Consider the following 72,089-nt stretch of genomic DNA (forward strand, 5'->3'; position numbering starts at 1 on the left):
GTTGGAGCTTCGTGTGGCATTCAGCTGCCAGAGTCAAGTTTAGAAGAGAACATCCTCCAGAACAGTAGCTGGATGTGTAGTGTGGGAAGCTGGGAGAGCTCATACATTTGCATTGACTCTTTCCTTTCATCCAAGAGCCAAAGGAGGGCCCAAATCCCCTGAAGCCAGCAGGGGGCGCCAAGTTGCCTGAACAGACCTCTGCTCTTTGGCTATTGGCTATGGAAAGGAAAGTATGGCAGCTTTGTAGAGCAAAGTACTCACTTGCTATATTTAAAAGCGCTGATGTTCCATATCCACCAATTTATCAGAAGGCACCTACACAATGTATTTTGTAACAGTCAAGGGCAAGAGATAGTCTAAGGTTGAAGGAGGGGTACAGTGATAAAAATACAAGAGTGGGTAACAAGGAAATATTTAGTTGAGTTAAAAAGAGACTCAAACAATGTTTCTGAAAGACTGAGCAGATTCAGATGGTGTGTATTCTTTCAGCTGGTCTGAATTTAGCCTCTCAGGAGCAGGCGACAGAGAATTTTGCTGAAGTTTATGTGAGCCAGACATTTTACTAAGCACTTTTTATGGCTTGTCTCACTCAACCCTCCCAACATCATTGGACTCCTTTTTAAAGATATAGAAATGATACACAATGAAGTTACATAAAACTGCCAATAAGTGCTGGAGCCAACATACAACCCCAGACAGCCTGAGTTCAGGACCTACGTTTTCAGGTGAGAGCTCTCTCTTATTGCGGCAAGTATTATGTTGCATGATTTACAATAATCTTATTTAAACAGTTCCCACCCCCAAAATACTAAAACAGGGAAATCAAGAGACTTGCCACATAGCTAGTACGTAGTTGAGACAAGTCTGATTATTTCAAAGCCATACTCCTGATTTAGGAATGGGGGGAGTATAGAAAAAGAATAGCCTGGCCGGCATGGCTCAGTGGTTGAGCATCAAGCTATGAACCAGAGGTCACAGTTCAATTCCTGTTTGGGGCACATACCTGGGTTGCAGGCTCAATTCCCAGTGTAGGGCATGCAGGAGACAGCCAATCAAGGTTTCCCTCTCATCATCATCATCATCATCATCATCATCATCATCATCATTTCTCTCTCTCTCTCTCTCTCCCTTTTGCTCTGAAATCAATTATATATATTAAAAATATATATATATATATATATATATATATATAAAAGGAAAGTAATAGATCTTGACTCCTCCCCTTAGTTTATAAAGGATACAAAAAAAAAATCCCAAAAAAACAACAACCCACAATTGACAGAAAACAGCACAATTAAATGAAAACTCTGGTTCAGGGTTTGAGATGTGGCAGTTGAGTGCTGTGGGTCAGGAGGAATGGGGACATTAGGGCTGAAGTGGCCAGAAAGCTTGTAGAGGAGGAGGTTGGTTCTGAGATGTGCAGGAAGACTTGCCAGTCTCTCGTTTTAATCATATCCCCATCTATCTGCTTTTTTCTCTATGGGTCTGAAATAAACCTCTTGTCTATTTTCAGCTGAGTGATGCCATGGAGATGGGCTTGGTGTCCAGGAAGCAGAGATCTAAGCAATGTGTCCTGGCGTGCCTTCTGACTTCTGGTCCAGGAGAGCGGCAGGGCGGCCTCTGCGGGAGGACCCCGCCTGTGCCTGGGAGGAGGAGGCATGAGCTGCAGAGGAAGGTCTCAGGTGGGGTCATTAGAAGGTGAAAATAAAGGCTGCCAAGGACTATCTTTTCACTGGAGGAGGCTTTAGCAGCAAACATTTGCAGACACATATATTCAGTGCCATTGTGTGTAGTAAGATGGGCCAAGGAGATGATCATAAGAGAGAAGGAAAAGGTGTGTCTGTGATATATTTTCACACAGTTTTGAGTTTCGTAGAGAAAACACGAATAGCTGCCTTGTGCTGAGAGTGTGCTATGTGTCAGGTGCCCAGCATGCTTGGTCTCTCTTTGCAGGGATTTCTATTTAACGGGGGGGGGGGGGGGGGGGGGGGGGGGCTAAAAATGGAGAATTTAAAGATGCTAAAGTAAAAATCGCACCTCTTTGAGCCCAGATTGGCCTGAATGCAAGGCCCAGGCTTGTTGACCTAACACTCGCGTGTCTAACAAGGGCCCACAGGACCCAGGCCATAGATAAAGCGCATGGGCAGGCCCTCCCCTCCCACCAGGCGCAGGCTTGTGTGTGGTTTCTGTATCTGTCTGTGGGAAATGAGCAACAAGAGGTGGGGGCTCTGTACACTGAGATGGGATCTTCTTGCCAACACAATGGTGGAGGCTCTTGGGGGGCAGCTGGGGTGAAACTGCTGTTCTCTGTCTCCATCATCTTCAGTCCAAGTTGGGGGTGAAATCTATAACAGAGCTTCCACAGAATGGCCCGTAGGATGACTGGACATTTCTGCTAACTGCACTGGGTCCTGGTTAAACAGCAGCCCAGTATGGTTCCCAGAAATTATGTAAGTTTGCAATTAAGCACTTTCTGTTGGAACTAACCAGGGTGGATTCTGTGATCTGCAAAAGTACCTATGACTTATATTACCCCATGTGACAATGGGGAAACTGAGGCTCAGATGATGTGACTTGCTTAAGCAGTCCTTCCTTCTATCATCTTCCTTTGGCACAGGTAAACACATTTTCTCATAAAAGTCCATTATGGGTGAGGTTTATCGGTAAGAAGCAGGTCATCAGCCTGTTCAAATGCTTTTGCCCTCAGTGACTCCTATCACGTGGCACTATTTCAGGTAACAATATGGAATTCTCTCTTTGACCTAACTCCAAAGGACTAAGAATCCTTAAAAACACCATACATGGGATGTAATACGTGGTGCACTAAAATGAAGGCTGTATGAATGTGTACTGATTTTGCCAATTCAGCAGATCGATCTCTCTCTCTCTCTCTCTCTCTCTCTCTCTCTCTCTCTCTCTCTTTCTCTCTCTCTTTTTGTGCGAGCCTCCTGCTTTTCAGTACAAAACTGTTGTTCCTCCCTCCAAGTGAATCTGATGGGACTGAATCCAAAGGGCTGGCATGTGACTCAGATTGTCCAGGGCACCAGTGTTGTCTGTGTGAGGAGCACGACTTAGCAAAGTCAATCAGAAGCCGTATTAGGGGTTTGTTCTGATGAGAGTAGGAGCTAGATCAAGAGTGAGGGAGGGGGTGAGGGGAAAACGGAAGAGAAGGGAGGGGGGTGGAGAAGGGAAGAAAGAGAGAGAGATTTCCATTGTACCCCATGTTTCTGTAAGCCGGGAAGCTTACAGAAACTACAAGGGACCATCTTAACAACCTATTAAAGAAACCTATCTAAGACTGAAATTCAAAAAGAAGAAAATAGCTAATAACCGGGAGAGGGGAGCCAGAGAAAGAGAGTTGGAGAGATGGGCGGGGAGAGACTGATAGAGAGAAAAAGGCAGAAAGAGACAAAAGGAAGATGGCAACAAAACCAGAGAAAGGGCAGTTACTTTACACCCAGGTACAGACACACAGACACAGCCAGGAAGCAAAGCACACACAGACACATACAAACATACACAGAGACAAAGGTATATGCAGAGAGACTCAGAGGGACTCAGTGCGACTTATGCTGGATGGTATCATTTGTATTCTGCAACCATCTGTGCCTAAAACACTAACCTGTTCATTAGACTTCCTGGTTCTAAGAGCCAGCATCCTCAAGGCCATCCATGTGGCTTGGAGTCCTGAACAATTCAACCTAAGAATCTGGTGCTTCTGACTCCATCGTGGTCACTCAACCAGCTGTGAATCTGTGACCTTCTCTCAGATTCTGTGACCTTCTCTCAGATTCCTCTCTCTTATCAACTTTAAAAAGGCAGCAGTGATACCTGCTTTACCTAACTCCAGTGTTGGGCAAGCAGATATGATGAGGCTATGAAACAGATTGAGAAGTAAAGAACTGCTATACAGACATCATCACGCCATCTATCCTGAAATTATCATCTGGTAGGAGCTTGGTTGTTTTTAACGCTGTGGTTTCCACGATGGACAGGGCTGGAGAAAAAGCCAGTCCACACAGGAAATGCTTTGTGAGGGAACAGAAAGAAGCTATTAAAAGGTGTCAACCATTTGAGGAACTGATGGGCCAAATGGGAGGAAATTGCTGTGAACAGAGATGATCGATACCTTGAGGAAGGGACCCAGAAAATTAGCATGGTCACCTGTCGTACAGTGGCTCTCACATCTTCATTTGCTTCCAGATGGAAAGAAAATGGGGAAGAACCCGTAATCCCTTCAAATCCATTTTGTTGAACTGGTTTTGCAGAGCTCAATCTTTGGTTTAAAGGAAGAAAAATGTTTCTTAGACTTTCACCGCATGCCCCTCAGCTGGGAGATGTTTCATTTGTGACTTGTTGGTTTTCTTTAGCAGCAAAACTGCTGTCACTGACTTGTGTGGTAATGAAATAATAGACCCATGGCAGTGATGATGAATTAAAAGGGAGCTGAAATCTGAATGAAATCATCTCAAAGCATTTAGTCCAAAAGAATATCTATATACTGAGTGCAGGACAATGACAGAGATGTCTCATGTCCTTTATCTCCTTGAGGACTCACATGTGGGGAAGGTATTGAAGCACATCGGGTAGATGAGGACACTGGGGGTAGAGAATACAGGTGAGAAGCTCCCAAACCTGGCTGTGCATTAGTATCATCTAAAGTGCTTGTTTAAAAAAACAGATTGTTTGGCCAAAGCCTGGGCGATTCTGGTGTATGAATCAGGTTTGGGAAAACGTGTGTTCAGTAACTTGGGGGAGATTATACCGCTCGTTGGTGGGACCAGTACTTAACCTGGGTCTGTCTGAATCCAAATTCTATATTCTTTTGTTTTATTATCTTTGTTGATGATCCTCCAAGGTAACTTACGCAAACAAACAAAACCCTCACCACAGGCATCCTTTGTATTTCTCCCTATGCCGGGAGCCGGTCCATCCTTGCTGTTTCAAGGGACCTGGCATATATGGCATACTTTTCTTAATATGTTTGCTCACCTTCTTGGCGCTGTGTTTTAACCAAAGTCACCTCTCCGAGAAAGGTTGAATCCCCAGGTAGGGATTTTCCCCTGAAGTTAGGGAGGGAATAAAACCCCTCAACTAAGTGCCAGGCGGGTAATTAATCCCTTTAACTACGAACAATCATGCTTAAACTACATAATCTTTTCTCCCTGGAATGGAGATAAGAAACGCCCTAACCTTTGTAATAGAGATTGATAGGATTGAATCAACTGGTATAAATACAGTTGTAACAAGACAGAAAGACTCAGAACTCAGGGGACAGAACTCAGAACACAGAACTAAGGACACAGGGCTTGGAAGACAGGACCAAGAGAGACAGAATTCAGAACACAGAACCTACACAGAGCGTTCTCTAGAGACAGAAGAACTTCGCTGGCGAAAGCATGCTGGAGGATCCTGGACAGGGACTGGCCTCGGAGCTTGGAGACAAAGCCTGGCGAGAGAGCATGGCAGGGGATCCTGGACTGAACCTGACTGCGGAGATTGGCAGGAGAGCCTGACTAGAATCTGGTGACTGAACCTGACTGGAGAACCTGGACAGAACCTCTCTGGAGATCCTAAGCAGAACCTCTCTGGAGATCCAGACCAGAACTTGGCTGGAGATCCAGGCTAGAGATCCTGGCTAGGCTGCTGATCAACTGAACGCTGTCTCCGTGTCATTCCTTCTTCGCCGACTCCGTCCACACCTTTGGGGAACCCCTGGACCCGCTGGGGCAGGACCCCGGCATCTGGCGCCCGAACAGGGTTCCCCTAGGTAAGCGCCCCGCACTCGGGACGGATAGGACTCCACCGTAGGAAGAGGGTGGATAGTCTTCGCCGACTCCGTCCACACCTTTGGGAACCCCTGGAACAGGATTCCCATAGGTAAGCCCCCCCCCCCCCATTGAGAACCCCACACTCGGGACGGATAGGACTCCACCAGGGTACTGCAGACCCCCCTATAGAGGATAAGTAGGATAAGAAGGTGGATAGTACAGAACTTAGATTGAGAAGATGTGCCATACTGAGTCTAAAGAAATAAGACTCTGTATTGATCTTTTAAACACATATGCTTGCTAGCAGAGGAATTAATGTTACTCCCAGTCAGACAGAACGTTTTATACAAGAAGTGTGTCCATGCTTTTCTGAGGAAGGAAAGGTAAATGTAATGGCATGGGAGAAGGTAGGCCCAAGGAGCCTTATCCTTAACCCCACTGCAGCCTTTCTACCCTGGGAAAGTGCAGGATTGGCAAGCTCTCCCTGGGATGATAGATCAGGACTCAGGTAATAGCGGAAAGTGCCAATCCTACTCTTAAAATGGATATAAGAGAGCATTTGAGGTTTTTCTTTTTAATGCTTGCTTTTAAAAAATAAAAAAAGGGGGAATTTGCCGGGAGCCGGTCCATCCTTGCTGTTTCAAGGGACCTGGCATATATGGCATACAGTTCTTAATATGTTTGCTCACCTTCTTGGCACTGTGTTTTAACCAAGGTCACCTCTCCGAGAAAGGTTGAATCCCCAGGTAGGGATTTTCCCCTGAAGTTAGGGAGGGAATAAAACCCCTCAACTAAGTGCCAGGCGGGTAATTAATCACTTTCACTATGAACAATCATGCTTAAGCTACATAATCTTTACTCCCTGGAATTAAGATAAGAAACACCCTAACCTTTGTAATAGAGATTGATAGGATTGAATCAACTGGTATAAATACAGATGTAACCAGACAGAGAGAGACAGAACTCATGAGACAGAATTCAGAAGACAGCAAGACACAGAACTCAGGAGACAGAATTTAGAAGAGAGCCAAGAAGACAGAACCTACACAGAACCTACAGACAGAAGAACTTCGCTGGAGAGAACATGGCAAAAGATCCTGGACTGAACCTGACTACAGAAATATGGCAAGAGAACCTGACCAGAACCTGGTGACTGAACCTGGCTGGAGAACCTGGACAGAACCTGGCTGGAGAACCTAGCGAGGGAACATGGCCACAGAACCTGGCTGGAGATCCGAAGCAGAACCTCTCTGGAGATCGAGACCAGAATTTGGCTTGAGATCCTGGCTAGGCTGCTGATCAACTGAACGCTGTCTCCGTGTCATTCCTTCTTCGCCGACTCCATCTACACCTTTGGGGAACCCCTGGACCCGCTGGGGTTGGGCCCCGGCATCCCTATATTGAAGACATTGCATCCCAGATAGGAAATTGCGAATCCTATTGAGTGTACACTTCTGGAAAAACGATTTTCCCCCGGTGATGGTTTTGTCTACTTTACATTTAACACAGGGCTAATTAGGTGTTCACTGTCCTATGCCAGGTTCAGTGAGTGACATTGGACTGGTTATCTGCTGGCTGGTGAAATTAAGAAAACAAAACACACTCACTGGAGTGGGGAAGGTCAGGCGCCTTAATAAAGGGTTGTGGCTTTGTGAAATTGGAAAAGAAATGATGTGTTCTGAAGCTATTTTCATCCCATTAACTTAAGTCAAGAAGAATAAAGGCAAATGCAGTTTCCAAATTAGCCTCTAAATCTGATGTGCATTGAAGGGGCAGCAGCGACTTTTCTTCTACCACCTTCTCTGTTTTTTCACACCTCAGCTTGGGAACTTGGAACTGGAATAGTCACCCATGCTGGGAGGATACATGCACTTCTCATGTTTTCTATGACAGGACACATATTCCTGAGCTCAGTGTTTGCAAATCTATTGTTCCGGAAGGAAGGAACTCATCCAGGCAGCTCCTCCCACCAACTTCTTCTTTAGGACAGAATTCAAACAAACACAGGGCTCAGATGCCTCTAACATGTAATTCAGAGCTAGTGGCAAACTTATTTTATTCAATGTAATCAGGTTTCTCCAGGCGGTTATGATTTGGGACATTTCTCCCAGAGTGCCCAGGTAACTGAGAAAAGGGACTTTGAACCAGAGAAAGCATGGTGATAGCTTAAGCCCTTCTCAAAAGAGTAGAGAGCGTTTCTGGTTTATATAAACCATAGAAATCCTTTCACCCTGATGCCCAGCAGAAGGACATTCCAAAGTGACACGTACATAATATATGTGTAATCTTTCTGGTAGTCACAGTAAACAACAATTCAGGATTTTCCCAACGCCCAGATAATCTGAAACGAAGACTGGCATTTCACTTTTATTTTTTTTTTTATTTTTTTATTTTTTTAAAATATATTTTATTGATTTTTTACAGAGAAGAAGGGAGAGGGATAGAGAGCCAGAAACATCGATGAGAGAGGTCGACCAGCTGCCTCCTGCACGCCCCCCAGTGGGGACATGCCTGCAACCAAGGTACATGCCCTTGACCGGAATCGAACCCGGGACCCTTGAGTCCGCAGGCCGGCGCTCTATCCACTGAGCCAAACCGGTTCGGCGCATTTCACTTTTAAACAGCAGTTCTCAATCTGTGGGTCGTGACCCCTTTGGGCATCGAACGACCCTTTCACAGGGGTCGCCTAAGACCATTGGAAAACACATATATAATTACATATTGTTTTTGTGATTAATATGTAAATCACATATTAATTGGTTGAGAACCACTGCTTTTAGAGATCCCAGGTTGTTTAATTTTTTTAATAGGAAAAGTAAAATCTTGAGTCCTCAAAGTCATAAAAAAGTGTGAGGCAAAAGTGTAGGAAAGATTATTTTTGAGCCATCTGCCTTTAATAATGAAATTCCTCGTGGTAACTGGGACCTGGGTGGGTGAGTAGAGGGAGGTCTTACAAAGTAGGCTGTTTGTCTGAATATGTTGTTCCACCCTGTTTTGGTAGTATGCTCCCATTCTTTTAAGACACATTTATGCTCCTGTGGTGAGAAATCCAAAGCTACAGCAGCTGCAAAGTGATGCTTTGAAACCAGCCCAGTGAACCCACTCCCCCTAAGAATGGGCACAGCAGTGGTCCCTGCCATGAGCACTGCCTCACTCCTGGGCACTCCCTCGGCTTCTCATTTTGTTCCAGCCCTCGTGCAAATTTTCTTCCACTTCCAACCACCTAAGTGAAGCAGATTGGATTTTCCCACATTGCTTCTCTTGTTCATACAACCTCCACTTGACCTCTGACTTTTCCCACCCAAGGTCATTCTAGGGAACCACTTGGTTCACTTCAAGCCTAGCCTCTGGGATGCTCCCAGCTAGATCAGCAGAGTTCGTTGGCACCCCTTTGTTCTTGCTGTGGTCTCTGTGTCAGGCATCATTTCACTCCATTTTCTGCCAGTTAACCGGATAACCAGATCCGGTGCGAGAACCACTGTACAGCAGATGACCATGCACTTGTGGAATAAACGTGGGGTTTGTGCATTTCTCTACGTGTGTACCTCAATAAAAAGTTTCCTGCCCTGGGCGGTGTGCCTTGAATGTTGTCCCAAGCACCGAGAGGTTGTCAGTTCAATTCTAAGTCAGAGCACATGCCCTCGTTGTGGGCTTGCTCCCAAGTACGGGGCATGCAAGAAGCAACTGATAGATTTTCTATCCCTCTTTTTTCCCCCTCTCTAAAATCAATAAAAACATATTTTAAAAGAGAAAAAAAGAAGTTTTAAAACTAAGCAAGATAATGGTGCACCGCACATTTAGAATAGCGGTTACCTCTTGGAGCAGCGGGAGGTGGCCCTGTGATCTGGGAGGAATGTAGGACATCATTAGAACTGGTGACGTTCTAGGCCAGGGGTCAGCAAACTTGTTCTGTCAAGAGACAAATAGTGAATACTTTAGCTTTTGCAGGCCATTAAGTCATTCTGGCAACTATTCATCTGTGCCATTGTCGCATGAAAGCAGCCAGGGACAATATATACATAAAGGGCTTTGACTGTGTTTCAATAAAACCTCATTTAGGAAAACAAATGCTGGACTAGATTTGACCCATAGGCCATGGGTTGCTGATCCCTGTTTTAATTCTTCACAGGAAATCAAATGACCTCATCCACGGCTGTTCATAGTTGTTCTTTGCCTTTTTAGGCTTCATGATTTATATCTGCCTTACTTATATGGTTTTGCACATTTCAGAAAATGTCACCCACCAAACCCATGTGGGGTAGTCTGAGGGACTCCAATGTGACGATGCCTTTAAGACGGAGTCGATGTTTTATTTTTCGGTTGAATACACTGTGCAAATGTGTTAGTGTCATTACTTCTTGGCTAACTGATCTTGAACAAATCACCTAACCTCTCTGTTTCTTCACCGATAAAATGAAGATAAAAATCATGTTTGTTTTTCATAGCTGTTTATGAAGACTAAATGAAATAGTTCAAATGGGGGCAGAGCACTCTACCTGGTTCATAGAGCAGTCAGTTCTGCTGCTACGAACATGACTGTGGCTGTAGCTCCTGCTATTCCACTGCATTACTGCTCCTAAACTCTAGGGTCCCTTTGGTGGAAAATGAAGACGACAGACAAGGTCAACTCTAAAGCTACTTCCAGCTCAGTGTCAGAGAGAGATAGGCCCCAAGCTAGGACTGACACTTGTTTGCCCAGGAGAGTTAACCTGATTTAATGAGTAAACAAGAACAATGATACTCAGCCCACCTATGTGACTGAGTGTTTACAATGCCTTTGAGGACAGTTTGCTTCTCCAAGTGGTTCCAACACACCCATAACTTCAAACTGGATATGAAGGAAGTGTTTGCTGAATAATGTACAATGGTAGCCTCAAGATCAGAAGCTTAAAAATCCCACGTGAGTAGGGCTTTACTGTAGAAAAGATACTGAAAAGGGGTCAGGAAGAAGGGGAAAAAAAGTATAGGCATGCCACCAACATTTTAGTGTAGCTGTAAGTGTAGCATGGACTGTATTTATTGGCTCTCCTGGTAGACCTGGATTCTGCTACTTACTAAGTAGGTTACTGATAGAGTTACTTAAAACTGGAGATTCAGTTTCTTAATCTGTAAAAAGGAGGTGATGATGCCCCTGGCTGGTGTGACTCAGTGGTTGGGCATCTTCCCATGCACCAAAAGATTGCCAGTTTGATTCCCAGTCAGGGTACATGCCTGGGTTGTGGGTTAGATCTCCAGTAAAGGGCATGCAGGAGGCAGCCAATCAATGTTTCTCTCCTATCAATGTGTCTCTCTGTCCATCTCATTTCCTCTCTCTGAAATCAATAAAAATATATATTTTTAAAAAATACTAAAAAAATTAAAAAAAATATTCAAAAGAAAAAAAAGGAGATGATGATGAAAGAGATCTTGTAATGTTGAACACATATCATGCCTGTGTGTAGTAAATATTCAACAAAGGGCCTTAGGGTCACTTACTACCCTAGTCTGAGTGTTCCTTTTATTCATGGAGGACAGAAGACACACTATAAAATCTGCAACACTTTGACAAACCCCCCTTCCTCACAAGGAATCAAGAATGAGAGAGGTTACCAAGCATTTGTCCATATTCTGTGCCAGAATAGTCTAAGAATTTGTGCATGTTATTTCACTTATTCCTCACAAAACCCCACCAAGGTGGGCATTAGTATCCCTGCTGAGGTGGATGCTAGGATCCCCCCTTACAGAAAGGTACGGTCATGTACAGAGAGGATGGGCAACTTAGTCCAGGTCACACTGTTGGAACTTAGGCAAGATCTCTGACTCTAAACTCAGTACTTTTGTTCAGCTCCCCACAGTGTCTCTTTCTCAACAGCTCACTATTACAGGAACAGTACTGCACCTGTGATTTGGGTGTTGGCCTCCAACCTCCAAGCCTCCCTATGCCAAGGGTCTGAGGTTTCCACATGCCTCTCCTGGCCTAGAAGTCAGCTTTTGAGAGTAAGAAATCTGCCTGTTTTCAGTGCCCTGCTATGCATAGACATGTCCTAGAGGAAACAGGTTTCCATACGTCTATTCAGGACAGACTCCTTAAGGAGTGCCACAGAAAGACCCTGAACGTGTGTTCTGCAACGTCAAGCCCCCTTCTCCCAAGAGCCAAAACAACTATGCTTTTATATAAACCCAGCATGGAGACATTTTTTGATACTTCCCAAGAACTGCAATTACCTATTCCCAACAGAAAAATGAAGTCCAATAATTATACACTTAAGAGGAATAAAAGAACTGAGAAACCACGGGAAAGATTTTGTCAATTTTAGGAACTGGAGGTCCTGCTACAAGAGCTCCAATTTGGGAAGGGCCAACATCTCAAGGCACTAACTCCCCCAGGACAGACTTGGCTTCAGTGTATCCCTTACTGGAGAGAGAGTCACACTGCTCTGCACACACAGAATCAACAGGCTGTGCTGCTATCCACTCACCAGCATGTGTGAGCTCTTTCGGTCATTGTGGCTGAATGCACACCTTTCAACTACACCATTTGCTGAGACCCATTTTTGACCCATATGCATATGTATGACTGGAGTTCACAACTCCTAACTATAAAAGTTGGGAGAAACTAATTTATCTACAAAGATATCAATCCCCTGAATTCCTGAGTGATGTTCATGTTCATCAATCTAATTAATGAATTTTCCCTTAGCTATATGTGATTGAAAAAAATTAAGACATGAAAATATGAATGTATGTAAACAGAAGGAACTATATAGACCTATTGAGCACTCTGTGCTAGGGGATGCTCTAGGCATCTGACATATGTTATTTCATTTAGTTCTTACCACAACCCTTAAACAAGAATTATTAGTCCCATTTATTATTTTTTTTTAATATATATTTTTATCAATTTCAGAGAGGAAGGGAGAGGAAGAGAGAGAGAAACATCAATGATGAGAGAGAATCATTGATTGGCTGCCTCCTGCACACCCCACACTGGGGATCGAGCCTGCAACCCAGGCATGTGCCCTGATCAGGAATCAAACTGTAACCTCCTGGTTCACAGGTTGATGCTTAACCACTGAGAAACACAGGTTGGTCTTATTCCCCTTTATAGGCAAAGAATATGGACACACAGACACTGAGTAACATATTAAATGTTTTGAAGTCTCAGAGACCAGATTCAAATGTACATGCATTTTCACAATTCCATGCTTCTTCTCCCCTATAAAGTTTACATTTTAATTCTCATACCAGCCTTTGAGGCAAGTACTATATTATTTTCACTTTATAGATGAGAGCATTGAGGCTCAGAAACGTTAAGTAATTACCCAAGATAGCAGAATTTGTATACGCAAAAAATACAAGGTTCATATTCAGACATGTCTGAGTCCAACAAATTAGAAATTTTAGCACTGGCTCCTGGGTTTTGGTGTTTTCGTTGTTTAAGTAAAATACTATGTCTAACAAAGCCAATTGACCATTGACTTGCAAATTCCAAATGGAAAGACTGGGACTGATTCAAACCAGTCATCCTTATACATGGACAAAGGAGACAGCATTCTCAAAAGTGTTCTCTGAGTAACCACTCAGTAAACCTTTCTCCTGTTCTCTAATCAAGGGGCTAGGCCAGTGATGGTGAACCTTTTGAGCTCAGCGTGTCAGCATTTTGAAAAACCCTAACTTAACTCTGGTGCCGTGTCACATATAGAAATTTTTTGATATTTGCAACCATAGTAAAACAAAGACTTATATTTTTGATATTTATTTTATATATTTAAATGCCATTTAACAAAGAAAAATCAACCAAAAAAATGAGTTTGCGTGTTGCCTCTGACACGTGTGTCATAGGTTTGCCATCACTGGGCTAGGGAGTCGCTGACTTACCATTGTGTCTTCCCAGCTTGGTTAAGGACCACTGCGCTTTCAGGGAGCTGTGGAATTTTATAATTGAGAAGATAAATAGAGCAGAGAGTCTTCTGCCTGCTAACTCATTGCTACCTTGAGAAAGTATAGCCTGATGTCTGGGGTGTGGCGACCAGGACAGAGGGACGGAGACCCAGGCTGAGCTAAGTGAACCAGGTTGTAGTACCCACCAGGGAGCAAGTTATTTAAAGTCCTGGGGTGTTGGAAAGATTAAATAAGTGGGTGAGCTGATGTATTTGGCATAGGTCCTGGTACATACTGATAAGCACACCATAATGGCTCATCAGTATAGCATCAGTCAGGGCAGAGGGATGGAGGTGGGTTCCCACTTCCCTTAACCATTTCAGTACAGATTAAGGTAAATCTCGGTTCTTTCAAGGTTCTGCCCCATACTCTTCACTTTCCTCTGAAAGGCAGAGAGGGGGGATGAGGGGCGCAGGAGGGCACTCAGGAGCCTCTTGAGATGCTGCCTGCAGCTTTGCGGTGCAGCCTGCTCTGCAGACAGGTGTTCCAGGCGGGAAATCTTTTGCAGGTATTTAGCAAGTCAAAGCCGACAGCAGGAGGCTGTCACCCTGACATATGATAAACACCTCCTGCAATTTAGCACTTTGCACTGGGTGTGTGCAAGCAGGATGAGTTAATTGCCAAGCTAGAAAAGGAGCACTCTCTAAGCCCGCTGAGAACTCTCTAAGAAACAAGGGTGGGGATGGGGGGCTCTAGGGGAGCGGATGGTTTTTCAGCCTGAAGAGAAAATTGGGTGGGATGGTCAGTGAGGGGATTGGCTGACTGTAATCCAAACTATATTAACCAACTCTTGAAAATATGATTACCTACAAACTACAGGGGGAAAAAAAAGAATAGGATTCAGAAGGAGCCCAAGAAATCATGTAATGAAAGCCTGTCATTTTACGAGTAGAAAGTGATCACAGCAGGGCTTGTGGGGCGAGGCATGGGCTGAAAGTCAGTGACAAAGCCAGCATAGAAATGCTGATCTTTTGAGTGTGAATCCAGTTTTCTTGCAATCACACGGTGCTGTTCTCCATGTGTGTACCATTAACATTTTCTTCTGGAGTTCATTATGGGCAGCATAGCTAGACTCTGGCAAATTCTGACTTAGCCAATTACAATTTCAGTCATCTTGGGAAAATCATTTAATCTTTCTGTGCCTCAGTTTTCTTAACTGGGTTAATAGTAGTACTAGTACATACACAGGATTAGTATGACAAGTAAAGGAGATAATGCATGTTAAAAGGCTTGAAAGACTGTGGTGTCAATAAAACTCATCTATTATGATTATTATTGGTTCCAGATTATTGACTTTGACTTTCCTGGTGATGGGTTTGGCTGGGACTTCTGTAGTTATGAGGGCGTGGAAGAAACATCAACTCTGATAATTGCCATGAGTCCTTCATTGTAATTCTTTAAACACACATTGATGAAATAAAGCTATATTCAGGGTGGGAAAAAAGTTGTGAATATGCAAATCACCGAGTTTATTCTTGTTTTATTATTGTATTATTTTCCATATGAACAACTGTAAATCTACCTTTGCCACACCCTGTACAGGAAAAGAGCCCTGACCAGTATTACAGAATTTGCTTCTAGTTTCAGCTGAGGATTAATGTACTGGAGTAACAATAGACAGTTTGACTTCTTTCAGCCTTCTTTTCTTTATCTGTAAAAAAGGTAATAATGGTGATCCCATTGGTTATTGTATCAAATCAGATAATGCACATGAAGTATCTTGTAAAATCTGTATAAGTTTTTGTAAATTTTAAGCAAAAACTCTTGATGTTTTCTTTTCTCATATCTTTGTTCTCCCACCAAGTCCTATTGATTCTCCCTTTAATATATATCCCAATTCCAACCAGTCACCCACCTCCACAGCCACTGTCTTAATCCAAGTCATTGTTATTTTTCACATGGACACTTTCAATAGCCTGCTTAATCCGTCTCCTTGTGCTCAGTTTTACTAGTTTCCAGCTCATTCTCCACAAAGAAAATTTGTACTTCACTGCGTAAAATGATGCCATGGATAAGATATAAAACTTAAAAATGATCATAAGGATTTATATGACCCAGCCTCTGACTCTCTATGAGCTTCATCTAGTGACATGTTCCTTCTCATTCAAGCTGGTATATTTTCAAATGCTTGATTAAACAATATCTTTCTGAATTGGAAAAACTCAGTCTTCTACCTCCCATGTGTTCTTTACTACTCACATAGCGCACTTCACCTCTGACATTTCTGGTCACTGGATGCATGGGTCTTTTTCTCCACACCAAACAATGATCACAGCACCAGCTGGGTGTCCTACAGTTTAACTCAATGCCGACACTGTCTGTCTGCTGATAACATCAGGTCCCACAGGTCTAGGGCTCAGTCCTAAGAAACTGTTCCCTCCCACCTCATACCCTACTTTAGACACCAGTTTATTGGCTATGCTTCTGAACACTTGGCCATTGATGGAGGTTCCAACCACATTCTCCTGGGGTTTGATGAAATTATTAGAGCAGCTCCTAGAACTCAGAGAAACAGTTTACTTACTCGATTTTTGGTTAATTATAAAATAACTAGGGGTCCAGTGCACGAATTTGTGCACCTTGAAAGGAACTGTGGGTTGCAAGGCTGCCGTGGGCACAGGGGTGTGTCTCGCCCCATCCTCCCCACCACTACCTGGCCCCTCCTGCCGCAGCCTCCGGCTCCTGTCTGTCAGCAGCCCTGCTCCTGCCATTGCTTCTCCCACATGCTGATGGCGCTGCTCGCATCCACTGATGGTACAGCGGGTGCAAGCGGGGCCAGAGCCATCAGCAGGTGTGAGCGGCAGCTGCTGCCCTGATCTCCCCTCAGGAGCAAGGGGAGGTGGAGAAGCCCTTAGGGGTGATTGGGGCTGGCAACTGCTGCTCACACCTGCTGACAGCATCGAGTGATCGGGGCTGGCACTGGGAGCCAGCAACAGGTGCAAGCAGCGGCTCTGGTGATAGCAGCAGGTGCAAGCGCTGAGTGGGACTGTGGTACACGGGAGCAACGAATTTTCAGTAACCACCAGGCTCACCCCGATGATAGCGACTGGCGCCCTGCTCACCTGCTCCACCATCCCGCCGTGGCCAAACCCGCCATGTTCCATGTTCTGCCACCTGCTGTCAATGCCTGCTATGTTCCGTGCTCACCCTCTGGTGGTCAGCACACATCATAGTGACTGGTTGTTCGGTTGTCCCACCGTTTGGTCTATTTGCATTTTAGCCTTTTATTGTATAGTACTAGAGGCTCGGTGCATGAAATTTGTGCAAGAGTAGGCCTTCCTTCCCCTGGCTGCTGGCATGGCTTCCCTCTGGCACCCGGGACCCGGGCTTCCCTCGCAGCCCTGGCTTCGTACGGAAGGTTGTTCGGTCTAATTAGCATATTATGCTTTTATTATTATAGATGTAATTCAGGATCAGCCAGATGGAAGAGATACACATGGTATGGTATGGAGACTGGCATGGAGCTTCCGTGCCCTCTCCAGCACACCATGTGTTCACAACCTTGAAGCTCCCGCAATCCTCTTCTTTTGGTTTTTATGAAGGCTTCATTACAAAGGCAAGATTGATTAACTCATTGGTCCTTGGTATCTGAATTCAACTGCCAGCTTTTCTCCCCTCCCTGGAGGATAAGGGTTAGAACTAAAAGTTCCCACTTCTAATCACATGGTTGATCTCTAGGCATTCAGCCCCTAATCTTCAGTGAATACTAGAAGTTACCTGATTAACATAACAAGAGACACCCTGACCACTGTCACTTCTTATGAAATTGCAAGGATTCTGGGAGCAAAACTGGGAGAAAGGCCAACTACAAATATATATTTCTTATTACGAATCACAATATCACACTTTCCCACTTGAGATTACTGCGAATAATGTTTGTTCTCCCTGCAATGATCTTGTTTTTGCTCTCTTCCAGAATAATTTCTTCTTATTTTTCAGCTCTCAATTTAACTGTCACCTCAGAGAGGATTTACCTGACCCTGCAATCTGAAATGAAGATTTCACTTGGAATAAGGAACATAAATTGTTGAACTGAGATAGGACCTTTGAAGCATATGCTTACAACCAGTGAAATTATGCAAGCCAGTGAGGGAAATTCAGAGTCATCCGGAGTCACCAATGCTTTTGATATAAACAATATTGATGTTGAAGATACCACAGTGAACTTAACGGTGAAAAAGATAGCTACCCCGACTACAACAAGAACTCCATACACTCCACTCTTAGTAATTGTTAGACTGAGCAGAGAAGTCAGAAAGGATATTGAAGGTTTAAGAGCAAAAATAGTAAGTTTGTGTGATGGATCATTGTACCAAATATTTGACAATATGTTTTCTTTCCAAGCACACATTGAACACTTAAAATGAGAATAAATAAAATAGATCACAATACAAAGAGAAAGGAACTAAGCAGAACAAAATATTTGTCCAGTGGGAAAAGATAGTATTATAGAATTGGTTTATATAGCAGATAGTTTTTCAAGGCTGCACACTTTTAATCAACAATCTCAAGGCAAGCACTGTAAATGTTTTTATGAGCATGAGAAGATTGCTGAAATGTCAAACAAGTTTGAGCAAACAGACCATGGAGACTCGGTAATTTTAGACTCCTGATTCATTAAGATGTGATGAAAGTAAAAAAAATTAAACCAGTAATGTTTAGTTTCTCTCTCTCTCTCTCTCTCTCTCTCCCCCACCTCTCTCTCTCTCTCTCTCTCTCTCTCTCTCTCTCTCTCTCTCTCACACACACACACACACACACACACACACACACACACACACACTCACCCTTTGGTGGCTGTTCTGTGATGAAGTAGGTAAAATATATCAAGCACTTCAGTTTAAGTTATGACATCATATTTGGCCTCTGAGAAAAGAAGACACTTGTGAAAACTTTCCTTGAATTTACTGCTTCTTCAGCAGCATTCTGATCACACTGACCTAACTCCTAAAAGAGCAGGGCTCTTTTGATTTATATCCATGGACCTATTTTTGTATCTTCTAAAATGTTTGCTCAAGTCTAGCTATGACATCATCTCGTCTCAAACATTTCAGAGAGTAGAGTTTATAATTTCAAACCAACTTTAACAATTTTCTGTAGAGAATGTTAGAAATGAGAGAAACCTTAGGAACTAGTCCAACAGTTCCCTTCCTCCCCCATTTGCTATACGTGGATCCAGAGAAGTGAAGAGGTGAGCTCAAAGCAATACATTCCTATTTCTGGTTCAATCCCTGGTTTATTAAACTCCTCTCTCTCTCTCTCTCTCTCTCTCTCCCTCTCTCTCTCTCTCTCTCTCTCTTCAAAACAATTCAAAACCTCAGCATTTCCTGAGAGTTAAATGTTTGAACAATGATGGGGAAACTAAGGAGGAAGACGGGTGCCATTCTGCTTCCTTACCTCTCCCACCTATATTTCCAGCCCCGATGTCAGCCCAAGGGGCACTTATTTATGTTCTGCTGTGGCTCTTTCTAATGTCTGAGTCCACCAAATCGTTACCTATACCTGTCAATGCTATCCCTTAGGTTGTGTACATAACATTCTTGATTTAAGAAAAGAAAAATCCCTTTGAAGGGCATTTGGAAATTCACTACGCATAATCTTCACAGCATTGTGAATTATTGGCCTCTAAAAATGCCACATTTTCGAAGAATGGAACAAACCCATGCTAACCTAATGGCTCACTGGGGTGGGAAGGTCAGGGAGAGATCAATATATATGCCAAAGTGTGGCTGAAATGTCCCTACCCCCAAGCATTTGTTAGTGGGTGAGCTCTATTTATTATCCCTCTCTAGGTCAGCTCACTGGATTCATCTTCAACTTAGTCCTCAGTGTTTGATGTAATAGACAAGCTACTCTTCTTCACTGGGGATAGAGAGCACCAACATGGTACAGAGCGACTTTAGTGAAGAAACCCATGGAATCTTGGAACAGAAAAACCATTAAGAAACAGAGGCGAAGCCCGGGGTGGGGGTGGGGGAGCAGTCTCCTCAGAAAGGAGGGCCTGGGAGGCGAATACAGAAATGGAGACTTTTTCTTCTATCAGTTTCCATAGTAGAAAATTATGACCTTCTTTGCTGAATGGAAATTGAAGGCTTTATAAGGTCCTGGACATCAAATACCATTTTGATACTTCAGTGAGGGAGAAATGCGCTGGTTGAAGTGCCTTTGAAATCCACATTTGACATCTGACTTAAGTCTAAAAATGTTCTCAGCATAAACTTATCGGCGGCCAGCTCTGAAAGAACCTGCAAATAGATAAAAAAAAAAAACCAACCCTCCAGCACCCAGTTTTCTCCCCGTCTGCTACTGGCATAGAAGAGATTTTGATTGTTTATTTAAATAAAGAAGTGGCGGCTGAAAAGAGACATTAAGCATGGATTCAAATGAACAGGACTGATGAAGTGGAAATGACTCCACATGAATTAATCATAATGCTTTAATCAGGGTTTTCTACTGTTAATTGCATCCACAAAATATAGCACCGGATGAGTTTGGTGAGTTGTAGAAGGGAGACTTAGAGAACCTCAATATGGTCATGTTTTGAATGAGGGTGATGTGGAGAAATTGACCTGTTGCCACTGAAGCTGTTGTGTGCCCAAGTGACTGAACAAGCTTGGCTATCAGTCAACTCAATTAAATTATAGGCATAAATTAAACTTATAAAGCTACCGTGTTTAATTTCATTTGTTTCCCTAAGTAGTTCCATTCCCAAGAGACATTAGACATTTCCCATGACTTAAAATAAATGATCTTTCTTTTCCAACGTGGTTTCCCTAAATTTAATGCCACTGCATAATAATTAGAACCGTTCAGCCCCTGTGGCATTGGGGTATCCATGTGTCCAATGTGATTGTGGACTCCCACCTTCAGAAGCATCACTCTGGTCTCTCTGAGAGGACCCAAAATTTCAATCACTAATTTTCTTCTTTGGCTGAGCATATGGATGATTTTTATTTTAACCTGCCTGTGTGATACAGAGGGCTATATAATTTTTTAAAAAATAATGTTTTTATTGATTGTCAGAGAGAGAGGAAAGGTGAAGGGGAGAGAGATAGAAATGACAACGAGAGAGAAACATGAACATCAATTGGCTGCCTCCTGCACGGCCCCTGCCTGGGATTGAACCCACAATCCAGGCATGTGCCCTTCCTGGGAATCAAACCAGCGACCTCTTGGTGCATGGGTCAATGCTCAACCACTGAGCCACACCGGCTGGGCTGGAGGGCTGTATCTTAAGCACTGTGTTTGTTATTGCCAACAAACCATTTCAGTAATTAAAACTAATCCCTTTTTTTTTCTTCTTCTTCTTAGCAACATATTTATTCAACTCCACAGCAGAGACCCTCTGGTGAAGATATGCGTCATTAGCATTTTTAAGCTGCTCAGGTCTGAGACCCCTCTCTCCATGCTGACTTGTCTCAACATCTGAGATCAGGAGAGTCAGCTTATTTGGAGAAAAGTCAATTCTTACTTAGGACATGAAGTTTTTATCAACAAATATCTAATCTTTCGGAATCCCTTACAAGCCTTAAGCCTTCAGATCTTTGAGGCTGATACTAATGGTTTTATAACCTAAATTTCTAGTATATTGTTTTGTCTCCAAAAAGAGACCCACTGTTTATACAGTTCTCTGCTTTGGTCAGGCCCTGAGAATGAATAGACAGGTAAGAAAGTTAATTCATTGTGGGGTGGAGAAATAGTCTAGATGTTCACCAACCACTGCAGAGATTGGTTAAATAAACATAGATACTATGCAGCTATTATAAGAATGACCCCCCAACACAGACTATTATAAGTATTTTTATAATGAATTCATCAAAATCTAATGTATACAATATGGCCCCATTTACATAAAGAAAAATATTTGGGTAAATATAAGCTTATGTATGAAACTTTGAAAAGTGGTTATTTTTGCATGGAAGGAGAGAGATTTTTAGCATTTGAGACTGAATCGTGGTCAGTGAGCATATAATCACATAGCACGCTAATAAATTCATCAGGTCAAAATGTAAGCGCTGATAACAGCTTAAATATTTACCTTTCTGATGAGCATTTGAGGTTCAAATAGTAATTAAAGGTATTAACCGAAATTCTAGGTAAGCAAGGGAGAAATATGATATGTGCAACCGCTTTGGCCTCTAAAACCATACAGTAGAGGTGGCCACTATTTAGCTAACTCCAAAACTATTCTTTTCCCCATGCATAGAGCTTGGTATTAAATGGGTGAAATATAGATCTCCAGAAAAAAATGGAAGATATGAATACAATAAAAAATGTTTTCAATGATTCCATGAACATAATTTAGAAATCTGTAAAGGTTACTCTAAATTATTCTCTTATTCTAGGGCTTCTAGGATGTTCTTTTTTTTTTTAGTAAGAATAAAATCATTTTCACTGACACCATTTTGAGAATCACAAATATTATCTAGGACAGGTAATTTTATTTTTGCTTCTCTAATGATTATGAGTATCTAACTGATTAGTTGTTATGTATTTTATTGGATTTGTTTATTAACACTACCTACCCCAAATAAAAAATGAAAAATGCTTAAAGCAATCAATCATTTTAATATATTAACTCACACTTTGGTAGCTGTTTGATAATATTGATGAAGCCAAGTTTATAGAATGGACCTATTGCTTTCCTACTAATTCCAAAAGATGTGTGTGTTTTTCCCCCATTATTTTTGTTCATGGCCTGCTAAGTTTAAAAGATAGACCAATTGTTGTGCAGGAACAGGTAAGTGGGAGCAAGGATAGAATCTGTTACTAGAATGAGCTATTGTTAGCCATCATGTTTGCCGTAAATGTAATACAACATTTACTGAGCACTTATTATGTCCTTCACATGATGGTAGTCTCTTTTACATGCATTATCTCATTTAATCTTTAAAACAAGATATGTGACCAATTCTATTACTTTCTCCATTTTATTGATAAAGTGGCTGCCACTTAGACAAGTTAATTTTCTCAAGACTATAAAGCTAGTATAGGATCCTACCCCAGGTTTGTGCAACTCCAGAATTCACACTCTTAATTATTACCCTATATAGACTTGAAAGGCATTAGGCATTGACTTGTCCATGACATATAGGGTGGGATTGTATATATGTTCCATGGGGACAGGTACATTCTGCTGTTCGACACTATAGAGCTAGGATCAGGAATAAAGTAGCTACTCCATACACATTTGCTAAATGGGTAAATAAATATATGCATGTATGACAGGCTAATAATCTGAATGTAAAACATAATTGATTCCTTTTTGTTTACAAAACCAGATTCCCTCTTAGCATGCTCCTAAGTGGTTTTTCTTCTTTGGGTCTTTGGCTGGAAAGAATGATATGACGCCTCCTGTTTAATTATTTTAACATTCTAGGAGATATTGTTTATCAGCTCTAGAGAAATAGCTCCAAACTGGAGACTAATTGGATTTTCCGCCCATGGATGGGGAGAGTGAGTCCAAGTGGAACAGTGCTTGAAAACAGCCCTGAACAGCATGTCCTCCTTAGCTTCCTCCTCTCTCTGGGCCATAAACACGCTGTGACTGCTGACTTTGAAGAGCTCCCAGGATAGCTTTCCTGATGACCTCTTGGTCACAAGGGCCATTTATTTTCAAAGGCTTAAGTACCATAGGAAGCAAAGGGAGTGGGCGAAATTTCCTTCCTTGATTGGTGCATTATTCTGAGAAGTGCTCATGTAGATTGTTTTGCCTGGGAGGGAGGAAGCCCAAGCTCCTGGCTTTGCCTAATTTATAAATCCAGGAACTAATCAATCTTTTAGAACTCTATCAAACCCCCCAAACTGAAGAAAATAAGAATAACTCCCACGTGTATAACAAAAAAATAAGTGAAAGAAAACCTGGAATCTGTACTTGTCAGTACCTGTAGAGACCATGGGCTGTAACTGCCTTTAATCCAGCCCATCCCTTGCTACTAACAGATGAAGTTTTCTAATGCATAGTTGGGGGAACATTACACCATTTCGCTGTTTAAGCACACTGTATCACTCCCACTACTTAGATTCCTTAGAACTGAATTCCGGACCCTCAATGTAGCTCTAGAATTATCTTCCACTACTGCCCTACACGTATTCTCTGCTCCAGATAAAATGATTTATTAGCCTCTATTCTAAAATGAGCTTCAGCCCTGGACAAAATTAACATCTAATGTTTATCAAGCACATACTATGGGAGAAGTATTCTGCTAAATGCCTTACATTGATTATCTCATTCAACCTCCTGACTCTATGAGGTAAATACCATTTTAGAGATAGAGATATTGAGGCATAGAGAGCGTAAGTAATCTGTCCAAGGTCACACAGCTGTTAGTGGTCAACTGGAATTTGAACTTAAGCAGCTTAATTACCAATTGCTTTAACCCCCAACTCTCTCTTATAGAAATAAAATGGTCTAGACCAGGGGTGGGCAAACTTTTTGACTCGAGGGCCACAATGGGTTCTTAAACTGGATTGGAGGGCCAAAACAAAAGCATGGATGGAGTGTTTGTGTGAACTAATATAAATTCAAAGTGAACATCATTACATAAAAGGGTACGGTCTTTTTTTTTTTTTAGTTTTATTCATTTCAAACGGCGAGGCAGGGGGTCCCACGGGGGTGAGGCCTACGGAGTCCTAACAAAGCATGCCCAACTCCGGAGACCAGGTTCAAAGAGGCAGATCTGAGTTTATTGTTTAAGTGCAGCAACATATACAACATTCCAGACCAATCAGAAGTTTACACCATCCTTAGGGCAGCCAATAGTAGGAAAGATCAGGGTACTATGTAGGGGCTCTAGGGGGCTTACTCAGGCGGGCGCTGCCACTTCCCGGTGTGCCGAGGAAGCTTGTATAGGCGGAGTGCGCTCACGCCATTGCATCTGCCACTGCACTGGGATAAATCTCCTGAGCTCTTCCCACACCGCGGGCCGTAGTTTGCCCACAGCTGGTCTAGACATTTAGTTTTATCCTTTATCCAACATATAGGATCACAGTCACTAAACGAGCACAGTATCACTCCTACCTCAAGAAGTCGGAAGGAATACCTGTAGCTTTCATACGAATTTGGTTCACTTAGTTATTCAACAGTGTTTCTTGAGTATTTCCTAAGTGTAGGCACTGTTTTATATGCTATAGATACAGTTGTGATGAAATCAAACAGAAGCAATCTTGTCTTCATAGAACTTATATTCTAGTAAATTCTAGTTATTCATATTTTATCATGAGGGACCTCAGTCAGCCTGGGTGATATAAACAAGCTTTTGTCACTGGAAAGAGATGAGCAGACCATATCACTTTTTTTTTCTTTGGAGGCTGACCACACAAACATAGGGGCCTACAGTTTCTGGAGGTAAAAACGAGTTTTATTAACCAAAAGACATCAAACTTTCATGTTACAGGAACCATCCAAAAATGTAACATTAAGTGGGCCAGGAGGGGCCTGTAGAATATTAAGAACACTTAATTCAACCTATAAAGGCAGGCCCTTGTGAGATCTCATGGCTGTAACCATATTGGAATGTGGACCAGGGTTGTAAAATTACCAATATTTCGTGTGTGTGTGTGTGTGTGTGTGTGTGCATGTGTGTAATATTCAATTTGTAAATTTTGGAAGACTAAAAGTAAAATGACAAAATGGAAAACCAAAATTTTTCCAATAAAAAAACTATTTTAAGGCTGAATAACATTCTATTGTGTGTTTACCACAGTTTCTTTATCTACTCATCCATTGATGGACATTTAGGTGGCTTCCACATCATGGCTATTGTGACTAATGCTGCAATGAACATGGGAGGGTAGCTATCTCTTTGAGTTCATTTTTAGAAAGTATGTCTTTATTGATTTCAGAGAGAGGAAGGGAGAGGGAGAGGGAGAGGGAGATAGAGATAGAAACATCAACAATGAGAGAGAATCATTGATTGGCTGCCTCTTGCACACCCCCCACTAGGGATCAAGCCTGTAACCCCAGTATGTGCCTGGACCAGTGCCCGGACCAGAAATTGAACCATGACCTCCTGGTTCATAGGTCGATGCTCAACCACTGAGCCATGCTGGCCAGGCTCTTTCTGAATTCTTGAGAGCTTGTTTGGAGGTTCTAGCAGGGGAGCGCAGCTACTCGTATACCCTTGACCGAAGACTGGTCCTCTCCTGCGGGGGGGGGGTGGCAGGGGGGGGAAGGTCGTCCTCTTCCACCGAGCGCGCAGCTTCAGGAGGGACGCACATGGATCGGTGAGGGAGGAGGGGGACACCCGCCTAGCCAGCCAGATCAGCCGAATCAACCCTGGCGATCAATGGGGTGACAGATGTCACAGCCAGATCGCCCTCACATCCGAATTCTTGATTTTAATTCAATTGGATAAACACCCAGAAGCAGGATGGCTGGATCATATGATAGTTCTAAAAGGAGGAAATCCTGCAATATGTGACATGGATAAACCCAGAGGACACTGTGTGAAGTGAAACAGCCAGGAATAAAAGGACAAATACTGCATGATTCCACTTACATAAGAAAACTAAAATAGTCAAGCTCATAGAATCAGAGAGTAGAACTGTGGTTGCCAGAAGAGGGGTGGGCGTGGGAAGTTACCAGTCAACAGGCATAAAGTCTCAACTATGCAAGAATAACAGGTTCTAGAGATCTGCTGTCCACCTCAGTGCCTACAGTTAGCAGCACTGTATTATGCACTTAAAATTGGTTAAGAGGGTAGATCTCATGTTAACTCTTCTTACAACAACAACAAAACACCTATAAATAAGAGTCTAGTCACATGTGTCAGTTGTATCTTATCGTGCATGTGTGTGTGACTGTGTATGTGGTGTGTGTGTGTGTATGGTGTGTGTAATATGTATGTGGTACGTGTGGTATATGTGGTGTGTGTGTGTGTGTGTTATGCATAGCACGATGTGTGTGTGGTGTATGTAGTGTGGTGTGTGTGTGTGTGTGTGTGTGTGTGTGTGTGTCGAGGTGGGGTGATTACAGACACTCCAGCAGGTAGCACTGTGTTGCACTGGAGGAATATATCACCAGATGCCTCTACTCCAAACCTACTGGAATACAGGGAGGCCAGGGCACTTGCAAAAGCTCCCAGAAGGGAAAGGAGGAATTAAATCATTGACTGAGGGAGATACAAGGAGGGTTTGACAACAGAATCAGGAGCAATGTCAGAGTCAGCATGTACCTTCCTGCAAGAACATCACATAAAGTTTATTTCAACCAATGCCACTTCCCTTCATGCTCTTTGCCGCTGCTGACTTGCTCTGAGGTGGAGAAAGAGCAGGTCATCTCTTCTTTGCCCTGCAGCTTTGGCAGGGAGAAACTTTTCCTTTGAAACTTCAGAGGCAGAGGATAAAAGAGCCTAAGCCTCCCAGAGGAGGTTCTTGCAAAGAAGAAATTCGACCCTTCTGTAGCTGGTCCTCAGGTAGGATCTGTGCTTTGCCCTTCTCTAGGCAAGTACCCTCCTGCCTCTCTCTGCTCCCCTACTCCTCATGGCAAGAACTCTTAACATGAGCGCTGCCCTTTTAACAAAGTTTGAAAGTGCAAAATTCGGTATTGTTGACTCTAGGCACTATGGTATACAGTAGCTCTGTAGACAAATTCATCTTGCATAACTTGGACTTTATACCTCTACAACAACTCCATTTCCTCCTTCTTCCAGCCCGTGGTAACTGCCCTTCTCTCTCTAAGTCTGTAAGTTTGACTATTTTAGATTCCTCACATAAGTAAGTGGAATCGTGTAGTATTTGTCCTTCTGTGTCTGGTTGATTTCACTTAGGGTAATGTCCTCCAGGTTTGTCCATGTTGTTGTAAATCTCTAAACAAGTTTCAACTCACTGTGCCCCCTACACAGTCCATAGATTAATATGAATCCAAAACAGAGAAGATTCATGTTCTAGGATCATTTACACAAAAAAATAGGAGGACAAATACTACCCACATGACTTTGAATAACTTTGCAAGTAGAAGGTAGATTCTCTGAGATGGGAAAGAACAGAAGGTGTTTAGTTAAATGTCTGGTACATGCTCAGCACCCAATAAAGCTCAGCACTTTTTTTTTGTCCAGCCGGCGTGGCTCAGTGGTTGAGCATTGACCTATGAACCAGGTCATCATGGTTTGATTCCCGGTCAGGGCAGCATGCCCAGGTTTCGGGCTTAATCCCCAGTGTGGGATGTGCAGGAGGCAGCCAATCAATGATTCTCTCTCATCACTGATATTTCTCTCTCTCTCTCTCTCTCTGAAATAAATAAAAAAATATCTTTAAAAAAGATCAGCACATTTTAAAAATCATTATTACTCAGTTCAATACATGTTTTGTCCTCTATTGAAATCATAAGTTTGTTCATCAATTTAGTTTAACTGAACCATTTAGTTTTATGAAAACTTCAAAAATTGTTCCAAAGGTATGTGCCTATTTGACAGAAAAAATAGGGTCTTGTTCAAAATATACTGTTAGTTATTTCCTTGGCTCCAAATGCTAATGTTCTCAAGCAGCAAGATCAATGATCAATGTGTTGCTGAAATATGCGTTAATTATGATCATCCAGAGTCTTAACAGATTCCCTGCAGTTAAAGTTCAGTGCTTCCAGGCTCTTGAATTTATTACTGTAGGTGCATCATTTTCGACAGCAACAAATCAGTTCATTGTAGTCAAAGATGCCGCCAGGCTCATTTGACAGCAGCTCAGCAGCTCCTGCGCCCCAGCTGAAATACACTTCTATCCTGCCAGCTATCAATTACATTTACATCATAAACAAGGTTGTGTTCTCAAGTATGTGACCTCACCGGAACCTTAGGGTAGTGTGGCAGGTATACTGTATCTCATTGTGAAAATCAGGAAACCAACTTTGAGAGGCTAAAGGACTTTCCCTGGGCCTTGCGGGTGGCAGAGGTAGACCTTGAATTCATGACTTGTGACTATGGATTCAGGTCTATTCTCAGGGCCCCAGGCCTCAGGCTATTGTGAAACCTAATTTATCACTTCATCTGGGATACTGCCTTTTGCTAATCATTGTAGGTAATGCCCTGGTACATTGAGCCATGAAAATCAGTTTAAAATGTATTAATGTGCTTTAAAATACTATTTATAGACTTGGGCTATATTTCTACCACCTAGGAGCTAAAAAATGAAAATCTAAATGCCCACAAGGACTTGGTGAAGACTCCAGCAGACTTATTGATTATAATTTAGTTTGGATGCACAGTACTTTCCTGTCATCTAATCAATAACAAGTGATTAAAATAACTGATTCAATGATGAACATGTTGAAGTTCTCAACCTTTTTATTGACTCATCTAGATAGAGCATTTGGCCTAGTCATAGTGTAGCAATCATTAAAATGCTCACAAAGATTCTATCAGAAAATGTGTGTAATGATAAATATGTGTTTGGTCAAGAAGCAATTATAGAAATTTTGGAAAGGAGATTAAGGAAATGCTTCAGAGCGTGACCTCTGGAGTTAGGGAGACCTGAGTTGGAGTTCCAACTAAGCTCTCCCATTTACTTGCTGTATGTCTTTAGGCAAACTATTTAACCTCTCTAAACCTCAGTGTCCTCAGGCATCAAAGACAGATAATATCCCCTACCTGCAGTGTTTAGTGTGGGGATTAAATGAATCAGTTCAAGGAAAGGAATTATAGCATTGGCTAGCATATGAAAATATCAGGAGATAAATATGAACTACCATTATTAGTTGTATCTATTTAGTGTCTCTAACTTAAGTTCCTTCATTAATTTCTTTAACTGTAAGAAGTAGTTAAAGAACCTGTTTAGCTCATTGTGCTGGTATCAAAGTTAGAGCGAGAATGCAGGGAAAGCATTTCTCACTCAGGGATCTGTACAGCCTAAGCACTCAATGAATATCAGGTACCATGTTGGACTCCTGCTGTGGCCTGCCTCATATCTGCCTAGCCTTCCTTCTGCTCCAGCCACTACTAGGCAACTCATCTTCATGTTGGAGCAGCTGATAGCAACTCATGCATCTCACTACAGCTGCCCTGTGCACTTCTCACTTCCTGAGCCTGGATCTCCTATGTGGCTGAGTTGAGGGATATACATGGAAATCCTTTGGCGGTGGTGCATGCACAAATCTAGAAATGGGAGGGAGTTAACACTCCAGGGGGTACTTGTCCAATGAGTGATTGAAGCTGGCGGATAGATGCACTTTTCTTCTATTCCTCAGGTGGACATTGTAGTTGCATCTGACACAGCTCTTCAAGGATATTTGCAGGATTGAGCCCCAGTCACCCATGGCCAGGATCAGCTTGAAAACACAGCCTTGCTCTCCTATCCTATCGCAATCTTTCCAATTCCCCACTGCTGTTTCCTGGTATCACTTCCGAAGTAAACTACCTGCACTCAAGTGCTTGTCTCCAGTTCTGCTTTCAGAGGGACTCAGAATGTTATGTGGCTATGAGTCTAAGGGAAGTAAACATATTTTGTCTTTTAGTTCTATCTTCAAAGAATTATATCTCTATGGCACCAGAAGGAGACTGTTGAAATGGATATTGAAGGTAACGTACACCAACCCATTGAATGTGTCTAGACACCCTTCTAATAAACTTAAGTGAAGTTGTAACCCAGGGGTAGGCAAACTTTTTCTGTAAGAAAACAAATATTAAATATTTGAGGTTTTGCAGACCAGGTGGCCTCTGCTGCAATTATTCAACTCTACCATTAAAACATGAAAGCAGTTAAAGATAATATGGTAAAATAAATGGATGTGACTATCTTCATTTATATGTGGCAGGTCTAGGCTTGCAATGTAGATGTGACATATAACCTTGGACATGTTTTTCAGGCATATATATTAAATAGTTATTACTTCTAATTTTCTACCCTAAAGATGCTTTCCTCAAAACATTTACTACACAATTTATCAAATATGTCTTTGAGTGTCTCTCTTCCTTTTCCCTACTCCTTATCCCCATGAAGATTAACTACACTGACTCTGGGAAGGGCTGGAAATGAATATATGAGGACTTATGGGTCAATAGCAGTTAGCATTGACTGAGTACCTACCATGTTCCAGACTTGTGGATACTGTTCTTCTGCACTAGCTCATTGATTTCTGAGAGAGACTGAGGTCAGAGAGGCTAGGCAACTAGCCTATCTCCTCACAGAAAGTAATTTGGAGAAGGGAAATCTGAATCCAACTCCATCTTTAAAGGGTGCCCTGTTAGGGCCACAGGATGGTCTGTAGTATAGTTGTAAACCTAACAGTTCTCCTCTATGACAATAGCAAGTCATATCCCAATAAGTGGGGTCTAAACCAGGAGAGAAGAAAAAAATGTGGTGGTCTAAGGAGACTGTATTTACCATTCCCTGTGAAAATGCTTAATGTGTTTGGAGAAAATGACTGATTCCATAACTTTAAAATTTTCCAAAATATGTTGTCGCTGTCATGCAGAACACAGTCTTAGTTGTGCTACAGTAATTTTAAACATTTAATTTTCATATTTCACTGGGATTGATCCAAGAGTGGAGCAGAGGACGATACTTCATAGGTGGGTATTCAAATCACTTATATCCAAACTAAGAGTATATTTACAGTAGCTGACAGCTGTCATTGAAATGGCAGCTAGTTAGAAAGGAAAACAAATTAAAAGAAAAAGAGCCAAGTCAGAATTCTGCTCTATAATTTAAGAGGACTCAGCTTCATACTCCAGTTGTAATATGTAATTTCTTTAGAAAGGTAAAAGATACACATTTGTTTTTGGACACTAAATCAAAGCAGGTTTTAACCACTAGCTGTCTAAAAGAAAGAGAGCATGTAACAAAGAGGAAGGGCCACAATATGAGCTGACAAGCCATTGCTATTGGATTCTAGTAGATGTTGCTTTCAATCGTGTTGAACTGCTGCACCGCTAGGCCAAAGAACAACTAGGATGGCTGTCCATCATTAACTCTGGGTGAACTTTGGGTTTCGGTTACTGGACAGGGAGTCTGAGCCAAATGAAGACTGAGGCAGAATGTTCCGTTGGTACTTAGCCTTTGGCCTTTGAGGAGGAAGAAAGGTAAGCTAACAATGAAAAGGTATTTGAGGTTAAATGTGAGCTGAGAATTTTAACAAATTTCAAATCTCTGAGTAATAGCAAAGTCCAGGGTTGGCAAGATTCCATCACATTCTGACCAGAACAGACCAAAAGAGGTTAATTATTTTCTTGAAAAAGAAGATCTGCATGTAGAGGACAAGATAAACTGGTTTAAAGATTTATAGAAAGATGGATAGTTTTGCTTTGAGTGATAAGAAGATTTTGATACTGCTCTGCCTTCTTAGAAATTATCCAAGAAATAATCTTTACCATTCTTAGATTGTATTTTGACTTGGTTCTGTGTTAAGGCATATAAAATCAATATGAATTCAATTGTTCACTCATTTACTCAACACACAGACATCTTTAGTTTGCTGTCTTTGTCTTTGGAATAACTTTAAAATTTTTCTCTAGTGCACATATTCTCTTTGTTATATATACCAGGTGGCATGGATGGGCCCCACCACCATCCTCTGATTTTAAGAGTGTCCTTGCGTAGCTTAAGCCAGTCAACGTAGTCCATCTCCATGAACACCAAGGAATATTCAGGGTTGGGCACTCCATAGCCAATTAAAAACAAGAAGAAACTACAGGGTTTCTTAAAAGCAGGAGTATTCTCTCTTTTCCGTGGCAACAACCAGAGGATTTTCTCTCTCTCCCTGATGGTATGAAGATGGGAAGTCTGGAAGCACTGAGGCCATCATGTTGCCAAGAGAAGATACCTGGGCCATGGTGATTTGCTGGGTTTAAACCACTCAATCAAGCCTTCCCCCAAATCAGAACATATTCTGGACGGTTTGGTTTTGTGAGTTAATGAACTCTATTGTTTAAGCTCATTTGGTTTGGGGATTTTTGTCACTTGTCTTTCAGTCTTTGAAGAGTGGGTATACATTATGTCAGGTTCTGGAAAACCAAGACAAATAAGAAAATTCTCTGCTTTGAGAAGAGGTGTCATAGAAATATGACCTCTGAGCTACGGGCTAATGAAGACCTGGCCACTTTCAGGTATTAGTGCACTAGACGACATTGACTGGGTTAGAGTTTGTAAAAGAAATGTCATAAGAAGAAAGAAAAGAAATATTGGACCAAGCTATTGAAAAAGATAAAAGATTGTGCTACTCTGCTATGCATAGGATGAAGAATGAATACTATAAAAGATCGCCTGAATACTATGTCGCTATAAAAAAAGAAGGAACTTTTACCATTTGCAACAGCATGGATGGAACTGGAGAGCATTATGCTAAGCGAAATAAGCCAGTCAGAGAAAGATAAATACCACATGATCTTACTAATATGTAGGATATAATGATCAACATAATTTGATGAACAAGAATAGATCCAGAGACAAATGGTAGGGGAGGGTGGTGGGGGTTAGAGAGCAACCAGAGGACTTGTATGCATGCATATTAGCATAACCAATGTACTCAGGCACTGGGGCGGTGGGAACGGCTGGTGGGGGAAAAGAAGACATATGTAAAACTTTAGAAAATAATAGTATTTAAAAAAGGAAAAAAATCACCTGAAAATACAAAGTTTGATCTAAATGCAAATCAAACTAGTTCCTATGAAAAACACTTAAATATCCTGAAAGCTTGTGCAGTACAAAGTCACTCTGGGAAGTGACCACAGCCTTTGAGAACAAAGAGCATGTTCTCTCCTCCTACAAATAATTGGGAACAAGAAGTTGTCCAGAATTAATCAGATTGGTATAAAGGATGAGTTACAAAGCCAGCAACATCTAAGAGATAAACTGTTATCTTTATCCTTAAGAACAATTTAAGTCATTAAAAATAGATTGATTGCATTTTGAATTCACAGCTATATTCAATTACATCCTCTGTCATAGAAAAAGTGGCTGAGATTTTTAAGCTTTCTTTTTCAAAAGAGTAAAAGCAGCCCCTGGCATGACTAGGAATAGTTCTTTTTACTTAAAAAGAATTGAGATTTATGGTGCTGGGTATGTAAAAGAAAAAGGAAAAGAAAAGTATTTGTATTCTGGCTATAAAGAATGATATCTTGTGGATTTAGCTTTGGATATCTACATACAGAAGAGAAATGTGTAATGTGGAATAGTAAAACTCAAACTCTAACATGCATAGAAATTCTATGAGAATCTGTTGAAATGTGGATTCAGATTCAGGAGATTTAGGTGGGGCCTTAGATCTGTACTTTTTATAAGATCCCTGGTGATGCTGATGCTTCAGGTCTTTAGACCATGTTTTGAGAAGCAAGGATGCAGAGCAAAGAGCTGGGCTACATAGGATTCAAGAGGTCTAGATCCAGTTCCAGCTCCATCATTAATCAGTTGTGAGATCTTGCAAATATCAGTTAAACTTTGAATGCTCCTTGGTGATAAAATGATGGTGTTGGACTTAGTCATCTCAAATTCCTGACAAATCTAATCCAACAGGAAAAAGCATACACACACACACACACACACACTGAGTGGCCAGATTATTATGACCACCCCATCAGTACTTTGTTGGGCCACCTTTTGCCTTCAATATTGCGGCGATTCTTCTTGGCATTGACTCCATGAGATGTTGAAAGGTGATGCGAGGAATCTGACACCATGCCTGATGAATAGCACTGTCCAGTTCTGTGAGATTTGATGGTTGTGGAACCAACTGCCTGATGGCTCTTTTAACTTCATCCCACAAATGCTCAATTGGATTGAGATCTGGTGATTGTGGGGGCCACCTAAGCAAGGTAAAGTCTCCCTCATGTTCTTGAAACCACTCCTACACAATACAAGCACCATGGCATGGCGCATTGTGTTGTTGAAAGAAGCCATCTCCACTGGGATACTCCATCAACATGATAGGATGAACTTGATCAGCAATGATACTTAGGTATGTTGTGCTATTCAGATGTTTATAATGGTCTGGCCCTCTAGTAACTTCAGTGTGAAATTATAGCTAATTTGCCTACAAACGTCAGGTGGTCATAATAATCTGGCCACTCAGTGTGTGTGTGTGTGTGTGTGTGTGTGTGTGTGTGTGTGTGTGTATAAAGAGAGAGAGAAAGAGAGAAAGAGAGAGAGAGAGAGAGAGAGAGAGAGAGAGAGAGAGAGAGATGTACTTTAAATATTCTCTATACTTTTCCTTGTTCCTTTTCTTCATGGAAGGCATCTACCATGCCAGCAATGTGAATAGTGAATACTGTCCTTGGCTATGCTCTCTCCATCACCTCCCTACAGTCAACCAGCCATCAAGTCTCTATTTCCTTCCTAAATAATTCTAGAATCTTTTATTTATTTGTTTGTTTCTACTTGCACAGATACAATTAAAATTCAGGTAACCGCCGTCTTCCCCTTGACCACATATAATAATTTCCTAAGAGTTTCTACTCCTTCTCTTCCCCCTTTCAATTCATTATTTACTTTTTTATTTCCGCAAATGGACATTTGTAATAGTCTGCTTAGCAACTTTTTCTGTCTTCTTTTAGGCACACTGTTTTCTATACACTGTAGCACACCTCTCCTTCTGTCCCCTCAGCCATGTGGTTAGGTGGGTTCAACCCACCTTCTCATCCCAATATTGAATTTATATCTAATAATTTACTATCACGGTATGAAATCCTTCAGTGACTTCCCAGCTTTTGGTGAGGATTTGGACTGCAGTCTCTATTATGACAGAGCCATGCATGGTTTTACTCTCATCCACTCCCTTCTTCTCCTCTTGCTCTCTCATTCTAGTCATACTGAATTCCTTTAGTTTCTTTAAAAGCATCATGCTCTTACTCATCTTAACCTCTTCATACCTATTTTCCCCACAGCCTGGCATATTTGGTCTCCTCCCTCCCTGATTCAATGAATCCCCACTGGTGAATTATTTTCCCAGGCTCAGCTGAAATGTCACTTCCTGATGCTTAAACTTTGAATGCTTCATGGCTATAAAATGATGGTGTTGGACTTAATTTAGGACTCTCTGAAATAAAACACACCAGAAATACTTTGCACTTGACCTTCCCAATGTTCAGTAACACACTTTAAAATATTTGTTTAGCAGCTATTTTCCCCAGGAGACTATATGGATGAGGACAGTAAACCCATCTGCCTTACCCAAGGCTGGGTTGGAATATATTTTGAACAATTACTAACAGAATTCAAATTTAAAAAATTATACGTTTTTCTAATTCATTATTTGGATTTTCCAATCCATTATTTTCCAAACCAATTTGGCTTTCATAACCTTTAATGTCCAGGTTCTATAGACTATTGGGCAATTCTTGGGCTTGTTGGTATCTCTGCTTCTAATTTCTCTTTAGGTCAGTCTCTTCTTCACACTACTGACATTTATTTCAAAAAAGACCCCCATTTATCTTATTCCCCTGCTCAACAACTATTTTGTGGCTCTTTATTGCCTATGAGGAAATCCCAAAACTCATAGCCATCATTCAAGTTCCTTCATAACATGTCCTAAGCAGCCTTGGGGACACTATGCATTGCCCAGGCAAAGATCCTAATATCCAGCCGAATGGGACGATTAGCTATCTCCCAAACCTCTTCCACATTTCCTGGTTCCAAGATTCTGTCTCTAATATGCCCTTTTCCTAGAATAGTTCTACATGCATAGCTCGACATAAGTGCCATTTTGTTATTAGTTTTCTTCATATGCCCTAGATTTAAAATGTTCTCTTCCTCCTCTATATTCTTGTAGTAGTTCACCTGCCCCTTCATGCTGAAGGTTTAAAGGAGCCTGATAATCCTTGTCCTTTTGTCCTAGTTCTCACCATTGAAATGGATAGAAGAAGCCAAAAGGGATAATTAATAAATGAGGCTTAAAAGCTCATAAATGACAAGTGTTCTTAGATTCTTAAACATGGCTTAGACCTGAGGGCTTCCCTATTCATCCACCCCTCCCCAAGTCTACATCCCATGTGGGAAAAGTTGAGTCTGCAGGAAAGATGCCTATAGAGCCAGCTAATTGAAAAATTGTAGCTTCCTTAACAAACTTGTTCAAGAAAATGACGTAGAGCAGTGCTGTGCAATAGAAGCATAATGTGACCTGCACATACAGTTTTAAATTTTTTAGTATGAAAAATTTAAGAGTAAAATTAATTTTTAGTCTGAAAAATTATTTTTTTAGTATGAAACATTTTAAACAGCAAAAATAATTTTAATAATACATTTTATTTAACCTGTAAGCCTTATCATTTCAGCAGGTAACCAATATAAAAATTATTTAGGAGATATTTGGATTTCTTTTTTTGTGATACTAAATCCTCTTGTATGCACACCCACTGGGAATTGAACCTGCAACTTGGGCATGTGCACTGACTAGGAATTGAACCTGCCACCTTTTGGTGCATGGCATGATGCTCAACCAACTGAGTCACAGCATCCAGTGAGATGGAAAAGCCTTAGAGAAATACAGAGGCCACTGTTGCCTTCTGAAAATACCTTTTTATTTTGAACTAACTATAGATTCACAGGAAGTTTCAAAGAAATGAAGACTAAGGTTCCATGAACTCTTCTTCACCCTGTGTCTCCTAATGTTGATATCATTTATAATTGTAGTGCAATAACAAAACCAGGAAATTCTATTGGTTTGCCATTAACTTAAAGGCAGTGGCCTTTTCCTCCCTAAATATCCAGATTTCTCCAAGATCATCAATGCGTAAGTAAGTTCTTCATTCTCCTATGGGGAGAAATGAATAATAAGATGGAGAAATGGGCTAAAGGTGCTCATTCCAATATTGTTTTCTTACAGAGATGTCACCTTCCACCTATGAAAGGAAGAATGTTTGCCTGCACCCACCCCAATGTATATTACCCTCTGCCTTGTTTTAACATTTATTATTTCTATTCTATTTTTACTGTAGAGGTAATAAGATTCTGGGATATAGGGAAATTTATTCTTTTAAATATCTTTCACACATATATTGGTTTGCATTGAGTATTTATTGAGGTGGTTTCTTGAAATAATCCAATTGTTATGTAAAAAACATTCATTATCTCCATTTTCAAGCTACTCAATGCATGCCTAAAAGGGAAATGACATAACCTTTGAAGAGGCTGACAAATGGCTTTTCTCAGGCATAAAAGATTTACAGGGCACACAGTAAATTAGCCAGCTGGGAATATTTTATCCACGTAGAGATACAAGTCTTTTTTCCTTCACTTAGTTTTAATTGGAATTAAGTCTTTGAGAACTTGTCATCCATTAGTTTTTATTGAGTTTACCATCTCCACATTTCAAGAAGAGAAAATTAAAGATGTAAAGACCTCCCAGGCAAACTTGCCTACATGATTATCTAGCTAATAATTGGTGCATAGATACGAACCACTGTTTCCTTTACTGTACAATTTCTACAATCTAGATGTGTTGATTCAGCTCCAAAAGCTACTGACTCCAACTAGATTAAAATCCAAATAGCTCAGCTATGTGATTAGCTGTATTTCTAGATCCCCACAGGGCCAGGTACATGGCAGAGATCAATAACTAGTTGTTGACTGAATGAATGAACGGTGTTCTCTTTCAGTGTCAGTTTGAGTGTGTGTAGGATCTAAGGATAGATTGTCTGAGTTGGAAGGGTATTGGGCAACTTACAGGGGAGCTATCAAAGCTCACCAGGAAATGGCATCAGTTGCTCAGTATCACCAGGAAATGTCACCAGTTGCTCAATATCACCTGGAAACAGCCCTCCAGGGGCCTGTGGCAAAAAACTGAGCCTACCTAGTGCCAATCATTACCACTTTCTTTCCGCTTATCCAGGAACATGTGTACGTCAAAACGTGTAGTTCTAGTCATTATTGTTTTTCAGGCGTGCTCAGTGTCCACACAGTAAACAGCAGCATGCCTTCAGATCTTTGCTTATCATTGATGTAAATCAATAGCCCACCTGCCAGCCAGCCCCTTCTTTAGCCTCTGACAAAAACCAAGGCATCAGACTTGATGTTCCCCTTTCAATTATGCCTTCACATCCAATTTAATACCAAATCCTATTGATTTTTACTCTAAAACATCCCTAGAATCTGTTCATTTCTTTTTCATGAAGCCACAGTCCACCTCTAACGTGATTACTGCAACAGTGCCCAGGGTAGCCCCGTTTCCACACTTGGAGCTGTCTCTCATCTAACATATGACATAATTGATTCTTTGTCTTCCTTTCCTTGAGGCCAAGGACTGTGTTTTCTATGTCTGCATTGCTCTGTAGCCTGATTAGATAGTAGGTGCTTAATAAATGCATAAATGATTGAATGAGGTTTCAATAAGAGAGCTCATCTCAGTAGGGGGGCCCTGGAGAGGGAGCATGAAAAATGTCAGGTAGCCTTCCTGATACATCAGAATATCATTAATAATCTATGACGACCAAGCAGAGGAACAATAAAGCAGAGAATGCTTCCTAACTACACACTCCTGAAAACCAAGAGGGATTAGTTGACTGGGAGCTACTTATGAATGTACTAGAGGCCCAGTGCACAAAAATTCATGCACTTGGGGGTGGGAGATCCCTCAGCTCGGCCTGTGCCCTCTAGCAGTCCGGAACCCCTCAGGAGATGTCCACCTGCTGGCTGAGGCCCGCTCCCCGGGGAATTGGACCTAACCTGGCAGTCAGACATCCCTCTGGCAGCCTGGGAGCCCTCGGGGGATGTCCACCTGCCAGCTTAGGCCTGCTCCCTGAGGGCGGGAGAGGCTCCTACTACTGCGGCTGCACTAACAGTGCAGGCATCAGCTCGGGTTATGGCTGAGCGGAGCTCCCCCTGTGGGAGTGCACTGACCAACAGAGGGAAGCTCCTGTATTGAGCATCTGCCTCCTGATGGTCACTGCGCATCATAGCGACCAGTCATTCTGCCATTAGGGTCAATTTGCATATTACCCTTTTATTATATAGGATGGTTTCTCAGAGTCTCTGCTAATGTAAATATCCTTATTTTTTATGTCAGAAAAATATTTCCTCATCCCTTCATCACAGTGCTCCATGTTTAAAACTCATTTTTCAAATATTGTCAAACTAAGAATCCAACCAGAGGCTCCCAACTGACCTATGAAGCTTTCTTTCTTATAGTTTCTGCCAGCAATCAGAGGGATGGCTTTCATTAAGGATGGGGCAGTGGGGACTCATTGTCTTGGCTGCCTCAGTAGGAAAAACTTTAGGTCAAATGTTTCCTTTTAAATCTTCAAGTTGAAAGTAATTTTCACATTTTGTGAAAGAAGTAGAGATAAGATTGAGGTGAGGTCATTGGTGGGGGGGTGGGGGAGGGCAGCCTCCTGTGACAGGGCTTTCCAAGGACACTGATTAGATATTTTCTATTGTTCAAGAGGGGGAAAAAAGAGCATGAGGAGGTGTTTGATGCAGAATTTGAGCGCAGTCTCTCCGGAATTGAAAATGCTCAAAATGCTCTATCCATCTACTCTGGCTCTTGAGGTCAACTTCAAAACTTTGCTTCCAGAGAGACAAGCATGAGTAAAGGAGGCTCCTCTTCCCCATGTCCTGCCCCAAAGCTGGGTGGCCTGGAGCTGCCCCATTTCACTGAACAAATATATCCTTTGCACTGAGTTTGGGATTAGGAATAAGAAGCAAAGACTGTGCCAATTCCCAAATCCGAGGTGCTCTAGGAGATCATCAAATATAAACATTTCAGTCTCAGAGAATAATAAATTAGTTATAAACCTGTAAGCCAGTGCTCTTCATCACTATCTTTTATCTCTAGTCTTAGTAGGCAGTGTTTTGTTTTGTTTTTGGTTGTTTTCTTCTGTTTGTTTTTAAAAATATCATTCTTTCTCTGTCTCCCGCCACACACACCTCTCTCTCTCTCTCTCTCTCTCTCTCTCTCTCTCTCTCTCTCTCTCTCTCTCTCTCTCCTCCTTCTCTCGCTGTCTTTTCCAGTGCACACATATATGAGTGCTTACTATATAAGGGCCAGGAGGGGCAAAGGCAAAAGACTATACTCATTCATGAAATAATATGGAAGAATGCTCTCCCTGTGTCCTGCCTCTTAGCTTAGATGGGTGGTTCAGAGTCAAGCATTTGTTGGCTTTTAGCTTGCAGATAGAAGAATGGATGGCCAAGAACACAGAAGTGAGCTTGGTGTAGCTGACCCCTGAGGTTTCAGTGCTGTGAAGGCTGGGGAATAGTGAGGGAGAAAACAAATCATTATTCAGTCTCAGATACTGTGTTCAAACACTGTGCACATTTTATATTATTTAAATTCTAATAAGCCTAATATAATGTCCTCCAGGTTCATCCATGTTGCCATATATGACAGGATTTCCTTCTTTTTAAAGGTTGAAGAGTATTCCATTGTATGTACACACCACACTTTCTTTATCCATTCATCCACTGATGGACATTTGGGTTGACACCTTTTCTTGGTTATTATGAATAATGCTGATGAATTTGGAGGACATGATACTAAGTGAAAAAAAGCCAGTCACAGAAGGAAAAGGATTACATGATTCCACTTATGTGAGGAATCTAAAATAGTCAAACTCAGAGAAACAGAAAGTAGAACGATGGTTGCCAGGGGCAGCGGGGACAGGGAAATGAAGAGTTGTTGTTCAACAAGCAGAACATTTCAGTTATGCTACATAAGTAACTTCTAGAGACTGGCTGTCAGTCACTGTGCCTAGTTAACTATACTGTATTGTGCCCTAAAAAATTTGATAAGATTTGGTGGCTGTAGATTGCATATATTTTTAAAGAAATATATTTTATTGATTTCAGAGAGGAAGGGAGAGGGAGAGATAGAAACATCAATGATGAGAATGACTGATCAGCTGCCTCCTGCATGCCCACTACTGGGATCAAACCTGCAACCTGGGCATGTGCCCTGACCGGAAATTGAACTGTGACCTCCTGGTTCATAGTTCTATGCTCAATCACTGAACCACATCAGCTGGGCTGTAGACCTCATATAAGTGTTCTTACAACAGTAAAAAAAAAAAAAAAGATTCTAATAGGCCTAAAAGGTGGCTAAATATTTTAATCCTCATTTTATAAATGAGGAACTAAAGCAGGGCAAGTGATCTGCCAAGGGTTGTATAAGCTGTGTATGGCAGAAGAGGAAATAAAATACATTCTATGTTTATTTAACAGGATTCTTTCAAAATATTAATTACTCTCTTTCAAGACTAAGTTATTTTCTTTGTAAACTGGGGATCATTTTTCTTTACATTGCTTATTATCACTCAAACCTAAGGTAATGGTAAGTTGAGGGTCGGGGGTGGGAAACCAGGGCAGTAAACCTAGTTAAGAGTTTCTGCTTATCTGGGGCTTTCTTATCTGAAATGCAGGCTTTTCACAATGTTATTTCTATATCCAGCATGCATGGTTTCAGGGAAGCCTCGTGATTTGGAATAATTTTATAATATTACCATAGCAACGCATGCGATTGCCCAGATACTGAGAATATAAATCCACAATAAAATTGTTAGGAAGAACATTTTTTTAACACATATATAGTTAGAATTATATAATAACAGAATTGTGTTTTTGCAGGGTGATGGTGCAGAGTGTTAAAAATAAATCTTATATTTTAATTTGAGAAGCTCTGTAAGGAAAATTCAATGCAATATGACAGGTGTCAAAAAAAAAAATCCTGAAGAAAATAGGGCATGTGGAGCAATGTAAGAGAGGGCTACAGGAGGTAGGTTAAAAATGTATGAACTAGGTATAGCTGGCGAATACTTCAGAGGATTGATGAAATTCATCAATACTATGGTTGTTGGATCATTATCTTCCTAGACAAAGGTGCCTAACTTGGGAGTTTCGAAGGTAGGGATTTAAAGATGATTAAAACAGAAATGAGTTTTAGAGGTCATTTACGATGCCTGACTCAACCCTGCAAATACTCCAGTAAATGATAAACCAATAATATATAGCTGTGGATATTGGCTGTTTTGCCCTCCATCATATGATAACACATATTATGATTTTCTTTTAAAACCTCCCCCCCCCACCCAATTATCTCTGTGTGTGTATGGGGCTGAATCCACATGATTTAAGGCTCCTGGGGAAAATGCATAGCTCACCAATCAAAGCACAGGGTCTCTCCACAGCCCCCCACGCCCCGCCCTCCCGCCCCCCCAGCAATAAGATCAAATCTGAACAAGGCTGAAGTCCAACAGAAGAAAGAGCTCACTCAGGTTTCTACTGCACCTCTTGGGGAAGAAGTTCTTCCTTTGCACTGGATTTGCTGAGGTGGTAGGAGGTAAGCCAAGAGGAGCAGATATCCAGCTTGGCACACACAGGATTGAGCTTGCCAGAGAATGAGGGCAGAATCCAGAAATACAACCACAAATCTCCAGTGGTTGTATCTTGGCAATTCTAATATATGTTCTGGTCACTCTACTCTAGCACTCTCTGAGAAGTCTATTTCAAACTGTATCCTTTCTCTTCAAGCTTCCAGTATGTCCACATCACCACCCATGTGCATCCAAGGATCCTGCTTTTTAATTTAGTGAGAAAATAGAAGGAATAAGACAGAGCTTCTTGTTTTCACTGGAAAATCTATTAACCTTCCAGCTTTTGTAGCCACATAATTTCCCCTGCTTCATCACACAGAGACCTGTCCCTAACCCTATCTAATCTCCACCCCCTCCTACATGCACTGGATCCCAGATATCAGCACCTACTACTCAAGTTTGCTTCTTTGCTTACCCCTTCCTCACTGTCATTATCAAAGTTCTCCTCTCTATTATGTTATTGCCACCTATTTATGCACTTTCTGTAACTTTTCCCAATTTAGAAAACAAAAAGCATTCCTTTCCTAAGTCTCACATCTTCATTTCTGCCTTATTTCTCTACTGTCCCTCCTAGTTACCTTCATTCAAAGTATTATATATGTTCCCTGCCTGCTTTTAACCCTCACCAATCAGGATTATGACCTCATCATCCCACTGAAATCACTCTTGGCATGTCAGTATCTCAGTAATATTTGGCTCTGTTGATCACTCCCGCCTCTTGACATATTGGCTTTCGCTGACTTTCAGAACATGTTTTTCCTGTGTCATTTGCTTGTCCCTTCTCATTTTTGTGGCTGTATCTGCTTCCACTTTTAGAGTAGAATTCAGTCCTAGATCCTCTTCTCTATTTACACTTGCTACTGCTGATGGCTTTAAATATCATCTTTCATTCATGGCTAGGTCCCAGGTTTTTATATTTTGCTCTTACTTCTCCCTTGAGATAGTATAATATGCATCTCTGTGAATCTCAAAGTAGACATGTATGGATATCTTCTGCTTAAGCCCCCAAATATCAATCTTTATTCCACTTCCTCTTTCACTACATACCTGTTCCATGGTTAAGTCCTGTGGGTCACAAACCTGGCCACCTCTCTCCATCTTTATACCTTTATCAGAGTCCCAGCCACCAGCATCTCTGACTTGGGCTATAAGCACAGTCCCCTAACTAGTTCCCTGCTTCTTGGAGTTCTTGCCCCCTTCTGACAACAGTTTACTCAGCAGGTAGATGAGTTCTTTTAATACATAGGCAGTTAACTTCTTAAAGCCTCCAATGTCTTGTAATAAAATCCTAACTTCAAGATTCTGGTCCTTCTCTCTCCAAAGCTTCTTTCCTCCTGATCTCCTCTCACTCACTTGACTCTAAATGGTTGATACAGAACTTCCTGACACTCAACTTAACTCAACTCAACTGGGAAAGCAGGCTCCAGTCTCAGCTCCTGTGAACTTGCTGTTCACTTTACTCCATTGTGCTCCCCCAAGTATTCACACAGCTCACCTCCTAATCAGCATCACTACCCTGACTTCTGATCTGCCACAGTCCCTCCTTAAAATCTATCATGACTCTTTGTTCTTTAGGCTTGTTTTCTTCGTAGCACTTATCCCTTCCTGTGATATTGTCTGTTGACTGTCTCTACCACCAGAACTTCATGAGAGCAGAATTATGTCTTTTAACACTAGATACTCAGCACTCAGAGTAGTACCTGACACAGTGTAGGTGTAGGTGTTCAATAAATATATTTGAACAAATCAATGGATATGTGAATGAAGGAAAGCAGCAAAATTCCTGACACAACTTATGACACTGGGATCCAGCAATGTCAGGATGTACCCACTCCCTTTCCTCAACTTCTCAGTTACATGTACAAAAATTGTTTCTCTCTTTATAAACATACATTTGAATGCAGGTTCTTGTAATTTGCAGCCGAAAGAGTTTTGGCCACATCCAGTGTTGTGCTAGAGCTGTCTCAGACAAGCTTATGAGAATGGAATGTGCTTATTTCTTCCTAACTCAACTTTTAGTAACGTTAGTCTGAAGTCAGGAAAGATGGGAATATTTACACCATGGAAATTAGCAAACTCAACAAAGCGGGGCTTTTTTTGTTTGTTTGTTTGTTTTTACCCTCCCTGGAGAGTTAGATCTACACATTGGCCAGCACATCATTGTGTGTCTACAACTATTCTCTGAATAGTTCCAGTAATGGAGTTCTCCCTGATCTTCAAAATGACCCGATCCAATGTGGGACAGCTTTCTGTTACAAGTATTTGGTTAGAGTGCAGCTTCTGACATCTGCCTCCTAAGACATTTCACTTTTTAGTTCTCATTCTGCTCTCTGCAGCAACAAAGAGCTGGCTGAGTCACTTTTATATGTGACTCACTCCCAATATTTGAAGAAACTCTTTGTACACCATTCTCTCTTACTCTTCATCTCCATATATTTTCAGTATATGTATTCAAAATTTTCTCCTTTGCCCCACTCTTATTGGCTAACCCCATGTTTTAAATAAAATCCTGTTATTTTTCTATATATTAAAATACTTTGTATATGGTAAGTACTCAATAGATGTTTGATGTGAATTTATAAAAAAATTCTAGAAGACCAATTATCTTGATTATAACATTTAAAAAATATCAATTTTGATATGCATTTAGAACTAACTTCTTTATATAAAAATATATTCACAGGTCAAAATAAATTTCTTTATTTCATTTTAGGAAGAATGAGGCAGACATCTCTCATGATATTCCTTCTCATGGCTTATGTAAAACTAGAGGCCCAGTGCACGAAATTTGTGCACTAGTGTGTGTTTGTGTTTGTGTGTGTGTGTGTGTGTGTGTGTGTGTATCCCTCAGCCAAGCCTGCACCCTCTCCAATCTGGGACCCCTCAAGGGATGTCCGACTGCCTAAACAGATATCCCTCTCACAATCCGGGACTGCTAGCTCCCAAATGCTTGCCTGCTTGCCTGCCTGATTGCCCCTAACCGCCCTTGCCTGCTGGCCTGGTCACCTCTAACTGCCCTCCCCTGCTGGCCTGATCACCCCTAACTGTCCTCCCCTGCAGGCCTGGTTGCCCCCAACTGCCCTCCCCTGCCAGCCTGGTCCCCCTCAACTGCCCTCCCCTGCTGGCCTAGTTTCCCCCAACTGCCCTCCCCTGCTGGCCATCTTGTGGCCACATGGGGGCAGCCATCTTGTGTGTTGGATTGATGGTCAGTTTGCATACTGTTCATGACTAATTAGCATATCAGGGCTAATTAGCATATCCCTCTCTTATTATATAGGGTATTTTCATAACATATAAGGAAACTGAGGTTATGCTGTTAGAACACTTGGCCACTGGTATTAGCAAATTAACATCTTCCAACTTGAGTCTCACATTTCCCCATCAACTCCTAGACTCATCTCTTTGAAGAAATACATTTTTTTCTACCAAAGAAATGGTGATCTCTAGGCTTTTTAACCACTACTTACCACCTGTTATCCTTAGGCACTGGATAAATAACTTTAGTTGGGATCTTTAACTACTCTGGGTCTTTTTTTGCCCTATTCAAATTTAGATAGTGTTACTCTAGCAGCCCAAAGACTAATAATCTTTTGTGAACTTTTCCTCACCTTTTTTCACTAAGACTTATGATGTTTAACGAAGAACATCATTGATTTTTACTGTGTAATTTTCTGTGTGCATATTTAACCAGCAGGTATTTATTGAGGATATTTTATTCGATAATCTTTTGGGCTCCAAGGCTAGAGGGATGAATAAGCCTCTGCTTCCATGGAGCTCATATTTTAATGACAAGTGGGGAAGAGGCAGACCTTGAAGATAAAAACAAACTAAATTGTGGGTAGGAGTGATCTGTTTATCAAAACGAAGACAGTTTTGTGTGGTAGGAATGACTCTGGGGTGGGGGTAGGGAGGTTTATGGGTCAGGAAAGACTTCTGTAAAGAGGAGACTTCTGAATTGAGACTTCAGTGGTGATAAGGAGACAGCCATGCAAAGACCTGGAGGAAAAGAGAGCATTCCAAGCAGAGAACATGGCGTTGGTGAAGGCCCTAATGCAGGGATGAGGTTGGCTTTTTGCAAGAAAAGAAAGAAGGTCACTGTGGCTCTGAGATGCAAAATGATGTCAGGCAGGAAGTCAAGGTCCAGATCATGGACTTTGTGAGCAAGAATAAAATCTTATGATAGTCTAAGAGCTGGGTAGCTCAAATTTTTAAAAATGTCACTCATTCTAGGTGGAGTAGAGATTGTCAGCATCAAGCTTAGAAGCAGGGAGACCACCTGGAAAAGACTAAGAAAGAAAGGCAACATGGTGTCATTAGTAGAGGTGACTATATTTTGAAGGGTGTATTTTGAAAGCTGAAGCAATAGTGGTAAAGGATACTAAGAAACTAGGAAAATTCCAGGGCCAGAGGAATAGGAGACGGAGACAGGAAAATTAAAACAAAGCCAAACAGTGTGGGCAATTTGCAGCTGGCTAGTAAATAACAAGCCATTATCTTCCCCAAACCCAAGGACACTTGAGAGCAGATGGTTAAAAGCCTCCCTAATGAGAGAATGCAGGGAAGGAGGGAGAAGGGGAAATGAAAAGGGCAGTTTTACTTCCTAAGTAGAGAAGCCCACAGTCTCAAGGCTTGGCAAGATAAAACTGCCAGGTGCTTCTCATGAATTCTGGGAAAGCTGCAACAAAGGAAAGGGGACCTTGAGAATGAATCTATACCAAAATATTCAGCAGAGGAATTTTGAGATCTATAAACAGGAGGGTATATAATGCCTTGGACCCCAACTTTTCTGGATTAGCTGGAAAAGCCCATCTGTGCTCCAAGCCCGATGATATACAATAGATTTGCTTGCTTTGCTTCTTTAATAAAGGTGCGTGTTTTCATTGCTTTAATACACTGGCTTTTCACAATTTAATCAAGGTCGCTCGTATAAATTCATTTATATGAGAAGACAAGGATTGAGGTTGGGGACAGCCCTTTCCCACCGACTCAGGAGCTGTCTGGTAGCACTTCTCTGATGTTGGTGAGAGGTGCCTCTAACGACAGGGCTTGAGGATGGATTGTGCGGAAGAACTAAGGAAAAGCCAGAAAGAAAAAATAAATCCTTGGCTGAGGATTTCACAATTAGATAGATGGTGATGACATCAGCCAAGATGAGAAAGCATCTGATGGAATTGAATAGAGAAAAACCTGGGTCTCTAGTGTCAGAATAATGGGATAGAAAATCCTTTAAGATAGTGTAGTGGATGCAAAAGAACAATTCATTGGTCATTACAAGAACAGAGTTCAAACTCTAGGTCTCTTGATTATATGAGTGATCCCAAGCATTCTCCCCAAACACACTCCAGGAAGCCTTAGACTGTTCATTTTTTTTTTAATGTGAGAGCCCTAATCTAGGTGGTCGGTTTCTTCCCAGATCTTGCCTTCTCTGATTTACAGCAACACCCACTTCTTCACAGCTCACCACTCCCAAGCTCGCATTTTCCCACAAGAAGAGAAGTCCTTGTTCAGAAAGTCAGAGCTGGGTCTTCTATTCCTTGCCCCTTCCTTAAACTTAATTATTTTGCTTTCTGTTGCCTTTTCCAGATAACAGACCAAATAACAGTGCACAGGCATTTGTTTCATAGCATTTCAAGCTGCTTAAGTCCATCTCTTTAAAGCACAGACTTGAATAGATGGCTTTACTTAAGTTGGGTCTCACAACTAGACAAGAAGTATGTTAGGAGTACAAACACATGTATGAGGAGTCATATGTACTTTTTATCGTAGACCACCCCTCCCCCATTGAAGGGTATTTTCTTGTGGTCAAATTTGCCCAAATGCAAACTATTCCAGAACTGGTATAGGTAACCACTTATAAAGACCAAGGAGAGTGAAAACAAACAAAGTAGGAAAGATGAATGTGCCCACCTTTAGGGATAATGTGCTGCGTGCCCGAAAAAGAACCAAGGATGGTTGTTTCCAATAATGCTTTCATTAATCAAAACCTGAAAGCCACTGCATAATGAGGCAAAGAAGTCAATGGACATTAGCATATTGCTGTACTTTCTCCTTTGCTAGCAGGAGTGACAAGCTCGGGGTCTGTACACGCACCATATTACTGTTGGCGGGGGAAGAAACAACCATATAATGATTCCCAAAGACCATGCCACAGCGCTGAAAGATGCCCCAAAGATAAAAGTTTCTCAGTGAGCACACGCAGATGACTTTGCATTCTCTACACTCGTCTTGGAGATTTATAAAACATATCATAAAGCCTCACAGTAGAGAAACCTGTCTACGTTTGTTGAATTCAAAGTTTCTCAACTTACTTTGCTAATTTTGTGACAATTTTCAGTACACTTTGAGGAAGGTAGAGCTACTCTCTTTTTACAGAATCTCTACAGATTCATTTACTTAATTGCTAGAATTGTCCAATATGTGTCCACAAGACTCAATAGATTGGCTTTTCTGCTGTCTTAATCTGGGCACAGTGCCTGGTACAGAACTCATGCCAAGTTGGCCTAAAAAATATGGACTCAATTTGAATTACATTCAGTCTAACATTCTGTTTGTTGGTGATGAGGACTATCCATCGCAGTTTTGGTCAAAGAATAAAGGTATTTCCCAAACAGCATAGCAGATCCCCCTTTGAAGTCTATCATTTAGAACATGCTTTATATTTATTTAGAGGCTCAGCTTCAAGAAAATTCTATATACTTAATTCGCAATTATCAAGCCAGAATTACCCTTTACTTGTTCAAAACCTAGTGTTTTTCAGGTTCATGGAATTTTATCTGGTCTTAATTGTTATAAAGTATTCATTTGGTTTAGAACAAAAGCTACTATTTAGAAGTTTCCAGCTGCTTTCCTTAAAGATGGCAGATTTTCTTAGAGCAGTTTTCTCTCTTCAGGGAAGAATCTGACTGGCTCTTCTGAGGTGAAGGTCAATGGAGAGGTCCAAGGTCAGATGGAGAGGTCCAGGGTGCTAGTGGCGCCAGGTAGGGCAATATTGACAGCAGCTGAGCTGAACTGGGGAGAAACTGACTGACTTCTCCAACTACACATGAGCCTTTTGAAAGGAAAGGGACAGAGACCAACCACTTCCTGTCATAGAAGTTATTACAAGTTCTCTGATAAGATAAAACAGTCATAGAAAAAGGTTTTCTATCAAACAAACAGCCTCAAAAGGTACTTCATCATGAAGAAAATGAAATCTAACATGGTGGGGAACAAGGCAGCATGATGGGTGGAGAAAAGGTGGACTCAGAGCTAGCACTATGGTGCTTGGGGCAAAATGAGGGGCAGTGGTGAACTGGGGATTGTAATCAAAGCCTAACAGGGCAGGACACTGAGGGAAAGTCAGCACAGAATCCAGCACATACTCTGCAGGGCTAATTTCCTGTAGCCACACTGTGTGACAAGAATAAGAACCCTTGCGAGTCAAAATCTAGAAGCTTTTAGTAGACAGGTAAGGTTTCCTAATGCTTTCTGTCGGGGAATGGACTGACCCATTTGTCTTCAGTAAGCCCTAGGGCAGTGATGGTGAACCTTTTGAGCTCGGCGTGTCAGCATTTTGAAAAACCCTAACTTAACTGTGGTGCCGTGTCACATATAGAAATTTTTTGATATTTGCAACCATAGTAAAACAAAGACATATTTTTGATATTTATTTTATATATTTAAATGCCATTTAACAAAGAAAAATCAACCAAAAAAATGAGTTCGTGTGTCACCTCTGACATGCATGTCATAGGTTCGCCATCACTGCCCTAGGGAGTGGTACATTTGAAGCATGAGATTGAGGCTGATTAAAAGGCTTTTAACAAGCATGTGACTTTATTTTGCATTTGTTTATTTCTCCCCCACCCCTCTACCCCCAAGTTGTCCTTATAGTAGCTTCGAATTGACATTTGGTCCTGTACTCATAGACCCTGTCTTCTTTAAATTATATTAGTTAAATATTTTATATATGTATATATGCACCTAATATGCAAATTGTCCCCATGGAAGTTCGACCAGGAGATTGACTGCTCGCTATGATGTGCGCTGACCACCAGGGAGCAGCGCAGAACAAAGGAAGGCCCAGCCAACAGCTAGAAGCTGGGGAAGGGAGGCCCTGGCCGTCAGCCAGAAGGCCCCATTCGGCCCTGATTGCCAGCAAGGCCTAGAGACCCTACCCATGAATGAATTTCATGCACCAGGCGTCTAGTATTTCCTATAAAAGAAAATGTTGGTGGGGGAAGGGGTTCATAAAGATAACAATGATCTTTTTACTGAAAAGCTTCCTAATTAGTAATAATGGAGGAAAATATGCAAATTAACCCTCACTCCCTCACAAGATGGCTGCCTAGGAACAGGCTGGCAGGGGGGTTAGTGAGGGATGACCAAACAACTGAACAGCAGGCAGTATGGGGCGACCAGGCTGGCGGGGAGCCATGAGGGGTGACCAGGCCAGCAGGGGAGGCAGTTGGGGGAGATTTGGCTGGAAGGAGGGGCAGTGAGGGGCAACCAGGCTGGCAGAGGGGGGTTGTTGGGGGCAATCAGGCCGGCGGGGAGGAGGCAGTTGGCGGTGACCTGGCTGGCAGCGAGAAGCAGTTAGGGGCAACCAGGCCAGAAGGGGGGGGCAGTTAGGGGCAATTAGGCCAACACATAGATGCAGTGAGGGGTGATCAGGCCGGTAGGAGGGGGGCAGTTAGGGGTGAGCAGGCAGGCAGGCAGGTGAGTGATTAGGAGCCAGCGATCCAGGATTTTGAGACCACTGGAATTTTATCTGGTCTTAATTGTTATAAAGTATTCATTTGGTTTAGAAAAAAAGCTAAACGACCCCGGGGCCTAAACCGGCAGTCGGACATCCACCAAGGGGTCCCAGATTGGAGAGGGTGCAGGCTGGGCTGAGGAGTCCCCCCCCACAATGCACAAATTTCATGCACCAGGACTCTAGTTTAATATATAAGACCCTTTTTATTTACCAAAGGAATAATCAAAGGAATAATCTATTTTTGCCATTTTCTCCAATAGCTAGCAACAAACTGTGCATATGTTAGGTATTCAAACACTACCTGCTGGTTGAAGGAGGGCAGGGAATTTGGCAGTCACAGACAAGGCAAACACAAGCCAACTGAAGTGGGAAGGTGCAACAGGATGGAGGCCACACACCCACAGAGCTCTATACGCTGTGCCAGGTGCCAGGCTAGTGGGTTTTTTTGTATGTTTTTTTTTTTTTAATGTATCTGTTCAGGAATTCACACAGCAAAGCTATGAGAAAGTGCTGTTATTATCCTCTTTGTACACAAAGGTGAGGTTATAAGGCCACAGAGTAGCAGAGCTGTGAATCTGAACACTGGGGCATTTTAATCCAGAGCCATTTCAATCTAGAACCCCACTTATAGGCTAAAGATCACAATAGTATCTGCCTGCTAGATTTTATGAAAGGATTAAAACATAAACTATCCTATCTAATAAAAGAGAAACACGGTAATTAGCCGTACGTCCGCTACCCTTCCCATTGGCTAATCAGGGAGATATGCAAATTAACTGCCAGCCAAGATGGCGGCCAGCAGCCAGGCAGCTTGAAGTGAACATGAGGCTTGCTTGCTTCAGTGATGGAGGACTCCAACGTTCCCTGCCTGCCACTGCCGGCCACTGAGCTTGCAGTTTGAAACATTGTTACAAATATAGAAGCTAAACAAAACCCCAGAAACCTGCTTTCAGCCAGCCGGGATCTCACAGCTGGAGTTGAAACAGTGTTTCGATTATAGAACCCAAACAAACCAGATACCTGCTTTCAGCAGCGGAGGCCTAAGAGCTGGAGCCAAGCCTCAGAGCTAAAGCTGGCCCAGAAGAAAAAAGAAAAAAAAGAAAAAAAGGAGCGGTTGAGAGCTTCAGTGACCCGCCAGCCTGAAAACAGCCCTCAGCCCCTCACCCAGACTGGCCAGGCACCCCAGTGGGGACCCCCACCCTGAAGGGTGTGTGACCAGCTGCAAACAGCCATCATCCCCTCATCCAGGCTGGCCCAGCACCCCATTGGGGACCCCCACCCTGATCCAGGACACCCTTCAGGGCAAACCAGCCAGCCCCCACCCGTGCACCAGGCCTCTGTCCTATATAGGAAAAGGGTAATATGCCTCCCAGCACCGGGATCAGCATGATAGGGGGCAGCGCCCAAACCCCCTGATCACCCTGCGGCTCTGTGTGTGACAGGGGGCGGGGCCACAACCTCCCTATCCACCCTGCTCTGTTTGTGACAGGGGAAGGCGCCCCAACCCCCTTATCAGCCCTGCTCTGTGCCTGATAGGGGGGAGCTCCCCAACCCCCTGATCGCCCTGCAGCTCTGTGTGTGACAGGCTGCGGTGCCCCAACACCTGATCGGTCCTGCTCTGTGTGTGACGGGGTAGAGCCATAACCTCCCCATTGGCCCTGCCCTGAGTGTGACAGGGTGTGGCGCCCCAACCCCCTGATCCTCCCTACTCTGTGTGTGACGGGGGGGGGGTGCCCCAACTTCCCTATCGGCCCTACCATGAGCGTGACTGAGGGTGGCATCGCAACCCCCTGATCTGCCTTTCTCTGTGCATGACAGGGGGCGGTGCCCCAACTCCCCAATCAGCCCTGCTCTGAGCCCGACCAGGGGCTGCACCTAGGGATTGGGCCTGCCCTCTGCCACCCGGTAGCAGGCCTAAGCCAGCAGGTCGTTATCTCCCAAGGGGTCCCAGACTGCGAGAGGGCACAGGCCGGGCTGAGGGACCCCCCTCCCCTCCGAGTGCACAAATTTTTGTGCACCAGGCCTCTAGTGTATATATAAAGTACTTAGCCCATTGTCTGGAATCTAGTGAGCATTTAATGAGGGGTAGCTACCATAATCATCAATAACTTCCTCATCACCATTAGTATTATGTTTTTTAAACAAGAGAACAAACCCATTTTATTTATTTGCTTTTCAATAAGTTTAAATCTTTGACAGGTACAGCATTACAGAGATACTGTGTCCAATGGCCTTAGCAGGAAGGTTGCTTCAGAATTTGACAGGGACCGTGGCACCACTTCCTTGAGCCCGAGTTACCTTTCCTCAGATGGCCACCAGGAGTCACTGTGTTGTTCTTTGCTTTGTACACATGAGCACATCTGCCTAGGCAGAATTCAGCTTCATCTTGAGTATAAACACCTTGAATTTTAAGAACTGTGTGCTCCCTCTGGTTCTGGAGACCCCACTTATTGTCAGCAAAAGTGGCCTTGGGCCATAGCCTTTCAGACATATTTGTCATTTTAGAAGTCCTGTCCCAGCAGCCTCCAGGGGTACCAAGATGATGAAAAGAGCCATCATCTCTATTATTACTTAGAAGGAGTGTTCATAGAAAAGAATGATTACATGGCCCACCAAAACATTTCTCCTTTTAGGATAAGAACAACATCAACATATTTGTAACTAAATAATTCTCTAGGTAGTTTTGCATCTACATAGATGGGGAAGAAGTTTAAAACTTTCCCAAGCCACCAAGTGGAAGACCTGGTCTTTAACACAGGAAGCCCGATACAAGAGCCCACCTTCCAACGTAACCCATGCCATAGCATCTCCCTCTTCTCTCTTTTCTTTGTATCTAAGCATTCTCTTGCTCACATTTCTTCTCTTTACCATGCACTTTGATAATCCACTTGGACTGATGTCTATTTTTTAAATTATGTTCTTGCCCTTTTTAAATGATATATCATTGCAAGTTTTACCTTGCTGTTAGAGACTCCTGGACTAAGGACTGAATTTGCAATTCTATCTAACTCATCACTTTGACACCCGCAGTTCTCGGTGCAGGACCTTGAAATGAGACAGGCTTCACTCATGAGCTTGCCAATCAATCACCTCCAACTAATCTGCAGAGATTCTGAGATAGGCTGCTCCACCTTTTGCTCTTTGACTTAGGAGAACAGAAGAAGACATCTGTAAATGTCACATGCAACCAAGTACTTCCCTGGACATCTTTAATTGTAGTTTTGGAGTATGAAGGATCCATAGGACACCCAAAGAATCAATTATCTCCCACTTTCTGACTCTCCGGAATATTCCTACACCTAAATGTGTGACTCTTCTTCCAATGCTCCCTATCAAAATAGAAGGCACCACCATTTACCTGGTTATCAAGACAACAACCCTAACATACCCTTGGTTTCCTGTATTTCTCTCCTCCACCTGCCACATCAAATCTAACATCAGGCCCTATAGATTCTAGTTCCTATGCAACTCTTGAATTATTTTCTTCATCTCTTCTACTATCACTTAAGTTCAGGTCATTTTTACATATTGCCTGAATTTGTGCAATAGCTGGTCTTCCCAACTGGTCTTCTTGACTCTGCAGTTTACCCTCACTACTGTTTCACACACATCAGAGCTAGAATGATCTTTCTAATATGAGAATCTCAGAAAAAAGGGGCAAACTCATTAAGAAGTAGTCTATTTGCTACTGCTGTATAATATAGCTAGCTAAGGCTAGGATTTCACTGGGGGCAGCTTGTTTCTGAGCTACATTGTCTGAGATCTCATCTGTGAATACTTGAAGCCGGGGAGTAACCTGACTGCTGGGGGCTGGCACCATCTGGAGGAGAAGTCACTCCCATGTCTAGGGGCTGATGTGAGCTGTTGGCTGGACATCAACCAGCGATTGCCGAAAATACTTTAATGTGGGCTCTCTTCATGGTCTTTTTGCATGGACTAGTTTGGGCTTCCTGACTGCACAGTGACAGTTTCAAAAGCAAATGTCCTCAGAGAACAAGATGGAATTGTATGGCATTATATAAACGAGTCTCAGAAATGGAAATATCCAGGTTCAAGAAGGTGGAGCATACACACCACCATTTGATGGAAAGAAATAAGAGAAAGTGACATTTTTAAGAGCATGTGGGATGGGAGATGTGGTTGTAGTCGTCTTTCAAAAATACAATCGCCACAATTTATTTAAGGCCTTTTATGATTTGACCCTGCTTACGTCTCTGTGGCGTTGCCTCACCGGTCTTGAACTCTGCTCTCCAGACATAGCCACCACTTTTCCCTGAATCTGCCATATTTACCTGCCTCTGATCTTGTTCACAAGATTACCGTGTTCTCTGAAATACTTCCTATAACATCCTCCCACCCTCCCCACCTTTCCTGGCCAACTTCCTCCTAGATGTTTTTCCTTACTGCTGATCTCTCCTCCAAATCTGGGTTGTGTTTCTCTCTTTATCATTTCCAGGTCACCCAACATAGTGCTTAGAGCATGGTAAATACTTAAGAAATATTTGTTGGATGAATGGAAGTCTCTCCCAGGGTAGGGACTTATTAACATCCAGTTCACTGTGTATGTTATCCCCTGAGACTAGCAGAGTGCCGACCCATAGTAGGTGCTCAAAAATGTTTGTAGAAAGAATAAAGTACTGTTTTCTTGGTGACCTACAGGGGTTTTTGTTGTTGTTGTTGTTTGGAATTCATGGGGCTAGGCAGAGCTCTTTGAAGAAGGCTTCTTGCTGGGCCAGTGCTATATCAACTGTTGCTAACAGAACTCTGCAGAGCTAAGCCAGGAGTCTATTGTGTTAGCATCTCAAAATTTCTTCCAAGTTGATTCTCTCTACCTCTCACTCAAATTGACACAGTCTCCACTCAAAGGAAAGAAGTGAAATCGGTTCCATAAGAACTTGACAAATGAAGAGCATCCTAAAATTGCTGCCAGGAACTTCAGTAGGGCTTGAGAGGTAAGACATTTGAAGGTTTTCTTCTCTCAAGCTGGGTAACAGAGCTACCTGAGCTTCGTAGTCTTCCTATACACATTGCTATGGTAACTGACAGGTAATTAGCTGTTTATCACATATACTCACGGTGCGTACCCACACAGTTTCAAGCAACAGCCTGAAAGCACAAGGAAAGAAAATCAATTTGCAGACTGTTCTAAGATTACATTTTTTGGAAAGTCTTACCACTGTGAACCCTCTGGGGAAACAAAATATTTATGGTTTGGACAAACATTACTAAAATGATCATATTTTCAATTGTCCACTAAACATTCTTCCTTTCACTCCTCCATTGAAAATAGAATTTGGGTTTAGAGATCCATCTGAAACTTCGAGGTTAGGAGCTGACGGAAGAGGCTGCAAAGTGAAGAGATGGGGATAATAATAGCAACAATAATGATGAATTCACCTGTTCAGGAAATATACAAAGAAACTAAATTTTCTTTCAGCTAGAGGTAAAAATGACTGATTCTTTTCTTTCTATTGCTTAATGTGCTCCATAGTGCTACTGTGAAAAAGGAATAGACCAGGTGGATACACAGAGAGAGCAGATTGCTTATTTTGTTTCTAATCTGATCAATGGATGAGAAGAATGCTGAAACCTATTGTGCATTTTATTCACATAATTTCTGAACGTATTTGTATATAGTATGTTATTTCATCCTATTTATGCATAATTGAAAGAGGCAGTTGGAAGAGAAACAAGTTAAGAATGAGATCTGCAATAGACATTAAGAAGTGCCTAATTAATATTTTAAGGAGAAATGAACACTTTCTCAATGCACACTTTATAATTATGCCATTTAAGTTTCTTGAATCACAATTCTATTTTGAAAAAATTAAAAGTAAAAGACTTTGTAGCAATGACCAGAGTATCTATTTTGTCTTGCCTAAAGGATCATGTCAACAGATGTTTCTGGTACATGTAGACAGAGCTTAAGTTAGCCCAATATTTATTAAATGATAACATATATCATAGATCAAGTGAGTCTAAAGAGCATATTTTAGAGGTTGTGCTAATGTGTTTCTCAGTAAGGGGCCTGTGCTCCTTAATCACTTCTCTCCAGGAACTCAAGTCTGGTGTCATACATTAGCAAGGAGTGAGCTGAAGAAGACACATCCTCAAGGCAGAGGCAGGAAAGCTACTTTGAAAACTCTTGGAAGGAGTCATGATTGGAAATCTCAATGTGTAATGTGCCTCTCAATAACCTCTAACATCCTGGGTTATTAGAGCTTTCCAGAGGTCTATTTAACAGAAAACAAGTAGGAGAGGTGTGGCTTCCACCTCCTGAGTGCGACACTTGAGAATTATCTTGGTGGTAAAAGCAAGAAACTGGGGCCACCACCTTTCTTTCCATCATTTTAGCCCTAGATTTTCCAGTCCCAGCCTTTGCCTTTAATGAGATGAGACCGGTCACTTGGATGACGCATCTATCAGTGGGCACCTGCAGCAACTCACGCTGGTGGCTTATAGTTTGGAGGAAGAGGATACACACACACACACACACACACACACACACACACACACATACACAAACACACACCACTTTTAATCTGATCCTGACACAACTCTCATTGGGAAGAACAGATGTAACATAATTCAGTATGGCTTCCTTGGCCCCTGTGTCCCTCAAAATTCATATGTTGAGGCCTTAACTTTCAATGTGATTGTATTTGTAGATAGTGCCTATAAAGGAATAACATGATTAAATGAATCATAAGGGTGGGATTCGTGTCCTTATAAGAAGAGACACGGGGGAACTCAGGGTCCCCCACATTCCCCATGCACACACTTAGAAAAGGCCACATGAGCACAGGGAGAAGGCAGCCACCACAACCAGGAAGAGGGATGTTCATCAGGCACCGAGTTGATGTCTTAATCTTAAACTTCCAGATTTCAAAACTGTGAGCAACAAATTTCTGTTAAGTCACTCAGTCTGTGGAATTTTCTTTTAGCATCCTGACCTGTTCTATAGCCCAAAATGTCTGATGGAGTCACAGCTGACAATGACACTGTCCATGCATAAGGGATCTTGCTGAATCTGAAAGCTCCAGTTTTACCTCACAGCCCTTTCATACTTGGGGTCCTGTCAATGAGTACTTCTGACTTCAAAGATGTAGCAATCCTTGTTCTCTAGCATCAGTGCAATAGTTGATTGCAGTAGGCCTGGGACATATGAGGAAAGAGAAGCATAGACAATGCCCAGACTCCCTAAAGAATATCAATGCATCCAGCTTTTCCTTTTAGTTTCCCTGCAGGAAAGTTCATCAGTGTCCATTGTATTAGCTAAAATAAGAGTAATTTATTATATTTATTATAATTCTCACAATGAGGTAGTGTTATTAACCTCATTCTTCCAGATGAGGCATCTGAGAAGTTCAGATTTGCCTAAAATCATAATCTCTAGATTTAGGATTTGGACCCAGGCTTGGCTGACCTCAAAGCCCAAACCTGTGATTCTAATACATTAAATTCATCCAAAGTGCTCCATGGGATGGTGGAACTTTATAGAATACTAGAGGCCCGGTGCACAAAAATTTGTGCACTTGGGGGGGAGGGGGGTCCCTCAGCCTGGCCTGTGCCCTCTCACAGTCTGAGACCCCTCAGGGGATGACCAACTGCTGGCTTAGGCCTGCTCCCCGGGGGATTGGGCCTAAGATGGCAATCAGACATCCCTCTGGCAACCCGGCAGCCCTCGGGGGATGTCCACTTGCCAGCAGGGAGCAGGCCTAAACTGCAGTCGGACATCCTTAGTGCTGCTGAGGAGGCAGGAGAGGCTTCCACTACCACCGCTGTCCTTGCAGCCATCAGCCTGGCTTGTGGCTGAGCAGAGCTCCTCCCATGTGAGAGCACCCTGACCACCAGAGGGCAGCTCCTGCATTGAGCATCTGCCCCCTGGTGGTCAGTGTGTGTCATAGTGACCAGTCATTCCCAGTCCTTCTGCTGTTAGGGTCAGTTTGCATATTACCCTTTTACTATATAGGATAGAGGCCTTGTGCACGGGTGGGGGCCGGCTGGTTTGCCCTGAAGGGTGTCCTGGATCAGGGTGGGGGTCCCGCTTGGGTGCCTGGCCAGCCTGGGTGAGGGGATGATGGCTGTTTGAAGCTGGTCACACCCCCTTCAGGGTGGGGGTTCCCACTGGGGTGCCTGGCCAGTCTGGGTGAGGGGCTGAGGGCTGTTTTCAGGCTGGTGGGTGACTGAAGCTCCCAACGTCTCCTTTTTTTCTTTTTAATTCTGGGATTTATTTACCTTCTATGGCTGTCACTGGAACTGAGAGCCGGCTTTAGCTCTGAGGCTCGGCTCCAGCTCTGAGACCTCGGCTGCTGAAAGCAGGTATCTGGGTTTATTTTGCTTCTATAATTGAAACACTGTTGCAACTCCAGCTCTGAGGCCCTGCTGGCTGAAAGCAGGTTTCTGGGGTTTGTTTAGCTTCTATAATTGCAACATTGTTTTTTAGAGTGCAGCTCCGAGGCCGGCAGCGGCAGGTGGGGAACCTTGGCTTCCTCCATCACTGGAGCAAGCAAGACTCCTGTTCGCTTCAGCTGCCTGACTGCCGGCCACCATCTTGGTTGGCAGTTAATTTGCATATCGCCCTGATTAGTCAATGGGAAGTGTGTTGGAGGTATGGTTAATTACCATGTTTGTCTATTATTAGATAGGATGGGCCTAACCTGATAATCAAACTCAAAGATGAGCTACTTGTTTAATGAAGTACTCAACTCCTGCAATATATATACTTAAAATTTAACAAATTCTCTTTTGTTACAGAGATCTTCTCAAATTGGGAAGTGCATTTTTGGTCTTTATAGTTATACTAGAGGCCTGGTGCATGACATTTGTGCACTGGGGGGGGGTGTGAGGGGGAGGTTGATTATCTCAGCTGAGCGGCGCTCCCCCTGTGGGAGTGCACTGACAACCAGGGGGCAGCTCCTGTGTTGAGCATATGCCCCCTGGTGGTCAGTGGTCATTCTGCCGTTTGGTTGATTTGCATATTAGCCTTTTATTATATAGGATATGTGGGAAAATTTTTCTGTAATAAAAAAGTATAAAAAGCTAATGATCACATTTGTGTTTTCTCTATAGCATGGAAACGATACAGAAGACAAAATTCCATTTTCAAAAGCTAGGTATGGGTTAGGCCAGTGGTCGGCAAACTCATTAGTCAACAGAGCCAAATATTAACAGTACAACGATTGAAATTTCTTTTGAGAGCCAAATTTTTTAAACTTAAACTATATAGGTAGGTACACTGTTATTAACTTAATTAGGGTACTCCTAAGGCTTAGGAAGAGCCACACTCAAGGGGCCAAAGAGCTGCATGTGGCTCACGAGCCACAGTTTGTCAACCACAGGGTTAGGCTACTAGGACTATGTTTATGTTTTTATTTTTCATGTTTCTGTAATGTTATTAATTGCCTTTGTGATGAAAAAAATCACTATAACATTTATTGAAAAACACTTAATGAAGAGTTAGCTCATTTAATCCTTGTAACAGTCTTGTGAGTTAATTGCTATCATTACTATCATTATTTTACAGAATGAGGAAACTGAGGCTCTGAAAGTTTTAATATTAGTAAATGGCAAAGCCAGGATTTAGAGCCAGACATTCTTTCTCCAGAGAACATGCACTGAACTCCTTCAATAAGCTGCTTTTTGAATGGTCAAACCTAGTGAGAGACAGAAGTTCAGAGCATTAGAATTTGGAGGTCTAAGGTAGAGAGAGGAGGAGGAGAGATGGTGGGACAGGGCAGTTATGGAACTGGATAAAGACTGGATTCTTGAGGGGAAATCATTTGAGTCTAGAAGAGGTAGCAGAAAAAGCTGTGCTTTGTGGCAATCCTCTTTCTAAAGTTAACATATCCCATTCAATTAATTCCCAGTCCTAAAATAAATAAGTGGCTTTGTATCCTTATATCCTCAGCCGCAATAATCATATTTCATGCTTTATTTCACCCAGTCTCTCATCACAAATTACAAGGTAAATGCCCTTAATGGGTATGCTTTAGCCTGATAATTGGTAACATTACATAACAAATTATTTTATATGTAATTCCATCCAGAAATGGTAATGTTTATAGTGTTATAGTGGTTTGTAAATGATAGAAACAAAATGTATCTAGAAGCCAGGGCACTTAATAGTCAGGTTCAGCAAAATAGCTTTCAGATATTTTATATTACTCTATTATTACCTAAAAAATAAACATAATATCCATTCTATTCAAGGTATAACAACAAGAATACCAATCAGTCCAAACAAGCATATCCACAAGCATATCCACGAACTGTGTATTCTCATGATTTCACCCAGAGTAATATATATATACATATATACACACTAATACTGGAAGTTTTACCTACTCATTCCCAAATGTCTTTGTTGCTTAGTAGAAATGATTAATTTCAACCATTATATTCTTCAAGTAAAACTTTTGGCAAATTGCCTAGCGTGAGGAAGAGATACTAAGACTTGGCACTAGCTTCTTGCTAAGTGTTCTGTAAAATGCTCTCATACACACAGTCCCACTTAATCTTTCCAGCAGCCCTACAAGTCAACTGATACCTTGCATAGCAAAGATTCTGGAATCGTAAAACAAAGAGAAGTTTTTATATGACCACACCAGCTCTCATTGATGAAAGGATTTATGGTTTTCAGAGCATATCCACATTTGGAGTCTTACTAAATGCAATTATTTTACAGATGAGAAAATAATAGGAAAGGTGGTTGTCTTTCTGACAAGCATCCTTTCCTTTGGTAAATATCTCATCCCTCTTTTCATGTGGTCCTGGGGACATCAAATGGGCAGTTTATAGGTAATAGGGGCTGGAGATTTGCAAACGCCTGCAGGTATGTAAAGGCTGGGGGTCTTCAAAGGGCTGGCAATATGCAAAGGGCTCTGGTTTCTGCAACAGTGTTGTTAGTCTTTCCATGTCAATAGGCAGCTCCAGGATAAAGAGGATGGGCTTCATTTCCAGGTAAGCTCCCAGGTCCCACGTGCAACGCCCAGCCAGGTTAGAATGTGCTTACTTAAACAATCACAATCAACAGAGCATGGTTAATATCTCTTACAATTATAGCTTGTCCCTAATATTATATTTCTGCCCCTAGATTTTCCAGTCCCAGCTTTTGCTATCAGAGATAGTCCATCAGAGATAGTCAATAATGAAACACTGTCTAATTAAAAAGGGTTAGAGTTTGAATTAGGTCAAAAGAAGGAGGGTTGAGAGATGGAAAGGAGACCAACCTTGCTGCTGTTGCTAAATCCCTGCCTAAAGTCTGCACCTCCCTTGAACTTCAATTATGTAAGCCAATGATTTTCTTAAGTTTTTGATCTGGAATGCTGTGAATTTCAACCAAAGAAATCATAATTAATACCCCTACAGAACTGGGACCAGAACCAGAATCCTTATCTTTTCTGATGTTAAGCTCAGTGCTCATTCTCCTAAACTATGATGTCCTGGGAGATCTGGTACTTAGGAAATCATCCAGAGAATGCATATAAAATGGGGTAGCAGAAATACTCTGCTTTTCAAGGGAAGAGGAAAAATAAGTGTGGAAGTCACTGCTCAAATAGGAGAGGGCAAAGTGAAGAGAACTAAGAAGTCAGCACAAAAAAATACAAGCATACTTTTTAATCCCTGTTTTTGCCAGTAGCTACCCCTCAAAATTAAACACAACTGCCACCCACTGCTGACTCCAAGGCAACAGTCCTTGTCAAGGAATTCAGTTTCATTCCTGAGGCATGGTAACTAAAATGGGGGTAGCTTTACCTTTCTTTCCATCTTTACCCCCGTTTTCAACAACCAGGCCTCTGACCTGTTTAGAATATGTTAATTTCCAGAATGCAGTCATTTCTCTTATCAGCCCCTCCAGGCAGTTGGCAAGAAATATTTTCAGCTACAGACCTTGCAAGCAGCCACTCAGACCTGCTTCCTGAGCCCAGACAGAGTTAATTAGCACTCAGCAGCTTTTATGCATTATCTCTGGCTCCAGAACATCCCCATGCATGAGGGGCAGGCCTGTCTGCACCCCTAAAACTCAGACATCTGAAGGTTAAACAGCTCCCTAAAAGTTCCTCTATCACATTTCCGCTTCTCTTTCAATGTCCCATTTTTCTGAGCTGCGTGAGAAGACTACATCAGCCTTTTTTTGTGTGATATTTTCTTTGTCATGTAGATTTTTATATAATTTTCCTACCACACCGTTACCATATACTGCATCAACTGGTGGCATATTCTTTCCTTCCTTCCTTCCTTCCTTCCTTCCTTCCTTCCTTCCTTCCTTCCTTCCTTCCTTCCTTCCTTCCTCCCTTCCTTCCTTCTATCCCCTCAGCCAGCATTTATTGAGTGCTTGCTATATGCCAAGCTCAAGTGGGGATTCAGTTAATCATGCAGAAAAGATATCTTAATTATATACTAGTTGGGATAGAAAGACAATAGAAAAGAAAAAAAATTACCACAATAATTACATACCATGATGAGAGTTATTGAGTTAATAAAATCAAATCATGGTATGTAGAGTGAACGGAGGATGAAGTGGTTAGAGATGGCTTCTTCGGGGAGGTGACATAGAACCTCAAATAAGAAAGAGTCAACCAAGCAAAGATGCAGGGATGGGCATCTTCCAGGAAGAGGGAAGAAGTGCAAAGGCCTGGGTGTGGAGAGGAGGCCTGTGCAGGCGAGAAACAGAAGAAGGGGCCACATGGTTGACGCACAATTAATGAGGGGGAGGATGGTTTGAGAAGAGGGTAAAAAAGCGCCCCTCCTTTGAATGGTCTTCTGACAGCAGTGGGAGGTCACTGGAAGGCTTTTACAACACATGTGATAGGAACTAATTTGAGTTTTCAAAGCTCACTCTGGCCACCAAGTGGAGAATGGGCTGTGGGAGCAGGAGACCAGCAGGACAACACAGGAAAACGATCTCACCCTCATTTCAGTGCTGGCCTGTGGCTGGTACTGTGCTGAGTGCACCACTCAAGCTCCTCTTAGATCACTTTAGAGCCTAATGAGGCATTCATTATGTTGCATTGTAAAATGAAGAACTAGTTTGGAACTTCCCCAATATCATCTATACTAATACAAGGGTAATATGCTAATTAGACCGGATAGGCCAGATGTCTTCCGGATGTCCTTCTGGACAAAGCCACAGCGGCTGCGAGGGCCGAAGGCAGGCAGCGTGGGAGAGGCAGCAGCGCGGGCCAGTCCAGCGCCGCAGCCCCTTCTATAGAGGCAGCAGGAGAGGGGGCTGCACAGTCCTGGTCCCAGTGCTGCCCCTTCCACAAAGACAGTCACAGAGGCAGCAGTGTGGGTCCGGTCCCAGTGCCACACCTCTGCAGAGGCTGGACGGGGTGCAACTTGCTGTGCCTCAACCTCTCACAGCCCCTCCCCCAGCTGGCCTGGCCTCTGATTTCCCCCCACTCATCAGTGGGTAAGGAGCGGGGACAGCGCTAAGAAGTGCAGGCCGAGGGCCAGTAGCCACTGCAGCTGGCAGCGGCAGCAGTAATGGGGTGATGGGGGCAGCGCCTTCCCCTGATCGGCCCGGTTGCCTCCTGCAGAGGGAGGCCAGACTATAGCTTAGGCCCGTTCCCCGTGGGTGGCAGGCCTAAGCTGTCAGTAGGACATCCCCTGAGGGCTCCCGGACTGTGAGAGGGGGCAGGCCTGGCTGAAGGATCCCCCCACCACCACTGCGTAAATTTTGGTGCACTGGGCCTCTAGTAAATAATAAGTGACTAAGCTGCAATAGAAACCTCCATCCAAATAACTCTGATATCTTTGTGCTTAAATGCCTCATTTTTTTGCATCATGCTTTGCCATAGACCTGTGACCTTCACAGATTTAATAATCAAGATTTTGATTAATTTTGAAAATCCCAATGCCACATTAATTTTAATTTTGAGGAAGTACCTACTTGTATACCCTATAAAAGTAGCATGAGGCAGGGAGGTATTTAATGAATGAGTGGTTCTTTAGCCAATAATATGCTGTGTAACTATCATGGAATCTCTCTCTAGAAGCTAAGCACAAGAAACATTATTCTCCAGGGAACTGATTCATAAGCAATTTCTCCCCTAATATATAGAATTAAGAATGTAAAGAGAACACTTACATTTTTCAAATAGTAATGCTTTTGAAAGGGAATTTATATGCTATGAAAGTGTTATGGCAAATTTCCAAGCGGTGGGAAGACAGACAACCAGGCACTTGGAAGATTCAGAAAATGCACTTCTATTACAGGAAGCACTGGTGCTGGCTCAGAGGAATCAGTACCCAAAGCTGAGCCACGAATGCAGCGGGGCTTTCCCTTTTATCCCCCTAGTTTCTTTGTCTCCCAAATATGGACTAGGCTTCTGGACTTTTGACGGGCTTTTGCAGCCCCTGTGATGGTTATAAGGGGGGAAGTGAGATAGCGACCCCGTCTGGCAGTCAGACCCCCTTGTGCGGCTATGTATGGTTTTATGGCCCCTGTAAGATAAGCATTCAGGGAAACAGGTTTTGCAAGGCTAGCTAGGACACAAGCGGAAAGGGGGTTGTGGCTTAATTACAAGCTAGCAAGCATATACATCAGAATGCAGATTGAGTGGGGGCACAGACCCAGGCTGCCATCCCAAGCTGCCTTTATAATAGTATTTGCAAATCGGGGATTTCTAAATAGCTGCAGATGTTCCCCTCTGGGTCTATGTCCAGGGTCTATGATGTCTCCACAATGAAGGTTTGGAAACACCCATCGCCAGGCCTTTTCAGCGAGGCTGCTGGCTGGTGTTCAATGAATCTCACTTCTCTGTAACTTACCCATGAAAACCTAAATTTGATTTATAGAATTCAATAACCATGAACTCCATGAAGACATAAAATAAAAGCCATGTAAGCTTTTGTAATGACTTTCAAACCTGGTACCAAAATCCTGGAGGCATCAAAATATTTGGGATATATTTTGTTAAAGGGAAGAGTGAGAGATTGGGGTGAGGCACACTGTAGAGATCACTAGGTAGAAAGGAATAATTTTTTGCTGCCTTTCCAAGGGAAATACTAGAATGCTAATGTGTAGCCACTCACTGGAGTTGGAGTTGGTTGGGGGAATCAACAAGATTCACAGTCTCCAGCATCAACCCTTAAGTTCTCCCTAAATTGGAGAGCACCTACCACCCCACCACGTACTTTCATTCCTTTCCAAGCCTCTTCTCCAACCCCTAGAACCCACCTGCACTAGGTCTTTCCTCTTTGGGGCCAAGAACTTATCTAATTTTCTTATACATCTCAGCATATACAGGGTGTCCAGCAAAATGTATACATGATTTCGGGCTTAATACCATAATTCTCATCATTGACCTACATATGGCCCTCCTTTATTGATTTAGTTATTGTCAATAATGTAGCATTACCATGCTTTATGGAAGCTACAAGGTTCTGACAATACTTTCATCTTACAGTCTTCCTCCAACTCTAAGTACCCTGCTATCCTAAATGAGTTAGTTTCTTTCTTTCTTTCTTTCTTTCTTTCTTTCTTTCTTTCTTTCTTTCTTTCTTTCTTTCTTTCTTTCTTTCCTTCCTTCCTTCCTTCCTTCCTTCCTTCCTTCCTTCCTTCCTTCCTTCCTTCCTTCTTTCTTTCTTTCTTTCTTTCTTTCTTTCTTTCTTTCTTTCTTTCTTTCTTTCTTTCTTTCTTTCTTTCTTTCTTTCTTTCTTTCTTTCTTTCTTTCTTTCTTTCTTTCTTTCTTTCTTTCTTTCTCTCTTTCTTTCTCTTTCTTTCTCTTCCTTTCCCTTCCTTCCTTCCTTCCTTCCTTCCTTCCTTCCTTCCTTCCTTCCTTCCTTCCTTCCTTCCTTCCTTCCTTCCTTTATCCCCCCCCCTTTATTTCTTTCTTTTTTGTTTAAAGTTTAACAATTATGTATATTCTCTTTTTTTTGTGGTACACAAAACATAACAAAATTTATCATCTTAACCATTTTTTTTGGTTGTTGTTAATCCTCACCGGAGGATAGATTTCCCACTGATTTTTAGAGAGAGTGGAAGGGAGGGGGAGAAACACACAGAGAGAGAAACATGAATGTGAGAGAGACACATAAATTAGTTGCCTCCTGCATGCACCCCAACCAGGGCCTGGGATTGAGTCTTCAGCCGAGGTACATGCTCTTGACTTTAATCAAACCTGAGACCCTTCAGTCTGAGGGCTAATGCTGTATCACTGAGCAAAACAGACTCGGGCTCATTAACTATTTTTTCATGTATAAGTTAAATGTATATTTAAGTATAATGTTAAGTATATTCACATCATTGTGAAACAAATCTCCAGATACTTTTATCTTGCAAACTGAAATTATACCCATTTAGAACAACCCTCCAATTTCCTCTCCCCACTTTTCCTGTTAACCACCGCTCTACTTTCTGTTTCTATGATGTGGACTACTTTAGATGCCACATGTAAGAGGAACCATACAGTATTTGTCTTTTTGTGACTGTCTTATTTCACTCAGCATGAAGTCCTCAAGGCTCATCCACATTATAGCAAGTGACAGGATTTCTTTTTTTGCCGGCTAAATACTATATTATTGAATATATACACCACATCACTTCAAGTATTCTTAAAAGGTGGACTTTCTTTAGGCAAGGGGTACTCTGGTTGCCACTGGAGGAAGATGGTATAGTGCATTGGAGGGCTCTGGGGTCCAAAATGCTAGTGGGATTGTTCCTTATAGTGTAGGCATTTCTATATGAAAGGCTAGATAACCAGTTCCCCATACTAGTGAACCACATGATTTTGGCACAATGCTTGTTGCCTGGAATTATCCTCTCCTCAGTGAATCTGCCATGATTTATGGAAATCCACTGATTTCTCACCATGTGAGATGACATCATCCACATTAGCTCTGATCTGCGGAGTTCTAAAGGCCAGCAGTGGGCTGCAAGCCCGCCCCCCGCCCCCACCCTTCCTCAAATGACCAAAGCATTTCCTCCCTTTTTATTTTTCCAGCAGAAAAAAAAAATCCTTAAATTGAGTACCAGACACAGATTTGAAAATTTCTAATAGCATCTTTCTTTACTTCTCATGAATTCATATGTGGCCTCTTTCTGGCACACTTGTGAATAAACAGGAATTTAATGGGGTCAGAAAGGATCAAGATGGATGGAGCTGTTACAAATCCAAATGCTGGGGGCAGGTAAAAGGGAATGCACAAAAAGAAAGAAGTGACTGAATTGTGTGAGGCTAGAAAAGGAGGAAGTGTGCAGGGGAGAACATTTACTGGGACACAAGGCATTACCAAAGTTACTAACACAAGTAAAAGAGGAGGGAGAAGCTGGGAAGAGAAAGGGGAGTGGCCAGAGGGGGGACTTGGACCAATGAGCTCACATGAACTCCCAGGGAGATTGCCAAGGGGTTCCAACCTGCAGCTCCATCTGTCTCCTCGGATTCTAGGGCAAACCTCATTAGTGTGAGGAGGTACCCCACAGCTCGGTCCCTACCCCCGGGACCTCAGATCCCCATCTGGCAAACTAAAATAAGTGTTTTGCTCTGCCTTGGGGTTTTGATTTTCTCACACACTCTTTTTCTGATATGGAAAATGTACCTTTTCCCACGATTTATTAGCTTTTATTGGCTCTTCCATGCTATGTTATTCTAGCCTTAGGAGTCACACTAACTTAAAGGTGATTGCTGCAGAAAGTTAATAACTTAACTCTTTGTGTAATTAAACTCTAAAAAGCAAATCCACATTCTCAGTCATCCTGCCTGTCGGGTGGTCAAAGACACCCAGCAGATGTCCAAACCTGCTTCCTTGGATGCAGGCCCAGTGCTGCAGGGCTGGGGTTACTCAGAAGGCCAAAAGGTTATCTGATGGATGAGGTGATCTATTTCTTCCTGGAAGGAAATGGGAGAGGGTAGGCGGCCACTGCAACGCTAGGGATTTACATTTCCAGAGGTAAAAATGCTGTACGTGGGAACTACAGAGAAAGTGAAAATGTCACTGAACCTTTTTGAAAGAAGCATCCCTGCAGAGAACCAGGAGCTCCTATAGGTGAGCTGGCTTCCTATTTTTCTTCTGCAGCTTCTTCACCTCTCCCTGACATCAGAGAATTGGAGAAAGGCCTTGCTCTGGATTAGCCTTGGGCTTAAGGGAATGTTCTGGGTGTTTCATCTTCTATCCAGACCACTCAAACTTTCTCCATATCAGCAATGAGACTGTCTCACTCTCTTATCGCGTATGTGTTTACTGGAGTAGTGCTTTTAATTTCCTTTAAGAACTTTCCCTTTGCATTCATAACCTGGCTCACTGTTTGGTACAAGAGGCCTAGCTTTTGGCCTATCTTGGCTTTTGACACGTGTTCCCTGCAAAGCTTAATCATTTCTAGCTTTTGACTTAAAGTGAGGAGGTACAACACTTCCTTTCATTGGAACATTTCGAGGCATTGTAGGGTTATTAATTCACTTAATTTCAGGATTATTGTGTCTCAGAGAACAGGGAGGCCCAAGGAGAGGAAGAGAGCTAAGAGAAGGGCCTGGTGGTGGAGCCATCAGGACACACACACTATGTTTATGAAGATTCCTGTCTTATGAGGGTGTGTTTCATAGGTTCCCAAAGTAACTACAATAGCAACATCAAAGATGATTGATCACAGATCACCGTAACACATAAAATCATAATGAAAACATTTGAAGTAGTGCAAGATTACCAAAACATGACACGGAGACATGAAGCAAGCATATGCTGTTGGGAAAATGGCACCAATTAGACCTGCTCCAATCAGGGTTGCCACAAACCTTTGATAATGTAAAAACGCAATGACTGTGAACCACAGTAAAGTGAAGTGCAATGAACTGAGGTATACCTGTGGCTGCTTTCTGCAGGGGAGTCATCAGGTGGGGAGTTACTCTGCCCCTTGCTTGATGCTGCTAACCAAAGGCTTTAAAAAATATCTAAGCTAATTCAATTTCAAATGACTTTGTTAATGTTGCTCCCTGAATACCTCTTGAATCTGGTCACATTCCTTCAAGTTAATAGCCACCTTCGTGGTGTTATTACTATTTCTGTCCTGGTCAACTAGTTTAATGAAGTACAATTTATCTATTTTTCTTTTTTTGTTGTGATTTTGGTGTCATATTTAGGAATATCATTCCTAAAACAAAGTTCAGGAAGATCTACCCTTATTTTTTCTTCCAAGAGGTTTAGCTTACACATTTTGAGTTTTGATCAATTTTGTATCAATATTTGTATATAAAGTGTGGTCTGGGTCTCACCTCATCCTTTTCCATGTACTATTCAGTTGTTGAAGCATCATTTGTTAAATAGACTATTTTTTTCCCCATTGAATGGCTGTGGCATGCCTGTTCAAAATCAATTATCATAATTGCGCAAGTCTAATGCATTCTTGCTCACCAATGTTTTTACATTCATAACAATTACTTTGCTCTTGGACGATGAAAAGAAGGTAGATTTCTTTTAATTTGCATATGCTGCTTTTGAAAATCAATCCAACCTCTGCATTTTCCTTGTTAGAGTAAATATTGACATTCTGTACTATATTATACTACATTGTTCTTTTGTTCCACCATTTGTTACTTTTATTATAAAATTGTAGCTTTTCCCATGGAAACCAAAGTTTAAGTCCACACTTACTATCCTAGTTCTTAAATTTTATTAAAGGTCAAAAGATATTCTTATAACGTCTACCATGAATGTTAGCCTGCTATAAAACAGCTATTAAGATGGCTCCAGGAAGTACCATTAAGATTGAACATTTCAAATATCTAGCATTTTCTTGATCGGTTTTTAAACTTTTTGCTGAAATTGATGTCTTTAGATTACTCTTTATGTACTATATTGTTTCTGTTCTATTTCATTATGTTAGGACAAAACAGATAAATTTCATCTTAATGTCTTATACTAAGCACAAATAAATGTATACTTAACTTTTATTTTATGAAATGTGGTCTAAAGAGTCTCCTCTTAATTCTAACTCTAAATATATGACTATTTATAACCCAAAAGTATTGTAAAAATGTAGATATATGAGTGAAATCTGTAAGAACTTCTAAATGTAAGTTTTCTGCCTTTACTTCAATTTTTGTTTGTATGATTGGCAAGGTATCTGACCATAGCCTTTTGCTATGTAGAAACACACACATACACATATGTATACACACACATATATATATATATATACCTGTGTAAACATATACTAGTGAAGACTAACAAAGAAGGCAAAATGTATGAGACAAAGTTTTAAGTCAGAGGTGATAAACTATAGCCTATGAGATAGGTCAGATGCTGATGAATTAGTTAACTTTTTGTTTATTAATCTTCTTACCTGGCAACTTGCCATCAAGCCTACCCAACAAATTGGTCATTTCAGGTACTGTACTTTCAGTTCTAAAATATTCACTTAGTCCTTACGGTTTCCATTTCTGCTCTGGGTTTTTACATAATTTTTCTCATTATCAGCATATTTTCTCCTAAGTCTTTGCATTT

Source organism: Myotis daubentonii, chromosome 5 (genome assembly GCF_963259705.1).
Source record: "Myotis daubentonii chromosome 5, mMyoDau2.1, whole genome shotgun sequence".
In the NCBI taxonomy this organism is placed as follows: Eukaryota; Metazoa; Chordata; class Mammalia; order Chiroptera; family Vespertilionidae; genus Myotis; species Myotis daubentonii.